Source organism: Notolabrus celidotus, chromosome 5, assembly GCF_009762535.1.
Source record: "Notolabrus celidotus isolate fNotCel1 chromosome 5, fNotCel1.pri, whole genome shotgun sequence".
Taxonomy (NCBI): Eukaryota; Metazoa; Chordata; class Actinopteri; order Labriformes; family Labridae; genus Notolabrus; species Notolabrus celidotus.
Genome location: NC_048276.1, coordinates 37,586,872 through 37,658,960, shown reverse-complemented (window position 1 = coordinate 37,658,960; position 72,089 = coordinate 37,586,872). Strand labels below are relative to the sequence as shown.

At 40.2% G+C, this 72,089-nt stretch overlaps 2 protein-coding genes and 1 non-coding gene across 4 annotated transcripts; 2 read left to right on the top strand and 1 right to left on the bottom strand.

Annotated features, from left to right (window-relative positions):
• Positions 1-1,818: 1,818 nt before the first annotated feature.
• Positions 1,819-1,907, bottom strand: trnay-gua. Its single transcript is given in 2 exon segments — positions 1,819-1,854; positions 1,871-1,907. It is a non-coding gene; the product is annotated as a tRNA-Tyr (tRNA).
• A 9,790-nt stretch (positions 1,908-11,697) lies between these two features.
• lrwd1 (leucine-rich repeats and WD repeat domain containing 1) lies at positions 11,698-29,018 on the top strand. 2 transcript variants are annotated; one of them, XM_034684494.1, is made up of 16 exons: positions 11,698-11,814; positions 12,419-12,505; positions 12,778-13,012; positions 14,210-14,329; positions 14,975-15,121; positions 15,209-15,301; positions 16,253-16,588; positions 17,991-18,105; positions 18,195-18,301; positions 18,504-18,714; positions 18,873-18,945; positions 19,070-19,213; positions 19,366-19,469; positions 23,090-23,251; positions 23,553-23,662; positions 27,349-29,018. In XM_034684494.1, the coding sequence occupies exons 2-16, from the start codon at positions 12,426-12,428 to the stop codon at positions 27,499-27,501; spliced, it is 2,190 nt and encodes a 729-aa protein (XP_034540385.1). In that variant the 5' UTR covers positions 11,698-11,814; positions 12,419-12,425; the 3' UTR covers positions 27,502-29,018. The 2 variants fall into 2 exon arrangements, with proteins under 2 accessions (XP_034540385.1, XP_034540384.1); XM_034684493.1 differs by having other exon boundaries at positions 19,363-19,469.
• A 4,216-nt stretch (positions 29,019-33,234) lies between these two features.
• On the top strand, positions 33,235-66,858 carry bckdk (branched chain ketoacid dehydrogenase kinase). Its single transcript, XM_034683454.1, has 11 exons — positions 33,235-33,627; positions 40,085-40,153; positions 40,300-40,410; positions 43,775-43,822; positions 46,652-46,771; positions 49,583-49,681; positions 52,226-52,299; positions 52,609-52,737; positions 57,037-57,126; positions 57,382-57,537; positions 63,078-66,858. The coding sequence occupies exons 1-11, from the start codon at positions 33,241-33,243 to the stop codon at positions 63,220-63,222; spliced, it is 1,428 nt and encodes a 475-aa protein (XP_034539345.1). The 5' UTR covers positions 33,235-33,240; the 3' UTR covers positions 63,223-66,858.
• The last annotated feature ends 5,231 nt before the right edge of the window (positions 66,859-72,089 follow it).

Sequence of the window (72,089 nt, the reverse complement as noted above, 5' to 3'; positions counted from 1 at the left end):
TTCTGACAAGGTATAGCATTATGAAATTAACCTGATATTGGATCTACAATTAAATGTTGGGCATAGGAGCATCCTGCAGGGGTTTCAAGAGGCTGCGACTGGACACAGAAAAGACTCAATGTGTGAGTCTTAACCTTTGGGAAGAAGTTCTGAGATGAATCGATTGATTAAGGGTTTATCTCGGTTAAGACAAGACCAGTTGTTATTCTGTTTACGGTGGGACAGTAAGACTCTGCAAGTGACAGACTTCAGAGCAGTGAGGGAGGCTGATTATTTATAATAATCCCTCCTAATTTAAATAAGTAATAAGACCCAACACTATTTACTATGTACATTAAGTTACATAAGTACAGAGAGAGAGAGAATAGATACAACAACATAACTGGCCGCATATAACATTTTAATGTTTTAAGTGTTTGCTGTGTGTTTTTGTTGATGCTTACTGTTTTGGTTTTGTAAAGCACTTTGAATTGCTCTTTGTATGAATGCTGCTTTATAAATAAACTTGCCTTGCCTAACTAGAGAAAAAGCCAGCAGAGTTAAGAAGGAAACTTTTCTCAACTTGTGGCCAACAAACATCAAACGGGACCAAAGTCAATGATCAGGTTAGGGTGCATTTCAATCAAGAGTTCCGGGGTCTTTTAGCCTCCAGAACTACTTTCCCCTGAACTAAAAGGTTCCTGTGCCCCCATTGTTGTCTGCGTTTTGACCGCGGGCTGAAGTGCCGGGTAGATTGTGTAAATCAGGCCAGTGACGTATGGAGGAAATAAAGTAAATGCACTACACCACCAGACCAGTAGAGGGCAGTAAAACAAAGACATTCATCAAAGATGACACCATAGGAGCAGACGGACAGGCAGGTATCATTATGAGCAACACAACAGTTAGCCTGCTAGCATGAAGAGACTCAGCTGGTGCTGTTTTAGATGGTGCTATATTTCATCACAGATGGATTCACTGAATCAACACGTGAGAGGAGATAAGCGCGAGTAGCAAAGACGTTTCAACACGGCTTTAAAATCCTTTTGAACTCAAAAAGCCGTGGCAGAGATCGACCGGTGTTTTGGTTTTAAACAGCGACCCTGTTAACTGGAGACTTTCAGCCGGATGCATCCCTCATAAACGTCTTTAGACGATCATTAAATATCTGATGAGGATATTTTGAAATCTAATAAAAACTAAACTAGTTTGCATTCCCAGGAACTCCCTCTGTGTTTCAACAGCTGTGTAAACTCCACAAACACTGACATGTTCAGCTGAAGGTCTCCAGTTTACAGGGTCACTTTTAAAACTGTAACACCGGGAGAGACGCATTCACGGTGGGCTGAGAGAAGACTACTGTTACAAGCTGCTAAATCAAGAGAATCACAGCTTCTTCTTTTGAAAAGTACACACACATACAAAAAAGATAGAACAAATCAAAACTAATGAAAGAAAGAGAAATCAAGTGAATAAAAACACTATGGTTAAACTTCCAATCAGACACGTTCAGCATTGCAGGCCCTGCCCCCCAAAAGTCCCGGGACCTTTGAAAAGTACTACCCCCCAAGCAGGGGCTTTTTATCTACCCCTGTACTAAATTTAGACCCTGGATCCACCGGTCAAAACGCATGTAGTTCAGGGTTAAATTTCCTCTGGTCGAAACACAGCTTTATAGTCTAATTTCTGTTGTAAAGTACCAACAAGGAAGGTTTGGCAAGGAAGTGATTGGAACTATGTTGCTTTTCACACAACGGGTTCTGAAATACATTGCAATTGAGGATGATGGCTTGCTCCACTTTGATCTCATTAGACCTACAGTGTGCTAGGAAAAGCACATCCTTCGAGCCGGAGTTGAACCAGCGACCTAAGGATCACTGATATTTACATCCTACAGTCCTCCGCTCTACCAACTGAGCTATCGAAGGGACTGGGAAATAGAAATTTGCCTGGAATGTTGCTGGGTCTAATATGATAAAAAGCCAGAAGATTTTAAAAGAACTGCATTTTCCTTCAAAAACCCACTCCTTCCTCAAGACAAGGCATAGACAGGCCATCTGGCATACCGGGCAATGCACGGTGGGCCAACGCACAATTTTTGGCCGAGCCAGGGCCGTGATTTAATCAGAAAAGCATATTGTAGCAGCTACTGTTTGTTAAATGTGTTCAGTGGAGAAAAGCTGCAAGAAAAAAGGCTAAAAAGCCTACAAGTGGACGCTGCGAAATGTGCCAAACTTACTGCCATGTTTGTCATTCCCACCACATTGTCGTTCCCTGATGTGGAGATTACACGTGTTCTTTTTCTTCCTGCACATATATATATCCTCTTGTATGTCGTGTGCATTCGCATATCATATGAATAATCATGGTGGGCCGCCATGGCCAAAAATGCCAGAGCCATTTTTTTGGTCCCAGTCCAGCCCTGCTCAAGACCAAGCTTGATCAATTTGTGCCAAACAATCATCACAAAGGACTGCATGGAAGGTTGAAGCCATTGTCAACTCGCTGTTGTAAAGTCCCAACATTTCCAAGCAAACGACAGAAACAATGGTTCTCTTCATTTAACGGGATCTAAAATGCATTGCAGTTGAGGATGATGGCTTGCACCACTTTGACCTACAGCATAGGACTGAGAGGAAAAGCACATCCTTCGAGCTAGAATTGAACCAGCGACCTGGCACAGTGCCAACAGTGGCCAGGAGGAAAACAACCTCCAGTCACACTTACAACAGGATCCCGGTGTGAAGTGCTCATCAACAGCACATTTTTTCTTTTTTTTGGTGCAGCAGGACACAATTGCATGTGTCTCAGTAAATGCAAACTTTGACAAGAATCGGGCCCTGTCTCTGATCGTTTGAAGTGCAGGGTGAAGTTCAGGTTTATTTTTCCTGATAGTTCCCACCATGGCCAGCTTTTTTCCCAGCAACTTCTGGCCGAGGGCATAGGACGTGAAAAAGTTATCACATGTAACAGTTCGCCCTCGAAGACCTTCAGTTATCTCAAGTACAACACGCTTGCCCTGATTCTTCTCGGGCTGTCCATCCACTGGGGACCAGGCGCTCATCCACCGTCATATCTGCTCCCGGGTTGTACCTGAGTTGTAAGCGACACACCCACTTGTCCTACACAACCCGAATGGCAGCAAGTTTGTCTCCCACACGTCGAATCTGTCTGGTGTCAGGATCATCAAACTGGATTACTCTTGACATGACATGAAACATCTTCAGGGGCATAGTAGCACGAAAAATTGCCCTTCCAGACTGGGCACGCCATAAACTGGTTGAGGTCTCTTTGCTGGATCTGTAGACACCAGCCAGGATCAACAGACCCAGATAGGCCTGAAGATCCTCTTTATCCACCTCAGTCCATGTCTTCCCATAGACACGTGGTCCCTCCTTGTTTGTCATGTCAAGTACTAGATTAGAATTGACTCTGTAAGAAACAGCCTAAAAGAAGACTGGATGTTGTCAACCCGAGAGATTGAATACATGGTAGGACCTCTCGGACCCCTTTCTCTCTCTGCTCCCAGCAATACGTCACCTGTCGCTGTTTGGGATGGAAGACCAGAGCAGATTTCCATCTTTTGAGGTGTAGCCATCTTCCTCATCATCATGCTCACCTTCCTCATTGGTTGAGTCTTCCTCCTCATCACTGGACAGAGAAGTCCTCTTCTTCAGATACTTCCTCCTCCACTTCTTCAAATTCCTCATCTTCCTCCTCATCTGCAGGGTTCCAAATAAAACCTCTGAAGAGCCTCTGAAAAAGTATTGGGCCTCTTCATTGTGCTGTCTCCAACTGAAAAGTGGAATTATTCCTAAACTGATAATACTATACTGTCCCCTGATGTTTTTCTTTTTCTTGACCCCAGGTTGAGTGGGGCACATCAAAGGTCTCAAAACAACAGGTGGGGCTTTGAAAATGTGTGTATGCACATGTGTGTGTCTGCCTGTTTGTCTGTTTGTCTGTTTATCTTTGTGTTTGTGTTTGTGTTTGTGTGTGTGTGTGTGTGTGTGTGTGTGTGTGTGTGTTCATGCGGATAGCCCATTCTGACCTACTTGAAGTTGCTGCGACTGGCTGGCCTGCCCTTTCATCCAGAAGGAGTGCCGCCTCAACCCCCCTACCAAGGAGGAAACAGCCATGGACAGCAGCAAAAACTACAAGTAAGAGCAAACCTGCAGAAGAAACAAAGATACATTTAGAGAACAGATTTGCACCACTTTCACAAGATCCTGACTCTCCATCCCAGGACCTGAGAAACCCTGTGTCCTCGAAGACCAAGGGAAGGTATGAGACCAAATCTATAAGCAAAAGGCCGCAGAGGGAGCTGACGACTGGGCCTGAAACACTGATCGTTGGCGATGGTGCCGTGAAAGAGGTCAGTAGCCTCTGTGGCAAGAGAAACACCAAAGTCCTCTGCTTCACCAACGATTCGGTCTCTGACATCTAATCACAGTAATCACAGTAATCACAGCCCAGCCACCTATAGAGAACAGAAGTTTGCATTAGTAACAATATATTAACTTTTGGGGGTCGAATATATGGTAAACATGCATAACTCCAGAATTTAATAAAAATATTAACAGGTCAAATTATCTTATTGTTTTACTTCACTTACCAGAGGCACCCCACATCTTCTCAAACCCTTTGTTATAGGTGACCCCATTTGACATCTTGTCCCGTAGTCTGAGGACAAGATCCATCTTGGAGCCTTTGCTTTCCAAACCACACTGTTTGCAGAGTGCCCTTACTTCCTCCACCTGTTGTGCAGATGCATTTTTAAGCCAATGTACCTGATAAAGCATACATATTTTTGTAATTTTCGAAGCATTTTTACTTTAGAGTCACATTCAAGTTTAGGAGTTCATCCGAGAGTCTCTCCTCAGTTATCTGCTGCTCATCAGTGTCATCTGCCATTTTTGGTGTTTGAATTTTTTCAAATTCGGTGTTGAGGACAAGATTTGACCGTCTGATCTGTGGCCCAATCCATGGTGACCAGTGGTGGTAGCTTTGGGTCACAACAAAAGGGTTCTTCCGACCAACTATTTGCAGTACCATTTTCGCTTAATTTCACACACTAATATATTGTGCATAAGATTGTGCTATCTTCCAGTACGACTTACATGGAATTAAACCCCGACTCAGCATCTCTGTGGCAACAGCATCACAGAATTCGATGATGTCTAACCTCCCCTTCCTGTGGCTACTTGCTCATTTGTTTTATGAATTGATTTCATTGCAGATATTTTAGCTTACTGTTCTTTAAGTTGTTATTTGCATATTTTGTTTATTTCTTCTGTTAAATAAAATTACTTTAATTCCTTCAAAACCGTCTCTTGACCGTGGTATATACGAACCTGTGTGACCTTACCTGTTATATTAGAATTTCCTGGGGGCGAAATTCCCCTAGGTGGTGTTGCCGTTTATTTAAATTATACCACTCCTGCTACATTCTGTAGAATAATCCATTAAAGAAATAAATTGTACCTCTGTGCCTCACAAAGGCATGGCCTTCAATATGGCTCTCCACTGAGTGCATAGCACCCTCGTATGTGCAGAAGGGGCAGTGGTGAAAAATACTGCTGCTGCAAAATTCAATTTTGCGGCTCTCTCTTTCAAGTAAAACACTTATTTATCTCTATACATAAAAGAAAAAAAGCATAGACATAACAGGCCTGATCATTAGAAACACATTAGATAATCAATTGGCATTTCATTTGATACTTGTAGCCTAATTACTATGTCATTAAGCTACTACAGTGGGGCAAAGAAGTATTTAGTCAGCCACTGATTTTGCAAGTTCTCCCACTTAGAAAAATGAGAGAGGTCTGTAATCTTCATCAGAGGTACACTTCAACTATGAGAGACAAAATTTGAAAAAAAAAATCCAGGAAATCACATTGTAGGATTTTTAAAGAATTTATTTGTAAATGATGGTGGAAAATAAGTATTTGGTCACCCACAAACAAGTAAGATTTCTGTCTCTCACAGACCTGTAACTTCTTCTTTAAGAAGCTCTTCTGTCCTCCACTCGTTACCTGTATTAATGGAACCTGTTTGAACTGGTTATCTGTATAAAAGACACCTGTCCACAGCCTCAAACAGTCAGACTCCAAACTCAACCATGGCCAAGACCAAAGAGCTGTCCAAGGACACCAGGAAGAACATTGTGGACCTGCACCAGGCTGGGAAGAGTGAATCTACAATAGGCAAGCAGGTTGGTGTGAATAAATCAACTGTGGGAGCAATTGTAAGAAAATGGAAGACATACAAGACCATTGATAATCTCCCTCAATCTGGGGCCCCCACGCAAGATCTCATCCCGTGGGGTCAAAATGATCATGAGAACGGTGAGCAAAAATCCCAGAACTACACGGAGGGACCTGATGAATGACCTGCAGAGAGCTGGGACCAAAGTAACAAAGGCTACCATCAGTAACACACTACGCCAAGAGGGACTCAAATCCTGCAGCGCCAGGCGTGTCCCCCTGCTTAAGCCAGTACATGTCCAGGCCCGTCTGAAGTTTGCCAGAGAGCATATGGATGATCCAGAAGAGGATTGGGAGAATATCATGTGGTCAGATGAAACCAAAATAGAACTTTTTGTTAAAAACTCAACTCGTCGTGTTTGGAGGTAGAAGAATGCTGAGTTGCATCCCAAGAACATCATACCTACTGTGAAGCATGGGGGTGGAAACCTCATGCTTTGGGGCTGTTTTTCTGCAAAGGGGACAGGACGACTGATCCGTGTTAAGGGAAGAATGAACGGGGCTATGTATCGTGAGGTTTTAAGCCAAAACCTCCTTCCATCAGTGAGAGCATTGAAGATGGAACGTGGCTGGGTCTTCCAGCATGACAATGATCCCAAACACACCGCTCGGGCAACGAAGGAGTGGCTCCGTAAAAAGCATTTCAAGGTCCTGGAGTGGCCTAGCCAGTCTCCAGACCTCAACCCCATAGAAAATTTGAGGAGGGAGTTGAAAGTCCGTGTTGCCCAGCGACAGCCCCAAAACATCACTGCTCTAGAGGAGATCTGCATGGAGGAATGGGCCAAAATACCAGCTACAGTGTGTGCAAACCTGGTGAAGACTTACAGGAAACGTTTGACCTCTGTCATTGCCAACAAAGGTTATGTTACAAAGTATTGAGTTGAACTTTTGTTATTGACCAAATACTTATTTTCCACCATAATTTACAAATAAATTCTTTAAAAATCCTACAATGTGATTTCCTGGATTTTTTTTTCTCATTTTGTCTCTCATATTTGAAGTGTACCTCTGATGAAAATTACAGACCTCTCTCATCTTTCTAAGTGGGAGAACTTGCAAAATCAGTGGCTGACTAAATACTTTTTTGCCCCACTGTATGTGTTCAGCTGCTATGTCAAATTAAAGCTCAAACCTATTAGATAATTACTTGAAAAGGCTAGGCTTAATCAGGAAACTTGTCTTGAGTCAATGAAGGCATTTAACTATGGTACTTTAAATCACGTGCTAAATAGTGCTATAGCACGTGTTATTGTAAGCTTTAAGCTAGTTTTAAATCACGTAGGTAATATCTACTACCTACTACATTAGTAAGTAGTATGTAGCAGGCCGTTTCGAAAACTCCAGAGAAACGAAACTAAAGCGCTAAACCCAACCTCCCTCAACGTGGGCGGGGCTAACTCCTTCAACGTTGAGGGACGTTGAGCTCCGCCCTGATCTGCAGGCTGCAGTCAGGGGTACCTGGAGAGAACTGAACACATGAATGCAAGGCCGAAATGAAAACCTGCTCACAAGCACAGATAAAATAAACGGATCCCGTTCAAAGGTGTCCCTCTGGCAACAACATCTGGAAAATTTCAACCTTGACATGTTCCCACTCACACAGAACTGTCAGGGAGATGTCAACACTGCTCTGCTGTGTGAGATAATTGGTAAACATTTAAAACTCTTGAGGATAAGTTGACTTTCTATTTCCCCTCAACCTCCACAGAAAGCCTTGACTGGGTTAGGGATCCATATAGCTCAGCAGCAGTTTTCGGGACAGACATGACTTTGCAGGAGCAGGGGGAACTAACTGAACTGAGACAAGACCGTGGTTTAAAGCTGAGTTTTGCTGATCAATCTTTGGACAGTTTTTGGTTGACTGCTGTCAAGGAGTTCCCCTTTCTGGCAAACAGAGCTATTTTGACATTGCTCCCATTTTCCACAACATGGAAACTATGTGAGCTGAGCTTTTCAAGGATGACTGCTATAAAAACTAAAAACAGAGAGAGACTGAGAGCTGTTGAGGAAGAACTTTGTGTGTGCCTTTCTTCAGTTCCTGCAAGGATATCACCTTTGTGTTCATCTAAACAGACACATGTTTCACACTGAGTGAGTATAAATTAATTGAGAGCATAAGTTGGCATTGTACATGTACATTTTGTAACACTTTTGGTTGGTGGTGTGACTCAGCATTTTTTTTTTTTTTTATGAAAAATGTGCCTTGGCTGAAAAAAGGTTGACAAACACTGCAGTAGAGTAAAGCCTAACTTTCCTGTTGATACTCCAGCTGGTTCCTCAATACATGGGCTCTTAAAAGCAAGATGCTGCAACTCACAAACCTTCCACAGGAGGGCGCCCCATGCACCTCAAAGTGGAGGAGGTTGCAGAAGCAGAAATCCTCATTCCTTACAAACTGTTGAACTAAAATATAAAGCTCTGAAAGATTATGTATCACTGTATGGTATGCATAATTCAAAGTCATATGTCAAACATTCATGCAGTGAATTCAGAGTTTTTTGTCTTGTTCAGTGAAACTGTCCATCAGTTACTGGATGAGAATCAACAATATCTGAGTCTACTGACTTCTCTGCTGCGTAACGCCACCCAGGAGATGGAGCAGAGTGCCATGGTCCAGTTATGAGGGACTGCAGGCATGCATTCAAACAGACTCCTTCAGTAAAAGCTTGCACTCCATGTAAACTCACTGCTGATACATTTAGCTTACTTTGGCAGATGACATTTCAAAAAGATGATGTAATTGGTTCCTGCATGTTTTATAAGTCACACATAGATTCTCACTGTGTGTAAATAGTAGTGGTCTGTTGACTTTCCATCTATTACACCATTTACATTTGCATACAGTCTGTATGCAAATTATCATACAGACATCACTGGCCTGATTTGCACAATCTTCCCGGGACTTTGGCCCTGCGGTCAAACCACAGACAACAACGGGGGCACAGAACCTTTTAGTTCAGGGTGAAATAGACTACTAGACTACTGCAACCCTTTACTAGCAGGCCTCCCTGCATGACCATTCAAACCTCTGCGGATGATCCAGAATGCAGCAACCAAAAATGGCACGCTGTTCATTTCTCTCCACTCGCATCAAATTCAAAACTCTAATACTTGCTTGAAATTAGGAGACATTTAAAGTATTCGACTTACATACCTGTTTATTAAATGTATTAATCTGCAGTTCGGGGTTATATATGGACAGGGTTTCTGGGTTTAGGCTGATTTTACCATACTCTAGAAAATCTCCCTTTTTTTCACAGCCCAATGTTGGCAGGTATGCATCCCTTTGCCAAACTCATGCTACTCTCCTTTTGTCCACTAGAGGCACAAATCCTGCTCTATGGAGGATGTTAGCCAAGCTGACATCCATCATGGACAATCCCTCTCACCTCCTGCATGAGACTGGGGGGTCCCTGAGCAGCTCCTTCAGCAGCAGACTGAGACTCCCACCCTGCAGGACGGAGCGCTACCGCAGGTCCTTCATCCCATCTGCAATCAGACTGTTTAACACCAGCGCTGCTGTGTCCCGTTAATCAGCTGTTCTCATCTTTCATTCCACTACATGGAAGTTACTATGTGACTTGGCACATACTGTGTATGTTTGTTTTTAAATAACCTGGTGAAAATGTTATCGTGCAATAACTTACCTTATCTATTTATCAGATAGAAGTGTACATAGCGTGAATATATCTGTAATAGTTGCCATATTTAATTTTATTTAATTTAATTTAATTCAATTTTATTTTATTTTATTAAAATATTATTTATTTATCTATGAGTACCAAAGGGCAAATGGTTTCAGCCTTTTTTGTGTTCACTGCATACCTTGAGATGTCTAGAAGTGGTGTATGTGTGTGTTTAGTGAAATTATTTTGTGTTTGTGTGTGTGTGTGTATGTGTGTGTATCCAAAATTGGAGTAATGAATTCCTTATGGGAAAAATGCCCTGATTGAAACCCCATCCAAAAGCATAAAACACTCAAAGTTTAAATGCCATCACTCTGCAGAAAAAAATCCTCTTTTTTTTCCAAAACTGCTTTGATATTGTAGGTTTGCCTTCAAAATCTATGACGTCTAGGGTTTTCAGCTGAATGAACCACTTTTCATGTTTCCACTGTGGGACAAACTTCATGTTGGTTTTAATAATCATTGTTTTGGGTCTTTTGGGGGAATTTTAGCTATAGTTTTACATTTTGAGAAATAAAGATGCAAAGGAAAAAGAGAATGGCTGGGTTACAAAAAAATGATATACCATCTGTGTTTAAAAAAAAAAAAAAGAAGTTAAAATCATACCAAGTTAACATGATTAAATATTTCCTGGTGACTTTGTAAGAATATAAAATAAATGTAAATACAAATCTTTGCTTTACAACATTGAAATATAAGACATATACAGTAGTTGATGAAACAAATGTAGGGGTATATAATATTATGTTATTAGCTGGACTCTTCTCTTCTGTTGTCCCTAAATGGTGGAATGAATTGGTCAACTCCATTTGATCTGCAGAGTCCCTCTCTACTTTCAAAAGACAGCTAAAGACCCAGCTCTTTAGGAAGCACTATGCACTTAGCTAGACTGTTCTCCACTGTTGTCCCCAGTGGCAGATCATGTCGTCCAGCTACAGTTGACTCACACTGTCCTGCTCTACTCTGGGACTCTGTGTTCAGCTCTGGAGTGACCCAGCACTTGGTACTTTGGTCATTATTGTGGTGATGACAAGTTAATTGTTGATGATTATAATGGAAGGTTTTAAATGGTTTGGTTGCTTCACTGTAGATGTTCCTTATTTTATTTAAAATATATATATATATTTTTTTTTAAATCCTTACATTACTTTTGTGCATTGCCTTTACACTGCTGGGCAGTACCTGCACCCAAATGGACTTGAAGCACTTTGTTACTCTTACTGATCTTGTTTCCTCTTGTCTAGATCTTTGCTTGTGTTGTTCTTGTTCTCGTATGCACGTCACTTTGGATAAAAGCGTCTGCTAAATGACATTGTAACATTGTAACATATTTTAAGAAGCTTCTTGATTTATACAGATCCCCTGATGTCCAAAAAAGAAATATATTTTATTTTGTGCGCACAAGATAATTATGTTGCTTGAATATTTCTATTCTATCTATGATGTCAGGCTTTATCACTCAATTTCTCTGTACAGTGAATCTGAGATAAACTTACAGATAGGCTTATACAACTCGGGAGTAATCCTGTGTTATATTGACTTTATGATTTTGCTTATATGTTCAGTATTTTGTGTTTAAAACTCACATCAAACAAAAAATATATACAAATATAATACAAAATAATAATTTGAAAAATATTTCTTTTTGAGACTTCAGGGGTTCCATATATTTACATAACATGCAATTGGAAAATAATTGTGATTGCTTTAGTATTTCTTGTAATTTATTTTACGCCTGGCAGACAGAGCTCAGGGTGAAAGCACATGGCTAAAAGACATGCGTACTGAACTTTGAACCACGCCCACCGGAAGTACGTAGAGTTTCCCCGGGAAAGCTCGGTTGCCACAGGAGAAGGGAGTTCTCTGAATCCGCTGAAGTGCTGGTGAGTTATTTTATCCACGTACAAGAAAAAGTGCTCAATCTTGTGTTTTGATGCAAATAACAAGTTAAAAAAGGTTGTTTTTGAGAATAATTGTTCCGCTGTCTTCAATGTGAAAGACTGAAATGCAAGGAGGTGTTGGTCTGTGAACCCAACGTGGCTCACTCTCCTTGTTTGTTTGTTTGTAAGAGTATCTGCTGAGGACTCTGCGAGAAACAAAACTACGAATAGATTTAAACAAGTAGGAGAAATATCAGCAAACCTTGTTTTGCTTTGGTCACAAATCTTAAAGTAAGCTGCCTCTTGTGATTGTTGATTTGTCTCATTTTCAGGTTTAAATGACTTTGGCTCTGTAACACTTTACTTGCAAACTTATCCTTAATGTTTATTTTACTTTGCGTATTCTTAAAGAATAAAATCTGAATTAATACTTGCATTTGAATCTAAAATAAAATGTGCAGCATGTTACAAGATGAGTACTTTATACCTAACTCCAACTGGAAATCTTTGCACATCGATACTGGGTGTGATGAGAGTTTCAGCAGAGGAGGGGACTGAAACAATAAAGCCTGCAGTCATCCATCCTCACACTTTCTTTCTCCTACAGGCTAAAGATGGAGAAGATCACAGAGAAACTTCTGCTGGAGAAAGGCTCTCCTAAAACCAACAAACTGGCACAAATCAAGACCCTGAAGTAAGCATGTTTATCCATCTCACAGTGGGGCTTATTTAAGAGAGTGATGTGTTGCTCTGTGTATTTTATGGTTATTGTTGGGGATCCCTATGTGCTCAAGAAGATTGCACATTCAGAGAAGTCAGAATTCACCATTTAGACATTCTTAATGGTCATAAATGTGATGCATTTATCATTTAGATCTCTAATGGGCCAGCAGTTATCAATTGAATTCTGTTTGGTTTACTTGCCTCCTTATTTTGAATGCTTATTTGATGCTCTCTGTGATTTAGTCTGTCCAAGCTGAAGCTGGAGCACAAGGACCTGCCGGTGAAGCTGCTGTCCGGGCTTCAGTCCCTGGAGCGTTTGGATCTGTCTGGGAACAGACTGCAGGAGCTACCGAAGAACCTGAAGCTGCCTGCGCTCCGACACCTGGACCTCAGCGATAACCAGATGGAGGATGTGACAACGCTGGAGTCCCTGTGTGGTCTGGAAGAGGTCAAGATGGAGGACAACCTTTATATCACTGTAAGGACGGGGTTAATGATGGTGTTTAATTTGGGTAACACACTGTGTGGGGTAGCCTCTGGTGTGTAGCATGCGTGTGTGTGAGGTGTGAGTTAAAATCAAATAATTTATTTATTTATTTTATTTTTTCAAAGATCTGTTTATTAGATTTTTTACCCATTCCATACAAAAGATAAAAGGAAACAATAAAATATATATTTTTTTGTATAAGAAACACAAAAGTGAATGAACAAAAAAGCAACCAATAATAATAATTGATATTAATTTAAAATAAAAGATAAATAAATAGAAAGGAAAATAAAAAATGGTAAAACTACAATAAGATGAATGGGTTAATATTTAAAAGATACATGAATGCAAACGGATAAAAAAAAGCATAAGAATAACAATAATTAATAATAATAAATAAATAAAAATAAGTCAAATGTATTGTTAAATATTGAGAAGTTTTAATGCTCACACTTGTACTATCACATCAATTACATCTCCAACAATAGACAGTTGTTCCAGTTTTAAAAGACAGGGAATTTAGCTGACTGTAATGTTTAAAGATTTTGTGTTTCTACCCCTCCAGTCGGTTTTGGTCTCTCTCTGTTGATTTTGCATATTCACACTGTGTCTGTGTGTGTGCTCCTGCCGTGCAAAGACATGCAGATCACTCTAAAGTGTCTGAAGGTGTAAGAATGCTTTGCTTTTGTGTCAGACCTCTGATGGGTCGTTCAGGGATCCCACCTTTCCCTGAGTGTGAACCGAGATAAACCCAGACTATCGTCATCCCGCCAGGAAAAGTGGTTAAACATTGTGAATAACCAGACGGCATTTTTACATAACTGTGCTGCTGTAGGTCACGAGCTGTGAGTAGTGAAAGAACAAGATCGCGAATACAAGCAGCTGAAATGAGCTTTCTCTGGGGGGTGTCTGGGCTCAGACTTAGAGAGAGGGTCAGGAGCTCAGACATCCGGGAGGTGCCAAGAGCTAATTTATACACTGTATAAAACACACTAGATTATAAGCAGGTTTCTTTTCAGAGTCATGTCAAAAGAACACAAAAAAAATGTACTTGCAGAGTTAAGATGACACGTCTATATGATGAGTTTTAACTAAGGCAGATTAACACAATGATAGTTGTATTTCTACATAAAATGACTCCTAATTGGGTCATATGATATTTGTCTTAATGTTGCTCTTCTTCTTTAGGTGAGTGATAATTACAAGATGATGGTGTTGCTGCCCAACCTGAAGTTTTACAACGGTAAAGACATCACCTCCACTGCCAACCACGTACGCTTCGTCTACAGTGAGAACTTAAGGACCAGGGTATGAACACCACTGCTTGTGTTTAATTTTCATCACATCCTTCCTGTAGAGCTTTTTAAAGTTCTTATATGTACACTACCAGTCCAAAGTTTGGAAACACTTTCTCATTCAAGGGTTTGTATTTATTGTAATGATTGTAAACACTAGATTAATACTGAAGACATCAAAACTATGAAAGAACATATATGGAATTATTGAATGAACCAAAAAGTGTTAAACAAAGCAGAATCTGTTTTATATTTTAGATTCTGTAAAGTAGCCCCCTTTTTCCTTCATGACAGCTTTGCACACTCTTGGTATTCTCTCAGTCTGCTTCATGAAGTGGTCTCCTGGAATGGTTTCTAATTAACATGAGCCTTGTCAAGAGTTCATTTGTAGAATGACTTGCCTTCTTAATGTGTTTGAGACCATCAGTTGTGTTGTTCAGAGGTAGGGTTAGTACACAATGGATAGCCCTATTTGACTACTGTTGTAATCCAGATTATGGCAAAACCAGATTATTTCATTGTTTTGATGTCTTCAGTATTAATCTACAATGTTGAAAATAATTCAATAAATAAAAATCATTGAATGGGAAGGTGTGTCCAAACTTTTGACTGGTAGTGTATCTCTGTTGTATAAATGTTGCTGCTGTACTCGTTGTAGATAAATGCAGTTTGGGAGAAGAGCTTCAGCCTCCCTGACCCCGTCACAGACAAGAGCATGTCTGCCCTGGAGACTAAGTTTGTCAGCATGGCCTGCCAGCAGGTCAAGTTTGGACCCAATTCAGTCAGCGACTTCACTAAATGGAGGGTGAGTTCAGGGCGCCAGAGTCGATCTGAGTGTTCGTGATGCTTCCTGTCACTTTTAGTAAATGTCTCTGTGCCCCTTGTTTCTCAGGTGGAGATTCTGGCCAAGGAGTATCTGCGCTCTCTGACGGAGCCACAAGAAGACGCTGAGAGCGACGAGGACAATGATGCTAAAGAGAACTGCGTAAGACTCAAACAGGACTAGGTTTAATGAGTTCAGTTTAGGGTGATTCAATTAGAGTATAGGGTCACTGCTTTTAATAGATCTGGATGCACCAGGTATACAGAAATAATACATGAAAATACTTTATTATTAAATGACATCCTCTACTTCCCTGTGATGTGTAATCAAATAAAGTTTAATTAAGAATGGTACTAATAATAATTTTATTTGTAGAGCACTTTTCAAAACCAAGGTACAAAGTGCTTTACATGGGCAGATAAATAAAACAGGCAGTTAATAAAAACACAAAAGTCAAGTAAAGAAATAAAACATTTTAAAAGACATGAAATTCCAATAAAAGAACTCTAAAGTCTAAAACTCTTTTAAAATATATTTCTTAAAGCTCCTGTGAGGAACTTTCTGTTTGTGTTGACTTTGGTGCCCCCCTGTGCACTAAGTGATCTTGCTTATTTTGTCCTGTACATGCGTAAATTATGTTATCTCCTCCTGCTTTCAACTAACAGTCAACTATTTCACTCATTAAGAATATTTACTGCAGAAAAAGGGTTTTTCGTGACATGCTGTCCATCACCTCATCTGACACCTACCCTCTCACAGCGATTTCAGGCTTTAAAATAACAAAACAGAAATGATCAACACCTTTTCTTACAATCTTGTTTGCTTTTCTAGGTCATAAAGAGGCATCACTGTTCATTTCAGTCCATTTCATGACCACTCAAAAACTCCTCACAGGAGCTTTAAGACGGTTAAAATAAAATAAATTTCAGATAAAATCCGGGTCTGTGTTAAAAGTATGTATTAAGGGATTTAAAAGAGCTTGAATAATATTTAATTACAGCTTGAGGTATTTATTCACATCTTCCACGCCAGGGAGTATTTACTGCATGCTTAATTCTCTGGTGTGACATTTTAACTTTAACACCACAGTTTCTTTACTTCTTCTTTTCTCAGGACGTCTCTACGCCCTCTAAGAGGAAACAAACTGACTCCACTGAAGTTCCCAACACCAGCCTCACACCTCGCAAGAGACCACGCACAGACCTCCCAGCCTCCCCAGCAGCCGACAGCCCACGCAAATCCAGCCTCCGCCCCAAACTTCAGATGCTGACCGAGACGGTCCGGATGAGCCCTCGCAAGGCAGCCCAACCTCCCTCCACCCCAACCCGAGGACAGAAGAGGGCAGAACCGCCCAGAAGAGAAGCCAAAGTGGGACAAACTAAGCAGAAGGACGTCGGAAAAAAAGAGTCTGAAGGAACAGAGCTGCCCGAGAGCTACAGCCAGACAAAGGTAGAGGAGATAAAGCGTGCTCATGATTTCTTTCTGCATCTTTAACAATACTAATAATAATCTTTATTTCTATTCTGCTCTTGATTTCTTATTATGCATTCTAGTACTTTGGAGTTCCTTTATTTGTTTATTGTTTTATTTTAATTAATTTGTTTTTAAATTTATTGTAATTTATCTTAATTATCTTAATTTATTTTTTATTTAATATATATATATACATATATATATATTAAATATATATATATTTTTTTCTTTTCTTTGCCTATTTTTGTGTCCTGTGAAGCGCTTTTCTATACAAAGTTACAAAGTGCTTCACAGAAGGACACAAAAATAAAAGAAAAAAACTATATATAAAAAAATGAAATAAAATAAAATAAATACAACCAGACAAAGATAGAGGAAATACAGCGTGTCCATGATTTAGCTAGTTACAGTGGCGAGGAAAAACTTCCTTTTAACAGGCAGAAACCTCGAGCAGAACCAGACTCATGTTAGACAGCCATCTGCCTTGACCGAGTTGGGTCTGGAAAGACAGATAGAGGAGAATAAGAGAGAGAGAGAGCGGTGATAGTGATGAGACGAGTAGTAGTAGCTGTTGCCGCTGGAGTCCAGCACGTCAGTATCAGCTGGAGGCCGGAACGTCCGTAGCTGGAGGATGCCAACGGCATACTATTCTGCTCTTGATATTTTATATATATGTGTATATATATAAAATAAAAACTAAAAGAAATATATAAATATATACAAAATAAATAAAAGGAGAACTATAAAAAAAAGGAACTCCAAAACACTAAAATTCATCATAAGACATCAATATATATATTTTATTTTATATATATATGTATATGTATATATATATATATGTATATGTGTGTATATATACATACATATGTATATGTGTGTATATATATATATATATATATATATATATATGTATATGTGTGTGTGTGTTTTCTTCTCTTTTCTTTGTTTATTTTTGTGTCCTTCTGTGAAGCACTTTTCTAAACAAGTTACAAAGTGCTTCACAGAAGGACACACATAAACAAAGTAAAGAAAACATATATATATATATGTATATATATGTTTATGTACAGTATATGTATATAGATTAAAATAATAAAATAAAACAAAAAAATAAGGAACTCTAAAGTCCTAGAATGCATAACAAGAAATCAAGAGTAGAATAACATGTTTACATAATTATGAAGGCCTTTATTCAAAACATTTTTAAGAAGTGATTTAAAACTCCATACAGTCGTTTTGTCATCTGGTAGGCCGTTCCACAGTTTAGGAGCCCGGACTTTAACTATGAATTAATATAGTACAGAATGTAATGTCCTCCATCTCTTTTATATCTCATCTATTTCCCTTTCCTCTCCGTCAACGTGTCCTTCTGTAACAGCCGGTGCACCTGAAGCCTCTCCACGTCCTCCAGTGTCACAGTAAAAACGACAGCTCAGGGGACTTCTCCACTCAGCTGTGGGCCTGCGCTTTCCAGCCGCTGCCAGATTCCACAGGTACGGAGAATGGAGAAACACATCCTTTAACTTTAGTAGGGCGTGTACCTGGTCTTCATAGTAGAAATAATCTCTTGAATGTATTCCAGGCGCTGGTGGAGGGAGTCGCCTGGTTGCTACCTGTGGAGGAGACTCTCTTTGTGTGATCGATTGTGAAACAGGGATGGTGATGAAGAAGTACAAAGTCCCTGGAGAGGTCTGCTCTGATTATTACTTTAGATCTACTGTATCATCTAAATCATTGACTTTCCACGTGTAGAAAATGAAATACATTCTAGCTCCTTTTCTAGAGAATGCACACATTTCAAACTCAACATCAGTTTCAGATTTTCTGTTCCTGTTTCAGTTTGTGAGTCTGTGTCTCTGATGTTCTTCATGTGTGTGGTTCCTCCCAAAAGGAGTTCTTCTCCCTGTCCTGGTCCACTGTGTTGATGTCCCGGGGAGGTGGAGCCTCGGCTCAACACTGCAGCATCCTGGCTGCTGGGGGTAAAAGAGGACTGGTCAAACTGATCCACCCCAGAAACAACGTGGCCTACGGAGAGTTCAGGGCCAGCCGGAAGAGTCTGTCCATCCTCCGCTTCAACCATCACCAAGGAAACTTCCTGTTTAGTGAGTCAGGATTACTTCTCCTACACAAATGATAAACTGAGTCTTTTTCATAGTTCTGGCCCGGAATGCCGAGGAGCTCATTGTGGGGAGAGGGCTCTCCCTTTCGTACTCTGTTGCACTTTAGTCTGTGTTCTTACAGTTCGCTCTGTGTCTTGCAGCGGGATCGTACGATAAGAAGATAGCATTGTGGGACATTGGTGGAGTGGACAGCCAGTACAACTACAAAGTTGTGTGAGTATTTCTGCTTTTCTCTCTTTTTTTTTATCAAGCCAACAAACAGTCTTAACAGAAATGTAGGAGCATCAACTTCAGAAGAAATTACTTTAATTCGAGTTTAATTTATTTGATCCTGCAGTCAGCTGCTGGTGTTGGAGGTCAGCGCCACCCCTCTGCACATCTGCCTCCCTCCCAAATCCCCCAACACACACCTGCTGACCGCCTGTGAGGACGGCCTGCACTGCTACAACACACAGCTGGGCACCAACAAGAGCACAAAGAGGTAAACACATTCACAACATGTCAACATCTCTGTGTTGAGGTCCTATGAGGTCTTGTGTCTCTCTCAGAGGTGCAGATATCTTGTGTCTCTCTCAGAAGTGCAGATATTGTGGCACCTTTTTTTAACACTACATGTGTGTTGTTTCTCAGCAGGTCTAAGGACATGGAGATAACGTTCCCCATATATAAGAAGGCAGACGAAGACAACGACTATCGCACCATCGATGGGTTGAATTTTCTCACTGATGATATAGTGGGTAAGTGAGGCTTTCACAATCTTGGTCTTAATGGAAGAAACTGACCCCTGACCTTCAGTCAGTTAATCAATCAATCAATCCATCTATCCATCCATCCATCAATCAATCAATCAATCAATCAATCAATCAATCAGTATTTATATAGCACCTTTCATACAAATCAAATGCAAGTTAAAGTGCTTTACAGCGACTGAAAACAAGAAAGAAGTAGAAATAAAATATTGGCAGACATTAAAAAACACAGAAATTGATTTTAAAGGGATATTTCAGTTTTTTTGAAGTGGGGTCGTATGAGTTACAGTACACTATTGATCCTGCTAGCTACAATGCATGCCGGTAAGCTAGGCTACAATTCTCTGCGTATGGGGTCACCTATTTCACGTTATTTCGCTAAAGTTAAGAAAATATGGTCCAGGCACTCATCACTGTGCAAATGCATGCACCATTAGAAAAAATTGGAGCTCTTCAGTTTGCCGTCAGAAACCCCCTTTGTTTAGGCACTATTTTCGGACACACCTCGCAGACCGGTGTTCTTCCACTGCATGAGCACGGATACACGCCAATCAGCTGTTTGAATCAACAAGCACTTCCCTAATTAGGTGATTACCAATTTTGGCATTTTTCAAAAGTGATGTTGAGGGCAGCAGACTGACCAATAACAATTTATTTATTTATTTTTAATTATTTCTATTTTTAATTGTATTTATTTAACGTAATTTTTGTATTTATTTATTTACTTATTTATTTTTCTATTTATTTAAACATACAATTTTTTTATTTTTAATGTAATCTGTACTGTTGTTGTTAATAATAATAATAATAATAATAATAATAATACATTTTATTTATAAAAGCGCTTTAAAAGGTTCTCGAAGCGCTTTACAGGAAAATACAATTATACAATAGGAAAGCAAAAGGAAAACAGTGCAAAAAAAGCAAGAAAAGCAAGGCAGCAAAATAAAAAAAAACAAGAAAAAAAAAAACAATCAATTCTAGTTTAAAAGCCTTTCTAAATAGGTGTGTTTTGAGTCCGGATTTGAATTTGGTGAGTGAGGGAGAGAATCTGAGGTGTTGGGGGAGAGAGTTCCAGAGGGTGGGGGCAGCGACAGAGAAGGCCCTGTCCCCCCAGGTTCGGTGCTTGGGTTTGGTGAGAGGGGTGAGGAGGTTGGCGTTGGTGGAGCGGAGGTTGCGGGAGGGATTATATGGCTGTAGAAGGTCAGTGAGGTAGGAGGGAGCTAGGTTATGGAGGGCTTTATAGGTGATGAGGAGGATCTTGTACTGTATTCTGAAGGGGATGGGAAGCCAATGGAGGTTCTGGAGGACTGGGGTGATGTGGTCTCTGGAGCGGGTATGAGTGAGGAGGCGTGCAGCTGAGTTTTGTATGTATTGTAATTTGTTGAGGAGGGTGTTGGGTGTACCGTAGAGGATGCTATTGCAGTAATCGAGTCTTGTTGTTGTTGTTGTGTCACTGTCTGTGTGCTGTATTGTTTTTGTGTTGTTCGCATTTATATTTCTGTGAGAAAAAAACAACAAATAAATAAATAAAAAGGGGTAAGGATAAGAGTTGAAAATAAAATAAAGGCTAAAAATATCAATAAAACTTAGTAGATAATAAAAAACAAATAGTTGAAATTAATAAAATAATACAACAACATTAAAATCAATATAATAGTAAAAAGTAAGTAATACAATTGTTAAACCCTGCATAAAAGCCGGACTGAATAAATAAGTTTTTAGTTTACGTTTAAATGTCTCAATATCTCCAGATACCTTCCCTTTAATGTGTTGTCTGACGGCTATCAAAAGGCCTTTCAGCACAGATTTTTTTAGCATTATGATGAAATGATAAATGATAATCACACATGGAACTTTGTTGGCACTGATCCAGTCAGAGCCATGTTAGACTGTTAAATTGTTAAACTGGGTCAGCTGAAGCCCAGAAGTCTGTGTTTCAGGATATTAGAAGCTAAAGTATCAGAAGCTAACTAAACAGTCATACCATCCAAAATTATCATCTTATCATCCAGTCTTACACTAATACAGATTTCCATTACTCAGTCCCTCCAGGAAGTTGCGATTTCGCGATCGCAACTATCAACGCAAATTCAACCAATCAGCGCGATTTTTTTGCGGCCTTGCAATTTTATAGTCACTGCAACTTTCCCGCAAATTTGACCAATCACCTTAACCTCAGCCCCTGTACGTCATCGGTTTTGTCATCAATTTCATCTCCTTGGAACATAAACGTAAGTCCTCACTTGATCGGCACTTTTCAACAACAAAACACACAGGGAGAACGGGTGAAAAGAGAGGACAGCAGGCAGGACAAGTGACCATGACAACGTTGTTATTTATAGATTGAGGGGCTCAGTGTTAGCTTGGTCTCTACCTGCAGCAGGTGTGCTTTATGAACCAGCTCTCCCGCCTCCATGCATCTGTCTCATCTTCATTGATAATTTTTACTCCTGGTGTGTGTTAGTGACAAAGACACAACCGGGGGACGTCTGTTTAATATTTGAGGTTTGACGTTGTTGACGCCATTACCGTAAAAAGCTCCTCGTCTACAGCTTGATTTAATCCAGTTTGGTGATAGATCAGTCACCTTCAGTAAGTTTTGATAAACTCCTCGTCATTAAAGATGCAGATGCATTTCAGAGTGCCGTGAACTGCCTGTCAAGTGCCTCTGTCACTGCGAGGTGCATTCAGGGACCGTCGTAAAAGTGCAATACAGACCTTTCATGGCATTTTTCTGTGAATCAAGAGAATCAAAATACAGTCAGTGGCCACATCAAGAATGTTTTCTAAAAACAACTGTAATTTAGCATATTTACTTGCCCCTGAGACGTTATTGGGGGGAAAAAAGCAAAAAATAAAAATCGCAACTTTCACCGCAATTTTTTCAAAAAGCTGACGCAAAATCAGGCTTTTTGGGCCGCAACAATCACAAAATAATCCTGCGAAATCCTGGAGGGACTGATTACTTCTGTAGGCCACTTGGGGGAGCTATAACTCAGTTAAATGTTGGTACGTCCCACTATGGACTACATGTTTGTACTCTTTATGTTAAAGCATATATTTAGTGATTTTAAACCCAGTTATTAATCAACACAAATCCTAAAAGGCAGTTAAACATCCTTCACTAACTAGATATGTTTGCATGTGTTTGAATTGGGAACTTTTGGTTGAATTCATGAATTCATGTTTATTTAAACTCCAAAGCCATTGAGAGCAAAGCCCTCATTTACAATGACATCAAGCATACAAAAGAAACATTAAAAGGCATGACAAGCAAATAGAAGATAAAACCTTAAAATAATGATGATCAATTAAAAACAGACAAAAAATAAAAAGTAATTTTAACACAAAGTCAGTTAATACAGGTGCAATCAGAGGTTAAAAAGTTTAAAACTAATGATTTATAATGACTATTTGAATGAATGAATCAGAATTATGACAGTTTTGTCAGTTTGAGATGTAATCAAAGTCCGGTTCCTTTAGGGCTCTAGATTAAAGTCTTGGTGCCAACCAAAACCCAAGACCCTTTCTGTGGTGCCTGTCTGCAGCCGTCCTTCAGTCTTCTCTCTCTTTAATGTGTCCTCTCCATGATTACCATCCTCCAGCCTCTAAGAACTTCATGCACGGCTCCATCTACCTGTGGAGCTGGAGCAGGACGAAGGCTCAGCGGCCTGATAAGAAGTACAAGGCAGTGAGCGCGGTGGTCCTGGCTGAGCTGCAGTGGGCCAACACTGAGATCCCATACCTGGCTCTCAACACCTGTCCAGGTAAGTCAGAGTCTTGGTTTGGGTTTTGTTTTTACGTATTCATAATTCAATTTTACAATCAGATGCATCAAATCAGGAGTAAGTTCCCCTGATAAAGAGGTGTATCTTTCTGTACTCTAACACGTCTGTGCTGGTCTTTGGTCTGTGCCCCTTTTGGTTTTCTCAGTACTGCCCGGCCTCACACTGAGAGATTGGACCTCCAAAACTCTGTATTTCCTGATCTTGGTGTTTTACAGTGGAAAAAAAAAATCTCTTCTGTACTCTATCATCATCCTGTGTGTTCATCCCTCCCTCTCTTCAGGCCAGGCCTACATAGTGTGTGGTGACGACAGGGGCAAGCTGTGGACCTACCACGTCACTGACCTCCAGAAGAACAGTCTCCAGACTGGGAAAGCCATCCTGCCCACAGAGGTATGCATGTCTCCCTGATGTCATAAACCATTTCTGAGAAACAAGTCAGTTTGAATGGTTCTCTTTTGTTAATACTAAACAACCCGACTACACAAATCAACCGCTGAACCAGACGGGGTCAAAACAGGAGCGGTTTGAAATGAAGCCTCAGCTCATCATGAAGTGAGGATTGAAAGAAAACTGAAAGAGTCATATTAAACCCTTTTTTATAATTACCTTCTTTTTACAGTTTATAGACAGACTTTCTGTGGAACTGCTCTTACCTGAGTGTGTATGTGTGTGTACGGTTTTCATGTTGGAGATAGTTACTGCTGTTTTGAGGATGCCCTCTCTAACTGTACCTTTTAGTTCAGATGATATAAACCTTCAGACTAAACTGTTTACAGCTGGTTTGAATGTCTGCCTCCTTTGTTCCAGTGATGTAGGCACACTTCTACATCTCAGCAGTATCGTCCATCACAGCTCTGTCACATTCATACGTGACTGGATTTAATTAATTAATTAATTTTTTTAGTTATATTTTTGGGGCATTTTACCTTTATTTGATATAACAGCTGAAGAGAGACAAGAAATGTGAGGAGTAAAGAGTGGGGGAAGACATGCAGGAAACGGCTGTGGCCGGGAGTCGAACCAGTGACCTCTGCAACGAGGAATATAGCCTCTGTACAGTCATGGCCAAAAGTTTTGAGAATGACACAAATATTACATTTTCACAAAGTCTGCTGCTTCAGGGTTTTTAGGTGTCTTTGTCAGATGTTTCTATGGTATAATGAAATACAATTAGAAGCATTTCATAAGTATCAAAAGCTTTTATTGAGAATTACACAGAATTCGTGCAATAAGTCAATATTTGCAGTGTTGACCCTTCTTTTTCAAGACCTCTGCAATTCTCCCTGGCATGCTGTCAATCAACTTCTGGACCAAATCCTGACTGATGGCAGTCCATTCTTGCATAATCAATGCTTGGAGTTTGTCAGAATTTGTGGGTTTTTGATTGTCCACCCGCCTCTTGAGGATTGACCATAAGTTCTCAATGGGATTAAGATCTGGGGAGTTTCCTGGCCAAGGGACCAAAATGTTAATGTTTTGTTCCCCGAGCCATTTTGTTATGACTTCTGCTTTATGGCAAGGTGCTCCATCATGCTGGAAAAGGCATTCTTCATCACCAAACTGCCCTTGGATGGTTGGGAGAAGTTGCTCTCGGAGGACGTTCTGGTACCATTCTTTATTCATGGCTGTGTTTTTAGGCAAGATTGTGAGAGAGCCCACTCCCTTGACCGAAAAGCAACCCCACACATGAATGGTCTCAGGATGCTTCACTGTTGGCAAGGGACAGGACTGATGGTAGCGCTCACCTCGTCTTCTCCGAACAAGCCTTCCTCCAGATGCCCCAAACAATCGGAAAGGGGATTCATCAGAGAAAATGACTTTACCCCAGTCCTCAGCAGTCCAGTCCCTGTACCCTCTGCAGAATATCAGTCTGTCCCTGATGTTTTTACTGGAGAGAAGTGGCTTCTTTGCTGCCCTCCTTGACACCAGGCCTTCCTCCAAAAGTCTTCGCCTCACTGTGCGTGCAGATGCACTCACACCTGCCTGCTGCCATTCCTGAGCAAGCTCTGCACTGGTGGTGGCCCGATCCCGCAGCTGTAACACCTTCAGGAGACGGTCCTGGCGCTTGCTGGACTTTCTTGGGCGCCCTGGAGCCTGTTTGGCAACAATTGAACCTCTCTCCTTGAAGTTCTTGATAATTGGATAGACGGTTGACTGAGGTGCAATCTTACTCGCTGCTATAAACTTCCCTGTTAGGCCCTTTTTGTGCAATGCAATGATGGCTGCACGTGTTTCCTTGCAGGTAACCATGGCTAACAGATGAGGAACAATGGTGTCATGCACCATCTTCCTTTTAAAGTGTCCAGTCACTCAATCATGACAGATTGATCGCCAGCCTTGTCCTCATCAACACCCACACCTGTGTTAATGTGTGTGACACCTGTGTGTCATTAAAATGATGTTAGCTGGTCCTTTTGTGGCAGGGCTGAAATGCAGTGGAAATGTGTTTTTGGTGATAAAGTTCATTTTCAAGGCAAAGAGGGACTTTGCAATTAATTGCAGTTGAGCTGATCACTCCTCATAACATTCTGGAGTATATGCAAATTGCCATTATAAAAACTGAAACAGCAGACTTTGTGAAAATTAATAGTTGTGTCATTCTCAAAACTTTTGGCCATGACTGTATGTGGGGCGTTTTGACCGCTAGACCACCAGTGCCCCACTGTGGAAGATTAGATCTAATTTTGATCAAACAAAAATCAATCCATCAATCAATCTTTATTTGTATAGCGCCAAATCACAACAAACGTTATCTCAAAACGCTTTTACAAACATAGGAGGTCTAGACCACTCTATGTCAATATATATCTAATCCATCAGAATATATATCTAAAAAAGAAATGTTCATCAAAGACGACAGCTTGGCCATAATTCTCCTGTCAGCCACCTCCTCCACAGGGTCCAGGACTGAGCTGGCCTTCTTCAACAGTTAGTTCAGTCTCACTCTCCTGTATCCTGTCCGCCCACAGCAGGTGAAATCCTTCCAATGTGGCGTTCGTGTCCGGTGTTAGCTCTGTTAGCATGATGCTACTCTGGTGCTGGGTTAGCTCGTCCACCTTATCGTAGATAGATCTTACATTCCTCATAACGGTGGGTGGAAGGACAGGTCCATGTCGTCTTTTCTTAGCTTGCACCTCAGTACCAGCACGTTATCCTTGCCTCCTTCTCCTCAGCTCACAGGGAACATCAGGCCCAGGATTGTTTAGCATCAACATGCTACGGGCAGCTAACAGCTGATCTCATATAAAAACAATGTTACCATGGATACACGCAGGATCTCCGGACACACACAGGAACAAAAATAGTAAAAACACCACTGCAAACGTAGCCAGTTTGGTGTCCATGGCTAACAAATGAGTCATTAAAGGCATGACAGGCTCCAAATACAAAGAGAACTAAACAGATATGAAAGAAGGTTGAAAAAAGAACAACGAAGAGAGAGCTGCTGCAACAAGCAGCCACCAGAGCGGCGCAATGTGAATCCCTTCACCTCTTTTTTTCCAGTAGAGAAGCAGCCAAAATGTAAAAAGACCTTGTTTGATTTTGTAACCTTAAAGATTAAATCACAGTAGTAAAGAGGTTATATATCCACTAATAATAAGAAAAGCGTCTTTGGGGCGCGGACTTAGCCTACTGGTTCGATTTTTTTGAGCCCATGCAGTGGGCCGCCTGGGCTCGAATCCAGCCTGCAGCTTCTTTCCAGCATGTCATTCCCCCACTCTCTTCTAGTTTCCTACACTATCCAGTGTCCTCTCCCTCTGTCAATGAAGGTGTAAAAGCCCCAAAAAATATAACTTCAAAAAAAGAGAAAAGCCTCTTTGAATGATACTGAAATCACTTGAAACACTTGAAACATTTCATTATGACAGTATGTACTTTAATGCCTCTGAAGGACTTAGCTTTATGTTTTATCCTCTGGAATTAAAAGATTAACCCCATAGAAAAAAACTTAACAACACAAATGATGTATCTCCACATTAACATGGAGAGCTCTGCAATCAAACTCAGTGTTTATCTTTTACAGTCCTCACCACTCTGACGTGTGTGTGTGTGTGTGTGTTGTTGTGCTTTTGCAGGTGTTGGAGTGGCCGGCCCCGCAGAGGAAAGGTGTGGGCCAGGTGGAGGGTCCCTCCATCAACAGTGTAGCGATGGACCCTGAGCTCAACTTCCTGGTGGCTCTAAGTGACAAAAACATGGTGATCGTGTGGAAGAGAGACCAGTCATCCTGAGAGATAGAAACCATGTAACTCTGCTAACCAAATGCAAAACTGTAGTTTTTGTACTGTTGAAAAAACTGAGTTTACCACATGATGGTACTCTGGAGGTCAAACTGACAACATTTGGGACTGAATGAAAGAAAGCATGGAGGCAGAGTAAACATGATGCACACAGACTGCTGTGGGTCAGTCTGAGAGATGTTTGAGTCACTTTGCTCAGAATTTGTTGAGCATATAATGTAAATCTTTTAATTTTAGAGGACATGAACTGGTATGATCTGACTGCTATTATATGTGATAGAAGAGGAGCTCATTGTTGCTTTGTAACACAAAACTCAGATTTTAAATGATTGTATCATAAAGATAACGCACAAAGTAACGCCCAGTTCAATGATGAAAGAGGATGTAGATAAGATATAGAGACTGAATGTGCTCCTGCATTTAATTCTATGGAGTAACAATTGAGCAGCGTGGGCTGATAATGCAGCTGCAGCTTGACTGAGGACTTTCAGTTTTAATGCATTGCTTTATTTCTCCGTTTTTAAATGTATTTTATTTTGAGCCAATCTGTAGTTTTAACTTTCCTTCAGTAAAAGCTGCAGTAAAAAGCTGCTGATGAATGTTTGTCAGGTTTCCAAAAACTGGACTCTTAAAAAGTTGTTTGGAGTAACTTAAAACCTTAATAAGGTAGTCAAACTTTCAGGGTCAGGCTTTGAGAGTTTTAAGATCCCAAAGTAGAAAAAACTCAGAGAAAAGGACTCAGAGTTCCTCTTTACATTTATTTTTGTACATTTTTTAATGTATCTTTTTTAATGTTCATATTTTTGTGAATAACTGAATGCGCATAGACCATGTCTGCTGTTTTATAAGGCCGGTCTTTGGACCTTGATGTTTACTGTAACCTTTTAATGTTGTCCTATCAATGAGAAATGCAACCAGTTTCTTTACAGCGATATGAGTAGCTGCTGCTGTTAGTGAGTTGCAGTTACAGTTGCCAGGCTGCTTTTATACTCTTCACTTCTAAGTCTTCAGGTTGTGCAAAGTTGTAAAAAATATAGTTTCAATTAGAAACATGTCACTGAATATTTTAAGTCATTCTTTTCTTGTGGGTTTGAGGCTGCATATTAAATACTAGAAATAAGAAATACGTGCTGCCTCTTTCAATGTGTTTCCACAAATTGTGAACGCTGCTTTGACGTCTGTATTAAAGCTTCCAAGGGAAAAACAGATGAGTTGATTGATCTTCTAGGGACTGTATGTTTGATGTATTTAAAAGGTAAGGTGATAAACAGTCATAGTTTTGGATCAACAAGTGTTTTTTGTTAATCGTAGAAAAACACATTTATTTAGTATTTATGATGTCATTTAATCTCAGAGTCTTTGCTTTGTGTTGTGTGATTATTGGATCAGATTCCATATTGTTTTGTTGACTCCATGTCATTGTGTCTAAGGATCTCACCTCTGAGGGTAAGATGACCATCTGCTGCTGACTTCTGAGAAAGGAAACCCTTTGAGCATCTCTTAAATAATTCAGGAGCTGGGACCGATTAGCAGACATTTATCTTTAATTCAAAGACTAATAGAAATCTTCAGTGGATGATTGGATGCCATATATTGAGAAAGAAGAAAAAGATACCTATGAAAATCTATTCAATAAAATTCATGCAAAATCTAAAATTAGGTGATTGAATCATTTAATACAATCTTTATGTGAAGTCTGATTACACAACTCATTAAAATGTTAAATATTGGTCAAATCTTTAGAGGTAAAGAGGGCAACTAATGAGAGACTTTATATCCTGACCTCCAGTCATCTGTTTGTTCCAAAGGTAAATAATAACTAGATCTTGGACTTGTTTTAGATTTCCTTCTCGTCAAACCTTTAAAGGAGCAATCATTCCAAAATGAACCTGCAACAAGATGTACATGTACAGTCATGGCCAAAAGTTTTGAGAATGACACAAATATTACATTTTCACAAAGTCTGCTGTTTCAGTTTTTATAATGGTAATTTGCATATACTCCAGAATGTTATGAGGAGTTTGTTGTTTGTTGTTTCTTTGTATTTATAGCTAAGGTTATTGTTATTATATTTTCATTTTATTTTCATTTTATTTTTTATTGTAGTTCTTATTCTTATTCCTATTCTTATGCCTTGTACAAAGAGAGCACAGTTTACCAAAGTCAAATTCCTTGTGTGTTCAAGCATACTTGGCGAATAAAGCTGATTCTGATTCTGATTCTGATGAGGAGTGATCAGCTCAACTGCAATTAATTGCAAAGTCCCTCTTTGCCTTGAAAATGAACTTTATCACCAAAAACACATTTCCACTGCATTTCAGCCCTGCCACAAAAGGACCAGCTAACATCATTTCAATGACACACAGGTGTCACACACATTAACACAGGTGTGGGTGTTGATGAGGACAAGGCTGGCGATCAATCTGTCACGATTGAGTGACTGGACACTTTAAAGGAAGATGGTGCATGACACCATTGTTCCTCATCTGTTAGCCATGGTTACCTGCAAGGAAACACGTGCAGCCATCATTGCATTGCACAAAAAGGGCCAAACAGGGAAGTTTATAGCAGCCAGTAAGATTGCACCTCAGTCAACCGTCTATCCAATTATCAAGAACTTCAAGGAGAGAGGTTCAATTGTTGCCAAACAGGCTCCAGGGCACCCAAGAAAGTCCAGCAAGCGCCAGGAATGGCAGCAGGCAGGTATGAGTGCATCTGCACGCACAGTGAGGCGAAGACTTTTGGAGGAAGGCCTGGTGTCAAGGAGGGCAGCAAAGAAGCCACTTCTCTCCAGTAAAAACATCAGGGACAGACTGATATTCTGCAGAAGGTACAGGGACTGGACTGCTGAGGACTGGGGTAAAGTCATTTTCTCTGATGAATCCCCTTTCCCATTGTTTGGGGCATCTGGAGGAAGGCTTGTTCGGAGAAGACGAGGTGAGCGCTACCATCAGTCCTGTCTCTTGCCAACAGTGAAGCATCCTGAGACCATTCATGTGTGGGGTTGCTTTTCGGTCAAGGAAGTGGGCTCTCTCACAATCTTGCCTAAAAACACAGCCATGAATAAAGAATGGTACCAGAACGTCCTCCGAGAGCAACTTCTCCAAACCATCCAAGGGCAGTTTGGTGATGAAGAATGCCTTTTCCAGCATGATGGAGCACCTTGCCATAAAGCAAAAGTCATAACAAAATGGCTCGGGGAACAAAACATTAAGATTTTGGGCCCTTGGCCAAGAAACTCCCCAGATCTTAATCCCATTGAGAACTTGTGGTCAATCCTCAAGAGGCGGGTGGACAATCAAAAACCCACAAATTCTGACAAACTCCAAGCATTGATTCTGCAAGAATGGACTGCCATCAGTCAGGATTTGGTCCAGAAGTTGATTGACAGCATGCCAGGGAGAATTGCAGAGGTCTTGAAAAAGAAGGGTCAACACTGCAAATATTGACTTATTGCATGAATTCTGTGTAATTCTCAATAAAAGCTTTTGATACTTATAAAATGCTTCTAATTGTATTTCATTATACCATAGAAACATCTGACAAAAACACCTAAAAACCCTGAAACAGCAGACTTTGTGAAAATGTAATATTTGTGTCATTCTCAAAACTTTTGGCCATGACTGTACATGTACATGTGAGTGTTTGAGCTGTCTGTCCAGTGTTACAGAAATTTGTAAGATATAAAATGAGCATCATTTTCTGAATCATGAAGCAAATATGCCAGGGAGAAAAGGCTATTTTATTATTTTTTCCCTAACAGATGATTGATATAGAAATTTCCAGCTAAAAAGAAAGACTTTGGACGTATTCATAGACTATTGGTATAATAAGGAATTTCTGAGCAGAACTTAAAATTGACTTTTTCTAGTTTATTTTCCAAGCATGTTCAGCAGGAAAACACGGAGATAGTACACTTTTAATTGAACTACCTCAAGCTCTGAATGTTTCTACATTATATGACCTGTATAAAAGGTTTAAATCAGTAGAAATAAGGAAAACAAAGTTTTTATTTATTTATTTGTTTGTTTGTTTAACCTTTATTTAACCAGGTATGTCCATAAGAACAAATTATTTAGAAAGTCCATGCTGTGTTGACATTTACCTGTAAATATAAGCCGCTAATGAATCAGTCAGGTTCTTATAGTAAATAGCTAAATAAAGGAGAGCTTGAAGGCATCAGTATAAGGATGGAAGAGAGATAGGAAAAGAGAGTTTCTGTTTGTCCAAAAGCCAGATATATATAATATATAAGATATAAAATAAAGATTACAAAGAGGAGCCAAATACTACAGAAGCCCTAAAAGGACATAATTAAATACATTTTATTTTGTCATTATCTTGAGAAAACAAAGCGTGTTATGTGGACTTATTTTTCTGGTGATAACTGGATCATTTATCTTGTTTAATCAAGAGAAAGAAGCTCGTTTTTTATGTTTTTGATCTCCAACTTGTAAGATAAATGTCTTGCAACAAAATGTATTTTTATTCTTTACTGAGGCAAAATGTTCTAAACAATGTTTGTGACAAAAACAACAAAATAAAAGAAACCGACAACAGGCCTTTCCTATTACCTGAAGGTACTTGGTTACCATATGTATAAATGTCCTCTTTCATGTTTAGTAATGTTTAGTACGGAAGCCCTAAAGGACATGATGAATGGCCTACATTTTATTTCCCTAATTTGCAATCTTAAAAAAAAGGAAAACTATCTTGAGAAATCAGAGAAATCAAATGTATTTGATCATGACCCTTTAGGGCTTCCGTACAATACTAATGTTAGTTGTAGAACTTAACTTATTTGTTGTCTGGGTGGGAATATAAACAAGAATTTATTAGCCAGCCTGAAGGCAAACACACACAGTTTCTAAACATACATGTATACCGAAACAAACTTCTGTACACATGTGTGTCTTCATGTCATCCTGGGCCACAAGCAAGGGCGTCGTAGTGGAGAGAAAAGTGGGACTGACTGCTTAGGGCCCAAGTGGGGAGGGGGGCCCTTCATGGGCCTGAAATGAAATGTGTTTTCTACTACGCTATTCTTTTGTTTTGTTATAACTGCAATAAGATAACTAAAATTGTCTGAATAAATAAACAAACATTCTTGATTCCTTTCTGGAAAAAAGTTGAGTCTCAGCTCCGTGAGATGTGCGTCTCATGCCCAAAGTGGGGAATTGTCATATTTCCACAGCATCAAGTGTGGCTGAATCTGATTAAAAGTAAACTGTAGTGTTTTATTTGACTTCATGAGGTTAGATCAAACCAAATAATGCCCACTTGTTGTCACTTGGCTTTAAATAGTCTTGTGGACAGTCTGAAGGTGAATTTTGTGCAGTTACATTTGGAGAAATTGTAAAAAAAAGATAACACTGATATGTAGCTTAGATTTGAGTCAGTTAACCAGGATAGTTTTAAGCATATGTTGTTGTTTAATGTAAATAAACCAGTATTATAGCAGCATGTTATATTTTGTAGGGTTGGCTGTGGTGATGGGGCCCACTGAGATATCTTTCCAGGGGCCCCAGAATTCCTGGTGACGCCCCTGGCCACAAGTAGCCTCAGATTCTCAGGATTGTTGTTGACCCACACTTCATATGTTCCCCTTGACAGTTCAGTACATCTTGTTGTGGGGGTGGTGGGGGTTGTTGATGCCGTCTGACCCCGCCCCCTGCGTTCTGATTGGTATAGCTTTTGTGTCGTCACTACATCTCTCTCCGCTACTGGCCAATGCGCACAAAGCCCTTTCTGTACCCTCTCTCTCTACTGTATTCAGATACGAGCCTTTGTGCACCATTACGACGCGACCCCAATGGCCTCGTAGCAACAGTACAGTTCAGGGCCGTTCACACACAGACCGCTCGTCTCGACATGCGTCCTGGACTGGCGGGTATAGCGGCGGAGATGCTGAGTGGAGCTACGTGCATGGCCAGGCCGAGGCTCGGCAGCCTCCTGCTGGCCCCCCTCACCAAAACACTGCCGCCGATGTCAGGCACCGGGAGCCACCGATTCCGGTCCACGTCCTCCATGCAGGGTTTCTCAGAGATGGCCAGGGAGAGGTCGAAGACTGTCACGTCTTTTTACAACCAGTCCGCTATTGACGTGTCCGCAGAGAAGGTAAGACTGAGACGAGTCACCTGTTTGCTCACCTTAGAGAGCAGCTGCAGCAGCCTGGAACCAGAGCCTGGAACGAGGGCGTTAAGCTAGCTCTGCCTGACAGCACTGTTAGCATTAGCTCGTGCTGCGTTCACTGACACGGAAAAAATAGTAATTATGTTATGCACCTGTATGAACAACTGATGCACCCCACTTACACACATCGAAACATAAAAATTAAGCTTCTTATAGGGCAGGGGTTCCCAAACGTTTCAGCCCGTGACCCCCAAAATATTGGTGCCAAAGACTCGCGACCCCCACTGTCCCTCAAAGGGATTTAATGTGGCTTCATTTAGCTGGTCTGCAGAAAATGACCCTACCTATATGAGCATGTGGCTGTGAAGGACAAAACAAATTTACAAAAGAGGAAACACTTTTACAAAGTTGGGGACAAATTTACATTTTGGAAAACAAAATTACATTAACACTTTTACCAAGGCCAAAACAAATTTACAAAAGAGGAAACACTTTTACAAAGTTGGAGACAATTTTACAAACAACGGAACACTTACTATTTCTGAAACAAATTAACATTTCATTTTTATGGAAAGAGAATGTACCAAATGTTGGAAGTGATCTGGAAGTGATGGAGTGAGGGTTCATTTAGTTTGTTTTGATGGAGAGAAACCAAACGGAGATGGACATGGGTTGCTTAAGCCCTGTTTCCACCAAGCGGTTCAGTTCGGTTCGTCTCGGTACGGCACACATTTTGTGGCGTTTCCATTGACTAAAACCGGGACAGGTCCCCAAATTACCGAGCCGTACCGTCCCACTATTTGGTACCCTGCTGTTGGGGTGCCAGGCATACTGATCCGACCCCAGAAGGTGGAGTTAGAAACACTGCAGTCTGTTGATTGGTCGAAAGAATCGCCACTTCCTGTGGGACAGCGGTAATAAAGAACAACACATAACCCCGCCATGTTTAAATCTCCAGTGGACTTCGGGACGATCACTTTTATTTCTTCCATTGTTGCTCTTTGTTTACAATGTTGCGTTTTTCTTCTTCGTTGCATTTATTAGCGGGGTACACCGTGTTACGCTGCCATGACCTCACGATATTACATAGCTGACGCAACTATCGGCATCCGGCTTACACGCCGCCCACCAAGTAGGGCACGGTTGGCTGTGGAAACACAAACAGGATCAGGCGTTATCGATCCCACCCGTACCAAACTGTACTGATCCATACCAGACCGCTTGGTGGAAACGAGGCTGTATTAGGACATCCTCGGGTTTTAAAGAGAGGTGTCAGACCTCTGATGAAAAAGCTTCATGTCTTCGGAAAAGCTCAGTCAAATCTCTGCAAGACCTTCATCGTGTGTCAGAATTCAGATGAAGCGGCCTCAGACCACATAGCCTCAGGCTAAATGGAGTCAGGCTAAAGGGAGTCAGACTTAACAGTAAAAGTGTTCCTTCAGTTGTAAAATTGTCTCTAACTTTATAAAAGTGTTTCGTCTTTTGTAAATGTGTTTTCACAAATGTGTTTTCACAAATGTAAATTAGTTTTGAACTTGGTAAAAGTTTTTTGCTGATGTAATTTTGTTTTACAAAATATAAAACTGTTTTCAAAAATGTAACTCCAACTTTGTAAAAAGTGTTTCATCTTTTGTAAATTTGCTTTGTCCTTCAGGGCCACCGTACTTTACTGTGCCTTTAAGGAATAACCTGCTGCTGCTGATGCTTTTTTTTTCTGAACACTTAATGTTCCATTTTCACATTTTCTTTTACAACAGAAACAGTAGTAGTGCCAACAACTGCCATCAAACAAGTGATCACGACTTTAAACCAATTACACAGGCCAAAAAGTAACCAAAATGAAAAAGATTAGACATAAAGTAATTGTGTAGAGATATATACATATGTATATACACATACACATACACACACAAACAAACTAACAAACACATCAGCTGTCAGGTACAACAGGGTACATAAATTACTTGTATTAGATTTAAAGGAGACCAGCTCCGGTTATATCTTCCAAGTGAACCCTTCAACATAAATCTGACTGATGCTTTGATAATGAACTGTTCACTAACCCTAAACTTAGGAGTCATCTGGAAACAAAGAAAGGCAGAAAACTCATTACATTTTATATTTTCTGTTTGGTTTTTTATCTAGTTTAGCTCATAGACTGTATAAAACATGGACGTAGTATCCGTGACGTCACCCATCTGTTCCTGAGAGCTGTTTTGAAGCAAATCGACGGCGGCAGCCATATTGGAAATGCGGAACTCAACCAGGCAGAGTGTGACGTAGTGTGAGCCTCTTAGCCAATGGCTGTGTGTTCCCGACCGGGAGTCACGTCAGTCATGTCCTTATTTGGGCAAAACTCGTAATCCTAATATCTTCTGAACCGTCATGTTAGAAAAAAATTCACTCCCCGTACAGTGTGTGCCATTAGAGAGATTAGCTTCATAGGGCCAAGCGGTTTTTTGAACCAGGCTGTAAACATGTTTATTAATGCTGCAAAGATCGTCTTTTTCCAATTCATATCTATGTGGTTTCCGGTGTTTCTGCAGCCAGCCTCAAGCGGATTCTCAATGTATTGCAGTTTATAGCACTTCCGCATTGGCTTCATCGTTTGAGACCGGAGTTTGCCGCTTGGTTTAGCTACTAGTTTTGTTGGTATTTCTTACTATAATGGGTAAAATGTACTATTTTAGATGACTTTTGTCATTCAACTTTATTTATTGCATTTTATTCAGTATTTTTTTGTTCACCATAAGTTAACAATTTATATATAAGTAATACAAAAACCAACAAAGAGTAGAAGAAATAAATACAAGAAATACAATAACAATAAAGACATAATAACAATAAAAAATACAAACAAAAAGGAAGATAAACATAAGAAATCAAGGTAAATAAACCAAAATAAATAAATATTTTTAGAAAACTAAAAAAAAAACAACATTCTGGATGAAATCTCACGACCCCTCATTTGTGTCTCGTGGCACAAATGAGGGGGTCCCGACCAAGCAGAAACTTGGATCCTATCTCCATATTTTATACAGTCTATGGTCCCGACCCACACTTTGGGAACCCCTGTTATAGGGAACCGAGATAATAAGGGATTAACTTAAAGTACCCTCTCCTGGATTGAAGGGCGTGTCACTAACAAGGACATCACTGAACCTTTGTTTTATCTTCCAAATAAAGATAATTGAGGATATGTCAACACTAATAAAAAGCAGCAGGATTGTATTTTCTTATTTAGAAATACAAATGTTAAGATGCCCTTTGTAAGCACTGGGCAGAATACCATTGAGTCACCAAGTAAGCCTGCGTGTTAAGTTCAAACATCCATTTTACTGTATAGTTCCTGTGTCCCTGAACGCAGCATCACCATTCTTCATAGTAGCATGTTGTGTTTGCTGACATTCGTGTATCTCAGACAAAGTAACACCATAGTGTTGCAATACCTCCTTATTATGTCTTATACTGTTACCAAAACTAAACACAAAAACTATCTGTGGAAAAAATGAAATACTGTAATGGGTTTTATTAAATGGAGGGATGATTATATTGTTTCTTTAGGATGGAGGTTGACAGAATTAATGTGATCTCTTATTGAAACTTAAACCTAAACTGTGTTAACTAAAGCTGTATGCATTATTTCCATATCCAGTTAAGTGTTACACTAACACATGGCAGTATCTATTTAACCTTAAGGTAATGCAGTTCTCCCAGCACCTGTATTATATTCATGCTGTATATAATGGTTGGCTGATTTCTGTAACTTACAGCTCTGGAAGACACTCCCTCCACTCTTGGTCAACCTCTTCCTTCCTGTTTGTCACATCCTTACAGAGACTGTGACAAAATTGTGGAGAAACAAAAGTCTCTTGTAGTTCCTTACAGTAAAATGAACAAGGTATTTGTGACTACATGTAAACCAAGAGTTAAAGAAATAGCCAACAACAAATGAGCGATGTAGTCGTTTCACACAGTGGAGTCTGCAAGAATGACCTTAAATTGACATGAAGTGATGAACTCATCACTCTACTCAGTGCAGACTGAGGCAGAGTGTTCTGCAGTCTGCACGTAGACACTGGTCTTCAAGTCTGGCTGATTATAGATTGCAGCAGTGTTTTGTCTTGTGACAATAGTCACACATTAGTTGGGTGGAGTGGTTCCCAATGGGTAGCTTGTGGAGCAGGATCACAAGGTGAATTTGATGAATTTAACTTTGTCAATAGACCTAGAAGAATGATGCTTTATATACTGGTTGGTGACATTCTTAGTTTTCTGTATGTCAGGTCAAATTTCACTTGTTGTATTGTTCACTTTGCACACTCCAGTTCTACACAGAAGCAAACCTCAACTCTCTCTTAAGCAAATCTGGTTTACAAAGAGTTCACTCAGCTGCAGCTTTTAAAATGTACTGTTTGATTTAGTTATACCAAGGGAATATTTACATCTGGTATTAACACACAGATCTCTGGATGCTATTCAATTGCAACAAGCTCTGCTACTTCTGCATCTTACATTAATACCATGACTTTTCAAGGTGCAAAAGGAAGTAACACCAATGCTCCTTTAGATTTCCTAAATAATCCACTAATACTGATTTTTTATTGGCTGGTTTCATACCTGTCAACTTCTAGATATCCTTAAAACTCACATACAGTTTGTTTCTGAGAGTCTTTGTGCTTCTGTTTTTGAACTTCATTCATCTGATGATATTTCGCTGCCTCAGAATCATGTCACACACGTTGTCTTAAAGGTATAACGCTGCGTTTGAATGGGTGCCCTTGAATCCAGTCACTGCACACTGATCGACTCCCTGCTGTGACACAGGTCACATGTTTCTCACGAGTATTAGTGACTTTCTGTGGCTCAGCCCGATCCAGTCCCTTACGCAGAGTCTACTTCTGTTCATTCATGGTCCTTTACAGGGATTTTAACAGGAACACAAACATTTCAATGTGGCCATGAAAATAAATATTTGAGACATGAAATATCTGAGAATGAAATATGGCTGATTTTAATTATTTGTCAAAAATACAGAAATATCTTTGATTTGAATTCTATTTATTGTAGTTTTTAAAGAGCTGTGAGTTTGATATGTATAGAAATGGATCATTTAACAGATTAAAACAAATGAAGTGAGGACAAAGTTTTAAATGATGTCAAAAATAGACAGATACATTTAATAGGAGACAACTGATTTAATAGGAAGGGCTTGGTATGAAAATGTATCATTATTTCATTATTATTATTAGTTTAGTTATTTGAATATTATTTAAATTATTATTATTACAATTCTTCCTCTTGCCATTATTATTATTATTATTATTATTATTATTAATAATAATAATAAATAACTATTATTAATTATATTTTTATTATTTCATTATTATTATTGTTTAATTACCATTATTAATTATATCTTTATTATTCTTATTATTCTTATTATTGTTTAATAACTATTATTAGTTATATATTTATTATTTTGTTATTATTATTATTATTGTTATTATTGTTTAATAAATGTTATTAATTAGATCTTTATTTATTATTATTATTATTATTATTATTGTTAACCATTATTAATTATATATTTATTATTTTATTATTATTATAATAATATTTATTATTGTTTAATAACTGCTATTAATTATAAATTTATTATTTTATTATTATAATAATAATAATATTTATTATTGTTTAATAACTGCTATTAATTATATATTTATTATTTTATTATTATTATTAATATTATTGTTTAATAACTGTTTTTAATTATATCTTTATTATTTTATGATGATTGTTATTATGATTGTTATTATGATTATTATGATTATTATTATTAATATTATTATTATTATTATTATTGTTATCATCATCATGAATAATATAATTTATCTTATCTTTTTTTTACTGGACCCAGAGATGTGGAGTTGAGATTGTATTGATCACATGATATCAGATGCATGTCAACAAATTCAACTATTGTGAAACTGTTCATTTTTTAATTTTATCAGCTCGTGGAAACCAAAAATTCAATACCTCAAAATTATTCAGACATTTCATTAGATCAATCAAAAAAAGATTTTCCATGATATTCCGATTTGTTAAGATGCACCTGTGGATTTTATTCATTCAACAATTTCACCAAATTTTCACTTTTGTGTAACTTTCCTACATGTGCTCCATCTAGACAGCATGAACAAATATGTAGGTATCTTCAGGATAAGGTAAAGGTTCATACCAGTGTAGCTCTTGAATCAGTCCTGTGTTTCTGGGAAACGTCCAGTACTTAAATATACTTCCTGTCGAGTAATTTCCAAAATATGTGTCACTGAGAAGATGATTTACATGTTTCTTTTGTAATTGAAGTCTCCCGGGTTAAGGTGACCTGCTGTCCTCATTGGGAATGAGTATGTGATGACATGTGTTGATGTCTCTCCAGGCCTCAGTCAGACTGACCTTAGCCACCCTGCTGTACTCTGGGAAGTCTCCTGATGGACACCACATCTTGGTAAGTGTTTCAACCACACTATTTAAAGAGAAGCTTTGGTGTTGGGTCACGGTGACTCCGGACTCATTTGCTTTCTACTAATACCTCTGTGTTCATGTGTGTGTGTATGTGTGTGTGTGTGTGTGTGTGTGTGTGTGTGATATCAGAGCAGTGCCAAGTACCTTCATAAGGAGCTGCCTGTAAGAATCGCCCACCGCATCAAGGGTTTCCGTAGTCTGCCCTTCATCATTGGCTGCAACCCGACCATTCTGCAAGTGGTAAGAAGACAACACACACACACACACACACACACACACACACACACACACACACACACACACACACACACACACACACACACACACACACACACACACACACACACACACACACACTGCTCCTGAGTCTTTGTGGAGTTCTACATGAAGTGTCATGGTGGTGGAGCTGGCCCTGCAGTAGATTCTATAATAAGAAAGTGACAGCTGGGTCGCAGCACAGGAGAATTATAGCTGAACCATGAATGAATAGATGGAAACGCTCTCTTCAGGCGCTTTCACAAAGAGTGTCATTACACCGTTTCCCTCTGTTCTCAAAGGGAGGAGGTGGGCACAGATCAGAGGATGAGGCAGGTTGGCCACTAAGCACTATGTTGGCGCTTCGATCCCATCCAGTCCATTAAGTCAGCACATCCCAGTGTAAGACATTTACCACCAATGCTGCCGTGATAAAGGGCTTTGGATAGAAATCAATGGAGCTGCAGCAGTTCACTTTGTGCAGTCGTAACAAGAGCAGAAGGAGGACAGGGAGGGCGGTTTCTTTGTGAACACAGACTGTTTGCTTATGCAAGTGCACCATATGGATAACGTCCTCCTATGAGAAGTTTTATATTGTGTTACTGACTAACCTGAAGAGCAGAGGAGAGGAAACAGCAGGTTTTAAGGTTTACTATCCAGTTTAAGGTCATATGTTTATTATGTTTCTCTAGAAGTTTGGTGATTAGTTTGAAGTAGAGTTCTGGCTGCTGTTACCGAGTTGAGTAGCTGCCCTTTAAAAATACACAACACCAAAAATGACTTGTAACAGATTCAGCAGAAGCAGCTTGCTGTCTGAAGGAACTTGCATTGATTAAATGAGACGTATTGATACTATACAGAAGGGGTTCCCAAATGTTTCATCCCGCGACCCCCAAAATATAGATGCCAAAGATGTGCGACTCCCACTGTCCCTAGAAGTGATTAATGTTGCTTCATACTTCATTTAGCTGGTCTATGAGGCTGTTTCCTGTGCTGCTGCTACTGATGCTTTGGTACATTTACTGTAACTAACCTTAACTCTTACCCTAACCTCAGGAACCAGCTGGCAACAAATAATTTAATTTAATTTAATTTAAAAAACCCCAAGGTATTTGGAAGGTTTTATTTCAAATGTAACTACTATTTTTCATAATAGTTTCATAATAATTGGTCAAATGTGTCATTTTAGATTACTTAAAAAAAAAAAAGGTTCTGGAAGACATCTTGCCCCCCCCCCCCCCTCTTTTTGGGATCCCCTGCTTTACAGGACATGGAGTGTAATCGTCAATAAGGACTGGCTTCCCTTTGATAGTATTCCTTGAAAATAGAGGACCATGTCTTTAGAGTCATCCTCTCTCCTCACCACAAAGTTCTGAACAGCTCAAAAAGTCTTCATACATTTTAATGTTTACTTAAAATGACCATGAATTCAGTTAAACTACTTGAAACTATGAAAAGTTACAAAATGTTCAAACAAGTGGAAATATTGTTTTATTCTTTATGACTGCTGATATGTCTGCAGAGGAGGATTCCTCACAACACATTTAAGCTCTCCTTCACAATCTTTAAAACTCTTCCTATATTTATATTTACACTACCAGTCAAAAGTCTGGATACACCTTCAAGGGTTTGTATTTATTGTAATGATTGTAAACACTGTAGATTAATACTGAAGACATCTAAACTATGAAAGAACATATATGGAATTATTGAATGAACCAAAAAGTGTTAAACAAAGCAGAATCTGTTTTATATTTTAGATTCTGTAAAGTAGCCCCCTTTTTCCTTCATGACAGCTTTGCACACTCTTGGTATTCTCTCAGTCTGCTTCATGAAGTGGTCTCCTGGAATGGTTTCTAATGAACATGAGCCTTGTCAAGAGTTCATTTGTAGAATGACTTGCCTTCTTAATGTGTTTGAGACCATCAGTTGTGTTGTTCAGAGGTAGGGTTAGTACACAATGGATAGTCCTATTTGACTACTGTTGTAATCCAGATTATGGTAAAACCAGATTATTTCATAGTGTTGATGTCTTCAGTATTAATCTACAATGTTGAAAATAATTAAAATAAATGAAAAACATTGAGGGAGAAGGTGTGTCCAAACTTTTGACTGGTAGTGTATGTGCGAATAGAATAAAACAAACATATATGGTCTTTATGAAGGAGCACAAGCACAAACACCGTGCCCCCCCCGACAGTTGTTTATAGGTTTGCTCCCTGCATACTCTGCTCCGCCTCCATTGTGGTTGGATGGGCTTTAAATGATCCCAGGAATTCCTCCTCCGCTTATATAATACGGAATAGCATGTGCTCTGGCAGCAGACATAACCTATAGTATTCAGTATGTAGGTCAGCGTGACATGACCCATTAACATCAATCAAAGCTCTTATTTCTTCTGGAGCAGGGGGCATCAAAGTGTTCACACGCTCTCTTGAGTTTAACTTTGCACAATATGAACGATCTGGACTTGTTCCCATTTTTTTAACTCCAGCAAAAAGAAGTCTTCTTGGTCAGTGAATCAGACTGATATACTTCGACACGTTCACACCGACTGTTTCTTTAAAGGAAATGAAAGCTGTGAGGTCAGAGAGGTCTGTGCTAACATCCAGAGAGACCAGGAATCTGAGGAGACGAGTTCCTCAAATGCTGTTTTAGAAAACAAAATTCCTTTAAACCTTTCTCGTACACGAGGCACATGGAGTCTGTTCAGTACCTCGCTCACAGACGTCTTAACGTGTCACCTGAGAGAACACTGTGAAACGTTCCTTATCATGAATAAATCCTGTATCTTTATTAACTGCTCCAACATGTCCTATATTGAATTAATAGAGCAACAGTTTGTCTCCAGGCTTCCCAGGCTGGAACAGACTCTTCTCCTCCTCCTCTCTACGTCTCCCTCCCGGACCGATGCAGCGCCTCTGCGTGTCTCAGTGCCGGCGAACTTTCACCTAGATTCTGTTCTTTTTTGTTCCTGTGTGCTGATTACATAAAGTGAAGCTCCTTTTGTACACCAGCAGCCTTAATCTAGGTCAGGGAGGCTTTGCTCGATCTATTGCTCTTCTATAAGAAAAAAAAAAACACACACAATGGTGGAGGTAACTTTGAGTTTCAAGAGTTGTCAAGTTACGCTTCAGTCAGAGGAGAACAAGCTGTTCCTTCAACTGTCAGAGGAGGAGAGTCGTTCTGCTCAGTGGGTAGCAGGAAAAACAAAGATGATTTATAGGCCCTGAGATGTAAGCCATGTGATCTGAGTTCAGCACCAGTTGCATGTGTTTTTTATGTTTGAATGAAGGACTATGAGAATCAGTCTAACTCCAGCTTCCAACACCTTTCTTCTGTCTTACAGCACGAGCTCTACATCAGAGCCTACCACATGCTGAGCGACTTCCCTCCGGTGAGTGTCACAACCACAAAAACACAAGGTCAAAAGTTCAAGTTGTTCTCTCTGGGCGGGTCAACCTGACACAGGAAGCCTTTACATGCGCTGTCAACACTGGGGGGGGTGTTATAATAATTCACCAGTGTTACAGACATGCAGGGCTATGGAGCTGTGTTTCACAGTAGGTTTGATTTGTTGTTAAAATGCACATTTCATACTTTATATCCCGGAGAAAAGACGTTATCATAGTTTCTTTTATCTCGATCTATAAAGTCAGCACAAGCAGCAGAGTACTCCTGTCCCTCCTGTCCCTCCTGTCCCTCCTGTCCCTCCTGTCCCCCCTGTCCCTCCTGTCCCTCCTGTCCCTCCTGTCCCTCCTGTCCCCCCTGTCCCTCCTGTCCCTCCTGTCCCTCTGTGTGGTGTACATTTCTCTAGATTTCATCCTGATAAACTTGTGAAGACTGTAATGCAGATCGGTGCGGTGCTCAAGCTCTGTGGATTCAATGCACCGGTTACAGTCCGGTTCATCGTCATGTGGATTTGAAAAGACACACACCTAAAACGGAGTGTTTTTAGAAAGGGTGTTTAGAGCTGGTCCATAACCTCCTCTGGAGCTTCATTTATTAATATTTTGACTGACACTTGTTGAGGATTAGGGACGTACATTGTAAGTATTTTCCGTGATCGATTTTTGGAAATGTTAACGATCAATTATCGATTAATTGATAAAAAAAACATTATTATTCTTACGTCAAAAACAATGCCAAATAGGTTGTTTTCCCCCTAAATTATATTTTTTACAGCAACAAAATGCATATCACTGACGGGATTGAATACGGGCACACGTTTGACACGCAGAATATCAACGATGAGGCTCATAGAAATATTCTCCGCGGACATAATCTTATAAAGTGAAGGCTCATAATACTAACAGAAAAGTACTTCAGACTCCCAGTGTCCAGTTTTCTGTCTACTCAGTCTTATTGAGAAAAATAAACATGGTCAACATGGCAACCGGGTCATAATCAGTCCCGCTGGAGAAAAGCCCAGACGGCTCTGATGTTGCTGGTCTGTAAACGTAGCTTACCAGAATTTCCCACCCGTCTGTTGCCTTTGTATCCAAAGGTGGGAAATATCCTGTTTAAAGCTGTCAACCTTTGTGTCCGTGTCGTTGTTGGCAGCAGTTTTGCATTGATCCTCTTTTAAAAAGCGCACGTGGAGACCTGTCACTCAGCCGCAGCCGCCAGCTGAGCGTCTCCACTGTGCGCAACACCTTTAACAGCTGATTCACATCGAAACATGCTTTAAACTTCAAACACCTCCCTGATAGATGAGTGTAATATGAGACCACATGATGTTTGTTCCACGTGACGGAAAATTGATAACAAAAATGTGTGTTTCGAGTAATTTCTTAACAATCAATTAATCGATAATCGATTAATTGTGGTCATCCCTATTGAGGATGTTACATTTAGACATCAGGGGACTGTATTACATGGTTGAAAAAGTGCATGATATGTCCCCTTTAACTTCTTTTAAATTATACAAAAGATCACTTCATTCTGTAAATTGTGTTGGATACATTGATGAAAAATGAAAAACTCCAGCACTTTAGAGAAACAGAATACTGTTCAAGTTGTATGGAAAACAGAATGTATATTTCATTGCTAGACTTAAACTCTTCTGAGTCATGTAGACAGCATTAGTACTGTCTTTCTGTATATTACCCCAGCCTGCTGAACACGGCTGTACAAATGTTTAAAGCCTGTGTAACTTCTGGATGATATAAGGTGTCAGAAAGTGTTTTCACAATCTGTTTCCTTCCATGCTAGAGTAATGAGGGAAACATAAATCATGTTATTTTAATGGACTCAAACATGAAGATCCAGCGTTCTTCAACTAGAAAGTTGTTTTCACACTACAGTACGGGATGTGTGTTTAAATTTAGTGAGCATGCACATAAAGCTTAGTAATTTCAAATGTTCATCAGAGCATGCTAAGGTGCTCTAAATGACCTTCCAGTAGTTTCACATGGTTCTTTATATTCAGAGTAATAGGAACTATAATGTTGAGCCAGTAAAAGTTGTGTAATCTCAGTTTCATAATTGGGGGTGGATTTGTTTAAGTAAGCCGGCACAGAGTGGAATGTGGGTCAGACCTCTCCAGTTATTTTTTGGTGGACGGTGACGGGACGGAGTAATCCAGACTGTTAATTCGACTCTCCTTTTTTTTCTGTCTTTTGTTGAGATCTTGGCAGTGAGCCCAGTGTGTCACGTAGTCCACTGTTATAACCTACAAGACGGTCTGTTACGAGTTCATGACAGACCCGCTGAACTCTCCTCTGTACTAACATCTGTTTCCTTATGAACACATCACCATCAGTTTAATGGAGCACATGGTGCTTTGACTTGGACACCAGCCAGATACCACATTTGCAAACCTCCTTCTCCTGACATCTCACTCAGCGTTAATAGATGTTGATCAAGTTTTCTGACTCACTAAAGCAGGTAAAGGTGTTCTTATGAAAGACACTTTTTGAGGAGGCCAACTGTTTGACTTCTCTGGAAGAAACATGATCAAACGTCTGTGATTAATTGTTGTAGGAGGTTGATTTCAGTTTTTTGATCATCACACATTAAGGGATCCTCAGTTTAATGCATGAAAACCTTCAAGCGTTATGTCTTATATCGAAGCTGTGCAACACATGCCTCTTTGACCGTCTGGCAGATGGATCAGCAAACAAGCAGACGATTAAATTGACCTTAAAACAAACTAAAGTCGTGTCTTAAAAACAGCTGTCCAAACATAGAGATTTAAAGAAGTGTGTCTCTCTTCTTCTAACAGATCAAGGATCAGGACGTGGAGACCCGTTTCTGTAAACTGGTGCAGCAGCTGCTGGACGACCACAAAGATGTGGTCACCATGCTGGCCCAGGGCTTCAGGGAGTGTCGTAGACACATTCAGGTAAGATCTGCACCCCCTAAAACTCTCAAAGGAACCAAATGAACCCTACCATGAGAACGCCTCTCTACTGTGCGCTATGTAAGAGGGACCCATGGGTGGAGCTTTGTAATGAGAACTTGTATAAGGGTAATTATAGGTCATTTAGCTGTTGAGAGATCCTGTCCAGATTAAAGTCTGTAAAAGAGTGTAAGTGTACAGTGGGGCAAAAAAGTATGTAGTCAGACACTGATTTTGCAAGTTCTCCCACTTAGAAAGATGAGAGAGGTCTGTAATTTTCATCAGAGGTACACTTCAACTATGAGAGACAACATGAGAAAAAAAATCCAGGAAATCACATTGTAGGATTTTTAAAGAATTTATTTGTAAATTATGGTGGAAAATAAGTATTTGGTCACCCACAAACAAGCAAGATTTCTGTCTCTCACAGACCTGCAACTTCTTCTTTAAGAAGCTCTTCTGTGCTCCACTCGTTACCTGTATTAATGGAACCTGTTTGAACTGGTTATCTGTATAAAAGACACCTGTCCACAGCCTCAAACAGTCAGACTCCAAACTCAACCATGGCCAAGACCAAAGAGCTGTCCAAGGACACCAGGAAGAAAATTGTGGACCTGCACCAGGCTGGGAAGAGTGAATCTACAATAGGCAAGCAGGTTGGTGTGAATAAATCAACTGTGGGAGCAATTGTAAGAAAATGGAAGACATACAAGACCATTGATAATCTCCCTCGATCTGGGGCCCCACGCAAGATCTCATCCCGTGGGGTCAAAATGATCATGAGAACGGTGAGCAACAATCCCAGAACTACACGGAGGGACCTGATGAATGACCTACAGAGAGCTGGGACCAAAGTAACAAAGGCTACCATCAGTAACACACTACGCCAAGAGGGACTCAAATCCTGCAGCACCAGGCGTGTCCCCCTGCTTAAGCCAGTACATGTCCAGGCCCGTCTGAAGTTTGCCAGAGAGCATATGGATGATCCAGAAGAGGATTGGGAGAATATCATGTGGTCAGATGAAACCAAAATAGAACTTTTTGGTAAATACTCAACTCGTCGTGTTTGGAGGAAGAAGAATGCTGAGTTGCATCCCAAGAACACCATACCTACTGTGAAGCATGGGGGTGGAAACCTCATGCTTTGGGGCTGTTTTTCTGCAAAGGGGACAGGACGACTGATCCGTGTTAAGGGAAGAATGAACGGGGCCATGTATCGTGAGATTTTAAGTCAAAACCTCCTTCCATCAGTGAGAGCATTGAAGATGGAACGTGGCTGGGTCTTCCAGCATGACAATGATCCCAAACACACCGCTTGGGCAACGAAGGAGTGGCTCCGTAAAAAGCATTTCAAGGTCCTGGAGTGGCCTAGCCAGTCTCCAGACCTCAACCCCATAGAACATTTGTAGAGGGAGTTGAAAGTCTGTGTTGCCCAGCAACAGCCCCAAAACATCACTGCTCTAGAGGAGATCTGCATGGAGGAATGGGCCAAAATACCAGCTACAGTGTGTGCAACCTGGTGAAGACTTACAGGAAACGTTTGACCTCTGTCATTGCCAACAAAGGTTATGTTACAAAGTATTGAGTTGAACTTTTGTTATTGACCAAATACTTATTTTCCACCATCATTTACAAATAAATTCTTTAAAAATCCTACAATGTGATTTCCTGGATTTTTTTTCTCATTTTGTCTCTCATAGTTGAAGTGTACCTCTGATGAAAATTACAGACCTCTCTCATCTTTCTAAGTGGGAGAACTTGCGAAATCAGTGGCTGACTAAATACTTTTTTGCCCCACTGTATATAAAGTATATGGATGTATAGAATTGTGTTAAAGTGTAAACTATATATCTTTAATCTCTGTTTCTAGCATGTGAGTAACTGAAAAATTATTGAATCTAATAATAATAATAATAATAAACTTTATGTATATAGCACTTTTCTTAACAAAATTACAAAGTGCTTCTGTCAGTTAAAGGGTTACACGTCACAACAAATAATGCAGAAAATTACAAAGCATAAAAAACGGTGCAGACAGGGAAAAAGACAGAAGCAAAACAAGACATCTGAATGCAGAACAATATTCACCATTTAGGGGTGGAGAAATGCCTTCTTATATTAAAAAGGTTAAAAGCAGTTAAGGTTGTGGACTGTATAATCAGCAGTGGCAGGGAGTTCCACAAACTTGGAGCTCTGACTGAAAAGGCCCGGTCACCTTTTGTTTTAAGGCGGGATCTTGGCACAACCGGCAGAGCGGCATCCGCAGACCTGAGGGGCCGCCCAGGCCCATAGGGGGTTAAAAGGTCTCTTAAATAGTTTGGGGCCTGTCCATTTAGAAATTTAAAAGGAATCAATAAAATCTTAAAATCGACACGATAAAAAACTGTCAGCCAATGTCAGCTGACAAGGACAGGAGTGATGTGTTGGTATTTTGTTGTGCCGCATTTTGAACTAGTTAGAGTGTGTGGAGGGAGCTCTGACTGAAACCTGTTCAAAGTGCATTACAATAATCTAGACAGGTAAAAATATAAGCATGGATGGCTTTGGACAGATCAGAGGGGGAAAGGAATGATCTTATTTTGGATATTTGTATGAGGTGGAAAAAGCTTCATTTAACTGTATTTTCCACATGAGTGTGGAAGCAGAGAGCTGAGTCATTAATTATCATGGGTTATTCATTCTTATAACGTAGGACACACTGTGCTGTGATTATTAAACATTTGGAGTCTGTTTTTTATCACCTTGTTGTTTTGAAGCTGCTAAGAAAGTTTTGTCCTTGAAGTGGAAACATATTGTCTGTTTCTCTGACTGCAGGATGAGACGATCCTCCGTAACTTCCTGGATACGACGCTGTGCTCTCGTCTGGGGATCCGAATGTTGGCCACGCACCATCTCGCCCTCCATGAAGACAATGTGAGTTTTAAACCTCAGGCTTGAGTTGTTTACAGCAGGATGTGTGTCTCGCCTAGAGTTAGGATTATTTGTGTGTGTGTCACATTGTCACGTTTTTCTGTCACACATCTTGAGGGGTGGATGAAAATGTGTTTTGAAGCAAACTGCTTGTTGGACTAGAATTTGTTTCCCTGCATTTCTATCCCTGTCTGCCCGGAGCCAATGGAACTCTTCAAAAATAGAAACATGTGTATTACTTAATGTGAGCGATTGTCTGTTGTAAGTTTTAGCAAAGGGAAACAGATCCATTTGTTACCACTACTGTCAGCTGTAATTTAAAGTTCAAACAAGATTCAGAGTGTGTTTTAACAGTTAACATTGTTGTTCAAATCTCAAGCCTGAAGCTTCCTCTGACACAGCAGTGGGTGGGGTCAACACACTCTCCTGGCAGAGCAGGGAGGAGGAGTTAGAGAGGATTAGGGTCAGGTGTGGTCCTTTATCTTCCCTTTGGCTGTTTTTGAAACGGCCTGCTACATAATACATGTGAATTGCCCACTACATACTTTGTTTGAATTTAGTCTGTAGTCTGACTGTTCTGTTGGATCTGGTCTGCAGTACGCTGAGCCAGGCGTTGCTGGATTTCCGGTTTCAGGAAGCTGAAATCAACAACGACCAAGCTGATGGATAAACTGCTTCTTTAGCATCATTAATGATTTAAAAAGTTAGAAAGTGGTTTATATGGAATTTAATTATTGACGAGTGCCATCGTCAAAAATGAAGAGAAAAGAAAAGTGTAACAATACGCGAGGCAGACTGGTCCAATGCATACTGAGAAATGTTCCTGAATCAGTACGATATCCGGGTAGTTTTGGCATACTGCAGATTTTGATCTTGTTCACATACTACTAGGGGTGAGCCCGACTAAGGATGTGCTTAGTTGAATCTGATCATCAGATTTTGCCCGTAGTCGATGAATAGTGGAATGTTTGTTGTTTTTCCTTATTGACCCAAAGTCTGCATGATGGTGACCGCATGACAATATTACACATAACCCTTTACAATTAAGAGACTCGTAGCTTAAAGTAAAAGGGACAACAGAATATTATAAGTATAAAACTTAGATTTTTTAAATCTATATTGCAAAAACAACGAGGTGATGAAGGAGAGAAAACTCAAATAAGACCACCATCCATTAAACATGGAACAACGCTCCACTATAGAATGAGGAATCAGGAGATATTTAAACAGTGTTCACACAGAGGAGAGCAGCACTGTGGAGAGTAGTTTGTCCAACTTAAGACTAAACATTTGTATAATGTTCAAAATCAAACCTGAACCAGCTAAAGGGTTTTTAAATCTCTTAACAGAACCTTTTAAAACAGTCTTTCATCTCGTCTTTGTCCGCTTGAGTCTTTTCAAACTGTACGTGAGGAAAACCATCGTGTGTACGGGCAGAAGTGCGCTCCTTGCTTTGTTGACTGTAAATCCTGTCTTTGAGAATATCCTCTCTGATGGTGTGGAGGTGGATGGGATGCTGTGGATTGTTTTTGAGGCTTCAGACAGCTTTGGGTATCCCTCCTGGTTCTTTTGGCCCCGTACAGTTTTTGTGTGGTCCGGTAATCCTTGATCTCACAGCCCTCTTCATGAAGCTGCTCCTCATCTTCATCACTAGTTTTTAGGATCAACTGAAGTTTTATTTCCTGACATTTTGAGCTGCCATGAACGTAGAAAGATTTAAAGACCAGCTGAGGTACGTCTGCTCCACAGCACCTGCTAAATGGGAGAGTCCACCTTTAATTACCAGGGGAGATTTAATTACCACTTTAAGAAGATTTAACACTTCAAGAGCTGTTCTCAGAATTACATTAAATAAGTCTACATTTATATAAAAATAGGATATATGAGACACTATTTTTTACGGGAAACAGGAAAATAATGTAAATTTTGACATTGAGCACCCCCATGGTTTGAATGGAATGATCCACGTTTCATATGCAAGTATTCGACTATGAGATTGGCAGTCGACTAAGGCTCGTAAGAGCTAGAATTGTAGGCGTTTAGGCCTTTGTCTCTGAACATGCTGGCACTGCTGTCAGGTTAAGTCGTAAGGAAGCAGAGAAGTTGATAATCGCCCCACAAACTGAGCATGAACTGAAGAGAAACCCTGCTAATCGCCCATTTTGATTTAAGGATGTATTCATTGTAAACAAATCATCCATTCTTCCTCCATACTTCATCCATTCTTCACCCATCCACCTCTAATCCATCCTCTTTTAATCAATAAACGGTGGAAAAGGCCCTTGGATTCCTGTGTTTAAATGTGCACACCAGCTAAGGGTTCAAAGACTATTTTTCCAAGATAAAGTAACTGCACTTATTATAGCAGAGAGCCATTATAATTAATATGTAACTCACCTACATCAGTTAAATAAAGACTCTAGAGCATTCAGTCCACACTGCATTGGAGCAACAGTTTAATTATTTGCTGAAAACAACCTATTTAAAGTTTTTCAATAAATGTCTCTGTTTAATGTGAGTGAAATTGAACTTCTGCTCTCGTTTCAGCCTGACTTTGTGGGGATGATATGCAGACGTCTGTCCCCGAAAAAGATCATCGAGAAGTGGGTGGACTTTGCCAGGTGAGTGTTTCATCACAAAGCTGTGTTTGTTTAACACCTTGAGAGCTCTTCCAGCTTCTGTTGACAGAGAAGTCAGAGTTCAGCTGATAAAGACACTCTTTTCAGCTACTGGAGCCGAGACTGAGATATGAGTAATCTCAACTGTTTACCTTCCGTATCTTATCATGTGACCTTTACTGACTTCATAAACAAGTGTACAGAGAGAGTTCAAACACTTTGTTGTCTCAACTACCCTGAGATCTATAAGACATTCTCATTTCACATGCTGCTGTTCATGTCTCTCTCTCACGTCTTCCTCATGTCCTCCAGGCGTCTGTGTGAGCACCAGTACGGCAACTCGCCCAGAGTGAGGATAAACGGACACGTCGCTGCTCGCTTCCCCTTCATCCCTCTGCCTCTGGATTACATCTTACCCGAGCTGCTCAAGAACGCCATGAGGTAAACCGACCTAATGCAGGCACTCGTTCACGTTCGGCTTTATAAGCCTGTGTTTGAAGACCTCCAAGGGGAGGAGAAAAGTTACGCAGTAGTCATAGTTTAGCTTTTTTTTTAAAACAATTTTTACAGACTTGCTTTTATGTGACTTCATCCTTCTAACCGCCTTTACTCTATTTTATTATTATTAACTTTCATCCAACTAATTCATTGTTTTACATTTTATTTGATTATTTTATTTGATTATTTATTGTTTTAATTATTTCTTTTTTTTTTCATGTATTTTTTTAATGTTTCTAATTAATCCTTTTCACTTTTTTCTAAATTTCCTGATGTGATGTCGTCCACCTTTTCTGAAAAGCTCTTTTATTGTCCATTTAATGCTTTTATTTACTGATCCAATTTTATTTATTTATTTATTTATTATTGGGTTTTTTTTTATTATTATTTAAAAAAAAATCTTAAACAATGATTTATTGGTCTATTGTCTCACCACTTCATTCTGTTTAATTTAAGTTTATTCTTTTTAACCTCACATTGTATTCTGTTTTGCGTTGTTTAAATTCCTCCTCCCTGTCTGTTAAAAAGAACTTTGTTATTCGAACCATGCTTTGTTTGTCAAAGCACTTTGTAAACATTTGGGTTTTTTTGGGGGGGATTTTTTAAAAATATTTTATTTGTAACTTTTTAAATGTATTAACAAGACAAAACAAATACAATCAAACAGGGGCTCAGACATGTGAAATTAAATAAAATTGATAATAATAAAGATAAAATGAATAAAATAAACAGCTAAATAAATTTATAGAAAACATATGAAGAAAATTTCAGGTGAAAAATAATTTTAAATGACAAAATAAATGAAGAGAAGTATCAAAATAAATAAATATATATATATACATACAAACACACATATACACACACAAATACACATAAATCATCAGAATCAGAATCAGCTTTATTGGCCAGGTATGCTTGAACACACAAGGAATTTGACTTTGGAAAACTGTGCTCTCTTTGTACAAGGCATAAGAATAACACATACAAATAAATAAAATGAAAAAAGAATAATAACAATAACAATAACATCAGCTATAAATACAAAAGAAGAGAGAGCAGAGAAAAAGAAGAGAGAGTAGAGAAAAACAACTAAACTCTCTCCTTCCAACCCCACATCCGTCACATCACCAAAACTGCCTTCTTTCACCTCCGCAACATTGCCCGCCTCTGTCCCACTCTCTCCAAATCCGCTGCTGAAACCCTAATTCATGCTTTTATATCCTCACGACTCGACTACTGTAATAGCCTCCTGCATGATCTTCTCTCCTCCCATCTACAAAAACTACAATACGTACAGAACTCTGCTGCCCGGCTACTCACCCACTCCCGCTCCAGAGACCACATCACCCCTGTCCTTCAACAGCTCCACTGGCTCCCCGTAAAACAGCGCATCCATTTCAAGATCCTGCTCACCACGTACAAATCCCTCAATAACCTGGCCCCCCCATACCTCACTGACCTTCTCCAGTACTACCACCCCTCCCGCCGCCTCTGATCCTCTGACTCCAACCTCCTCACTCCCATTACTAAATCCAAGCACCGTACCTTGGGGGACCGGGCCTTTGCCATAGCCGCCCACACCCTCTGGAACTCTCTCCCCCCACACATCCGTGCTTCTGACTCACTTCATTCATTTAAGAAACAGTTAAAAACTTACCTTTTCAAACAGGCATTCCCCACACATTAATTATTCCACCTCTTCCCTTGTCGTCTGCTTGTCTTGTATGTCTTTATTGTATTTATTTATTGTCTCTCTTGTAAAGCGTCTTTGAGTTCTTGTAAAAGCGCTATATAAAACGTAGGTATTATTATTATTATTATTAAACCAAGAAAAAAAACATAAAAAGACCAAACAAAGCTGTCAATCAAATTGTGTACTCTGGAGTGCTATACGTCAAGTCTGCAGGATATATAAAGAAATACTTCACTTCCATCACACATCAGCCTCATTCAAGATGGCAAGGCCTCCAGATATCTGAGACTGTCTTAGACTGCAGGAACCTGAGTCTCTCCATTTGTATGACTGACATCATTTTAGAGATCCATTCCTGAAAAGACGGAGGGGATGTAAACATTTGTTTTTAAAGGTGCTATATAAATAGAGTTTTTTATTTTTTTATTCCCCCCCCCCCATACATTAGAATGTAGTATATTGCATATTTCAAGTCCTTTCAGAGCTCTTCTTAGTTGATGGACCACACAAACCAGCACCTGATCTGCCATTCAAAGCAAGAATAATGAGATGAACATACAGTGCTGCTCAAAAGTTTGTGAACCTCTTGAACATTTTGGAATTTTCTATTATTTCAACCTGATTTCCTTATTTAATCAGAACCGTTATTTTTTATATGATATAGCAGGTATAGGTTTATCAATTCAATATACTTTTTTTTTTTTAAAACAATTGTGTAGTCAAGAGTAAATTAAAAAGAGTTTTTTATCAACTGATGTAGGTGCAAAAGTTAGTGAACCCTGAGCTGCATTGCTTAAAACAAGCAGTTAAGTAGAATCAGGTGGGACAAATTGGTGGCTAAATTAACCACTGAAATGGACCAATAAAGTGAGAGATGTTTAGGGAAGAAATACCAGGTCACTTTAGTCTTACCAGGTGAACCCATACAGGTCAATCATGCCGAGAGGAAGAGAGATCTCAGAGGACCTCAGGAAGAGGGTAGTGACAGCACATTTGTCTGGGGAAAGCTATAAAGTCATCTCAAAAAAATTGAGCTTCATCGTTCCACCGTGAGGCAGATCATCTACAAATGGAGAGCACTGAAAAAGACTACAACCCTACCTAGAAGTGGACGACCTTCTAAAATATCAGCAAGAGCCACAAGAAAAATGATAATTCAGGTAAAAGCCAACCCAAACATAACATCTAGGGATTTGCAGACCTCTCTTGCTGCATCTGGGACACATGTGCATGCTTCCACAATAAGAAGAAAACTCAATCAACATGGCTTTCATGGAAGGGTTGCTAGGAAGAAGCCTCTGCTCACAAAAAAGAACAAAGCTGCCCGTCTCAACTTTGCCAGAGAGCACCTGGAGAAACCTGAAGCTTTTTGGAAGTCCATTCTATGGACAGATGAGTCCAAAATTGAACTGTTTGGTCACAACTAAAACCGCCATGTTTGGCGAAAAGTCAACACTGCATACCACCAAAAGAACCTTCTCCCAACAGTGAAACATGGTGGTGGGAATGTTAAGATCTGGGCTTGCTTTTCATCCTCAGGACCTGGACAACTCCACATAGTCCAGGGAATCATGAATTCTGAGGAATATTGTAACATCCTGGAACAGAACCTGAAGCCATCAGTTTTGAAGTTAAAGCTTGGCAGAAGATGGATCATGCAACATGATAATGATCCAAAGCATTCCAGCAAGACAACCAAGGAATGGCTGAAAAAGAAGAAGATTCGTGTTCTGGATTGGCCCAGTCAAAGTCCTGACCTAAATCCCATTGAAATGCTGTGGCGGGACCTGAAGCGGGCAGTTCATGCCAGATGCCCATCCAACCTCTCTCAACTGGCTGCGTTCTGCAAGGAAGAGTGGGCAAAAATCCCCCAAAGTAGATGTGAGAGACTGATAAGTCACTACAGAAATCGTTTGGTTGAGGTTATCTCTGCGAAAGGAGGTGCAATATCCTATTAACTGAAGGGGTTCACATACTTTTGCACCCATGATATCTGAGTTTTTCTTAAATCAACCACTTGTGTTAAATAAAGAATGACAATTTAACTATTTCTTTTGTTTGAGTCCATTATTTGGAATGTCAGTATTGTGGATTGGGGTATAACTTAACATTTAAAAGGTTATTTTAGTATTTTTTTACAAAAAATCTAACCAACGTTGTGGGTTCACAAACTTTTGAGCAGCACTGTATGTTCTGTATTATTGCCACAGTATCAATAAGCGGTGGGAAAATAAATCTGATCTGTACTCATCAATGTAATATATGTCAATATGGGTCGTAGTGTCTGCCTCAGATACTCCACCTGAGGGTTTCCCTGCATTAGCATTTTAGAAAGGTCCAATCTGTGAGTCATCTTTCTGTCAGAGGATCAACAGACGTGAAACATTGACTCCGTTAAAAGCCCCGGTGTAATGGCTGTAAATGATCGTTTTATCGTTGGCTGCAGCCGGACAGGAGTTGCTGGCTGCACAGAATCTCTTTCTGGCTGAGAGCACAATGTGCACACTCACCATTTAATCCCCATTACATCCATCTGTTTGTCTCCTCAGGGCCACCATGGAAAGCCATCTGGACACCCCCTACAATGTGCCCGACGTGGTCGTCACCATAGCCAATAACGACATTGATTTTGTCATCAGGTGAGCGGATACTTTTCGGTTTGCAGCAGGTTGATGTAGAAAGACTGCAGTGTTTGTTGTGGGAGTATAAATGTAACACTGAGCCATAAATCACAGAGAGGCTGCCAACGACTCCCTGACACAAGCGTGATATTCATCTTTATGGCGTTTAAACAGGCTGCATGGTGTTTTCAGAGGAGAGCCTTGAAGCTCAATCAAAGGACAATAAAGCCGTAAAGTCCAGCTTCCAGAAACATCTTTGTTTTTCTCTTTAAGGATCTCAGACCGTGGTGGCGGCATCCCTCACAATATTATAGACAAGGTGATTGAATATCACTTCAGCACGGCTGAGGAGAGCGCACAGGATCCTCGCATGAGCAACCTCTTCAACAACATTACCAACAGTGGAAACCAGTCCAGCCCCATGCATGGGTAAGAATTACTCCCAGTTTTTACACATGCAGAGAAAACTTTAACTTTACCTGCCTGATGCGATCACTGGAAATAATTGTTGAGGTCAAACTTTGCATTAGATTAACAGGCTTGATCTACAATGACATGAATATATCCCAAACCTGGCAAACACTAAAAAGAGACCTAACCAAGCACCTCAAAAATACCTCCTCCCCATCTTCCAACAAGGTGCAGCTCAAATATCTTTGTCATAACATTCCTGTATATTATCAATCAATCTTTATTTGTATAGCTCCAAATCCTAACAAATGTTCTCCTCAGACTCTTTCCAAATAGAGCAGATCTAGACCGTACTCTATGTTCTATTATTAACAAAGACCAACATAAAAGCAGGATAAGATCCAGTCCCATCTTACAGACAGCACTCAGTCTGATCTCATCTTAATCCACCATAAGCAGAGCACTTTGCAGCATTTAGCAAGTTACAGTGGCAAGGACAAACTTCCTTTAACAGGCAGAAACCTCCAGCAGGACCAGACTCATCTGCTGAGACCATGTTGGAGAGAGGGATAGAGGGAGATGAAGAGAGAGAGAGAGATGATAGTGGTGAGACAGATAGTAGTAGTTGTAGCAGCTGGAGTCTGACACGTCCACAGCAGCAGAGGTCCAGAGGAACCTACGAGACAAGGGAGCTCAGGGACTCCAGAAAGATCTATGGTTAGTAACTTTAATGGGACAGAGAGAGTTAAAGTAAGAGACAGAGAGAGAGAGCAGACAGAGGGAAAGACAGGATCCCAGTGTGTCAGTCTAAGCCTATAGCAGCATAACTAAGAGCTGGTCCAAGCCTGATCCAGCTCTAACTATAAGCTTTATCAAAAAGGAAAGTTTGAAGCCTACTCTTAAAAGTAGAGAAGGTGTCTCCCTCCCAGACCCTGACTGGTAGATGATACGGATATTAGTAGTAGCAGTAGTAGATGTTGCTGCTGGAGTCGGGCACATCCAGAGCAGCTGTAGTCTGGAACGTCCACAGCAGCTGGTTGTCTACATCAGAGATCCAGAGGCTTTCATAAGGGGAACGAGATAACTGAGTGAATAGATGGTTTGAAAATAATGTGTCCATACACGGTGGATTTCATTCAACACCAATCTGTATCAGACCATGGTTCCCCGTGAGCATGTCACAGCCTGATAATTATGCCCAAGTCCACACTGACTTTGTCGAGTGTCTGGATAAATCCATGTTTGACGTGATTCAGTTTGTTCTACTTCTGTTAGCCAGGTAATGAATCTAAGTGTTCCTGTCTCTGGTTTCTCAGGCTACGTGCCAATCAGACACAGTCAAGTGGCAAGAGGAGCAGTAGCTCAGTCTGCAGGGACTTGGTTTTGGGGTCATCATTATGGATCAAATATGGGAGTTGAGCATAGACTGTATAAAATATGGACGTAGTATCCGTGACGTCACCCATCTGTTTTGAAGCGCTGTTTTGAGGCCAATCATCGGTGGCAGCCATATTGCTGCTGTGGAGCCAGTGTGACGTAAAGAGGCGGAGTTTGAGCCTCCTAGCCAACAGCTGTAGTGTTCCCACAGGCAGCTGTGCCTCTCATTGGAGGACTAGTAATCTCAATATCTTCGAAATAGCAGCGTTAGAAAAAAAGAGAGGACGCCGAGAAATGATCTATCCAGACTACACTCGTCTTTTGTACCAGGCTGTAACATGTTTATTTCTGCTGTAAAGATCGTCTTCTTTGAATTGGTGTGTATGTGACTTCCGGTACTTCGGAGCCAGCCTCAAGTGGATCCTCGATGAACTGGGGCTTTTAGCATTTCTGCATTGGACACATATTTTTTGACCGGAGGTTGCCGCTTGGAGTTGAGCTGACTGCTGGAGAGATGCCAGTTCACCTCCTGGGCACCGCCATTAAGCAAGGCACCAAACCCTGACTGCTTAGTGCATGTTCATGGAACCTGTTTGTACATGTTTGTGTATTTCTAGCCCATGTTTGTGTTGCATGTTCAGAAACAGAGTGGGGAAAAAAAACTCTTAAATTTCTCCTCAGGGGTCAATAAAGTGTGTGTAGCTAACAGCTAACATGAACACACTTATGACAGAGCATGGATGGACTGCTGGTGTGAGACAGACAGAGGGTTTGCTCATCTTCATCAGCAGGTTACAGCGCCTGTATGAGCCTGTTTGATAAACTTCTACTTGTTGAGTAAGCCATCAGAACAGCTGCTCCATTTAGTTTTACATCAAAGTGTCAGCAGCTTCTTAACGGTACAGTTACACTAAGAAACAGAGAGTAGTGACTTATTTTAAAATCTTTACACTGGCTGCCTGTTGCTTCTCGTGTTAATTTTAAAATTATTTCACTAGTTTTTAAGGCGCTGCATGGCCTCACACCAGACTACATCTCAGAGATGCTATTAGTGTATGAACCAGGAAGGCCTCTCAGATCCTCCGGCTCCTCTCTTTTAGTTGTTCCTCAGAGGAGAACAGAAACTTTCAGTGACGCTGCTTTCAGACATGACGCTCCCAAACTATGGAACAGCCTGCCGAGGATCTGAGAGGAGCAGATAGAGATATTCAGACTTATAAACATAAACTAAAAACACATTTAATCAGTCTGGCTTTTATGGAGGGTTTAACTATTTTATTAATTCAATTCATACTATTATATTGATTTAAATGTTGCTTTATTATTTTATTAATTTTGACTGTTTATTTATTTATTTATTTTTAATTATTCATTTTTTTAATGTAACTACTCCTATTTATCTATCTTCAACTCTTGTCCTTACCCTTTTTAATGTATTTATTTTAACTATTTATATTCTTAATATTCATTTGATACTTTAACTTATCTTATTACATATATTTTATTTTTGTCAGTGTGTATTAGTCTCTATTTTAAAATCCATTTTTGTTTTTTAACATGTTACAATGTTACAATGTCATTTAGCAGACACTTTTATCCAAAGTGACGTACATACGAGAACAAGAGCAACACAAGCAAAGATCTAGACAAGAGGAAACAAGATCAGTAAGAGTAACAAAGTGCTTCAAGTCCATTTGGGTGCAGGTACTGCCAAGCAGTGTAAAGGTAATGCACAAAAATAAATAAGGATTTTTTTTTTATAAAATAAGGAACATCTACAATGAAGCAACCAAACTATTTAAAGGTGACATATCACGCTTTTTTCATCAATATATATTGGTCTAAGAGGTCCCCAAAACATGTCTTTAAAGTTTATGCTCAAAAAAACACTTTGAAATCAGATTTTGGTCTGCCTGAAAAACCCTCTTCTTCAGTCCTCCTCAGAACACTCTGTTTTCTCTCTGACCACGCCCCCTCAGGAAGTGGATGTGCCTCGGCTCTCCAGCACGTTGATCTAATGTTTACATGTTGGCTGAATATACACGGCTGCTCAGAGATCACGTTACTTCAACCCTCTGAATCTGATCCAGAATCTGATCCTGACGGAGAGGCGCCTGCAGCAGGACCTTTCTGAAGGATTGGTCACAGATTTAGTGTTTCTTGTTGTTTTATTTATCAGTATGTAGACGTGTGTCTTGGTACACAGCTACGAACATGTAGCTATGTGGCTATGCTAACTAGCACTAGCACTTATCCATGATAAATAAAAATCATCCACTAGATCTTCAAATCTGCAGACGTGGGGAGTAAAACCGACCTCTGCCAGAAAGGCAGCAGGACCTTTCTGAAGGATTGGTCACAGATTTAGTGTTTCTTGTTGTTTTATTTGTCAGTATGTCGACGTGTGTCTTGGTACACAGCTACAGCTACAGCTATGAACATGTAGCTATGTGGCTATGCTAATTAGCGCTAGCACTTATCCATGATAAATAAAAATCATCCACTAGATCTTCAAATCTGCAGACGTGGGGAGTAAAACCGACCTCTGCCAGAAAGGCAGCAGGACCTTTTCTGAAGGATTGGTCACAGATTTAGTGTTTCTTGTTGTTTTATTTGTCAGTATGTTGACGTGTGTCTTGCTACACAGCTACAGCTACGACATGTAGCTATGTAGCTATGCTAACTAGCGCTAGCATTTATCCATGATAAATAAAAATCATCCACTAGATCTTCAAATCTGCAGACGTGGGGAGTAAAACCGACCTTTGTGTTTATTAAGACAGCCTACAACTAGCATGCCTCCCTCCTAAGCTCCTTGTTAGCACACATTTGTGCAGGTAATGAAAAACGGAGGAGGGATTCAGTATTATTTTATACAGTCTATGGGCTGAACAAGCTCCGAGCTCTGACTCCATGACAGACCAGATATTGTTGTTACGTAACAAAAACACTGAAGTCTGAAACGGCTCGTTTCACACACATTTACAGAAAGGTGGAGAAATCAGAACAGGGGCAGAATGGATTTTTTTCATTCTCGGGGGGTTTGTAGACATGCCAGGGACACATATTTCAGGTAGAGAACCATTAAAAAGTCCATTTTGCATGATATGTCACCTTTAAGACCTTCCATTATCATTATCAACAATTAACATCACCACAATAATGACCAAAGTACCAAGTGCTGGGTCACTCATTGTTTTATTTCTGCTTCTTTCTTGTTTTCAATCCCTGTAAAGCACTTTGCGTTGCAGTGGAAGGAAGGTGCTATATAAATACAGCTTGATTGATTGACTGATTAATTTAACTTTTAAACATGTGACTAAAAGGCATCTTAATCATAATCATTCCTCTGAGGTGTCCAATAATGTAAAGACAATACAAGTTTAGGCTGATAACATACAGGCGTTTGATCTGTCAAATCAAACAAACAAACTCCAAAACGAGAGGCAAAAAAAGGAAGGAGAAGTGGATTAAAGATTGTAACACATGGTCGATGTGAAAGCGATCAGAGGAGCTTTGTTGGCGTCCCTTCTTCCTGACTCCCTGTCCGCCTGTATTTTCCTGCTGGTGACATTTCACAGTCCACCGACACTTTGAATCATGTTTCTTCTGATAACATGTTCGTCATGTATCACAGATAAAACCAGGCAGCCTCCAGTCTCAAAATATGAAGCCCATGGGGAAGTGTTATAAACTGCAGTTCATCGAGCGTCCACTTAAGGCTGGCTGCAGAAACACCAGAAGCAACATACACACCCATTCAAAGAAGACGATCTTTACAGCAGAAATAAACATGTTTACAGCCTGGTTCAAAAAACAGCTTCGGTCTATGTAGCTCATTTCTCTATCAGCACACACTGAACAGGAGGTGAATTTATTTCTAACTCGACGGTCAGAAGATATTAAGATTACAAGTTTTGCCCAAATAAGGACATGACTGATTGACTGACAGGCGGGAACACATAGCTGTTGGCTAGGAGGCTCAAACCCCGCCTCTTTACCTCACACTAAGTTTGGTTGAGTTCAGCATTTCCAATATGGCTCCCACTGACGATTGGCTTCAGAACAGCCCTCAGGAACAGCTGGGTGATGTCACGGAGGCTACATCCATTATTTATATACAGTCTATGGATAAAACTGGATCAAGTCATCTTTAACCCATCTGTCTGTGTCCTCTGCAGGTTTGGTTTTGGTTTGCCCACGTCCCGGGCGTACGCGGAGTACCTGGGCGGCTCCCTGTCCATACAGTCTATGCAGGGCATCGGCACTGATGTCTACCTACGTCTGCGCCACATCGACGGCAAAGGAGAGAGCTTCAGAGTGTAAAGACAGCATCCTTATAGATCCTAGCCCAGGGAGCAGGCCTGCAGAAGCACAGAGGGTTTCCCACCAGGAGGCTGACATGGACTACAGGACTTTGGTCCACAAAGTGATAGTCTACACAGTATGTTGTCTGAAAGCTCCTAAATTCACCTATCCACTACTTTTCTTTTTGTTCTCTTTGGCCTTAGACTGATTATAAGCTATGTTAGCTCTCTAGTTGATGATTTTGGTTGTTTTTCCTGTTTGTTTTTGTACCCTGTGGCATGTCGTTCCAGAATTTTAAGGGTTGTATGAACTTTTGAATGTTTAGGTTATCGGGACAAACGGTGCATGACAGCTGGCATCAATGTTACAAAGGAAAAACGGATAGCATTAAAAAAGAACTTCAGTTTTAAAGAAGTTCAAGTTACTTGTTGTATAGCCGCAAAAAAGTAGGAATATGTGTTTTTGATGACAGAAGGTTTCAAATGAAGCTTCTGGGACACTCCAGCTTGTCAGACTCTCCTCAAAGTGCACAAAGCTGCTGACGTGAAACATGAAGATCATAGTTAGATCATCCATTTTTCCACTTCCTGTCATAGTCAGAGGTCTGGAAGGGAGAGCTGCTTCAGCGTCCCCGTATTAGCATGTGCTGTAAACCCTTAATCATCCTCTCCAAACAAAGCCTTCTCTGAGTCTGGCTGCGGCTGAAAGAAGCAGAAGAAAACTGCCAAAACACCCGGAGCTCATTAAGCGGTGTCTGTCTCCTCGCTCAGAGGACACTCGCAGTGACGGACGTCTTTGTTCGGCGTTGTTTTTGTGGAGCTTTCAGGCAGGGACGTTCAGATGCCTTACTGTGTCTTTCAACTGCATGCCGACTTTGTCTTCACATCCTCTTTTCGATGCCTTCGTCGCTCCGTGTGGGCTCACGCTGTGTCGCTCACTTTCTTTGATTTGATGTCAGATTTTGTTTTTTGTTTTTTGTTGCACATTCGTAGATTTCCCCCGTTTATGATGTAATGCTCATCACTTGCACCAATCATATTAGCTTATGACTTTATTGTAACAACGTTGAGAATAAGAATATACCAGAGAAGTATTGTCTAATATCGTCTTCTTTTTCTGTTTTATCTGACTTTAGTTCTTTTTGTAGAAGTGTGTCACTTGTATTTCATTTGATGTGTTTTGTATAAAACTACATTTCAGGATAGGTCAACAGCAGGTTGTCTGCACGGTTATGTGTAGAGGTTCAGATGGGCCCGGGTTTCTGATCATTTAAAGGGACAGTATCTTCTGATCACAACTTGATTATGTCATTTAGAAATTAAGAAAACAAATGTGTAGATTTACAATTCCATTCAGTCCTCAGATGATTTTGCTAATCCAACACAAAAAGATTAATGGAGTTAGCTCACAGACTGTATAAATAATGGATGACGTCACCCAGCTGTTCCTGAACGCTGTTTTGAAGCCCATTGTCGGTGGGAGCCATACTGGAAACGCTGAACTCAACCAAACATAGTGTGAGGTAAAGAGGCGGGGTTTGAGCCTCCTAGCCAACAGCTATGTGTTCCTGCCTGTCAGTCAAGTCAGTCATGTCCTTATTTGGGCAAAAACTTGTAATCTTAATATCTTCTGAACGGTCGTGTTAGAAATAAATCCCCCCCGTTCAGTGTGTGCTGATAGAGAAATGAGCTACATAGACTGAAGCTGTTTTTTGAACCAGGCTGTAAACATGTTTATTTCTGCTGTAAAGATCATCTTCTATGAATGGGTGTGTATGTGGTTTCCTGTGTTTCTGCAGCCAGCCTCAAGTGGATTCTCAATGAACTGCAGTTTATAACACTTCCACACGGGCTTCATATGAGACTGGAGGTTGCCGCTTGAGTTAGCCGTAAGAATAATTTAAAAACAAATCCTTCCTTCTCTTTTTTGTATCTGAATATGTGGACAGCTTCTCCACAAAGTGGGCACAATGTTTTCATTGTCTGTTCCATGAATTTAAGACGATGATGTCAGGGTGCTCGTGTTGAAAACAGTGTTTTAAATGCTGCCACGTTTCCCGACCGACACTTCACTTTCTCATCATTTCATTCATAAAAATCAAGTACGAACACGATCTTTATATTCGTTGTTTAAACCTGTGATTTCACAACATCCCATATTATCTTTTGATATCAGTTTCTGTACTCTCTAAAGTATCAGAAGTCATTCCTCTTGACTCAAAGAGAAACACGAGTGCAGCAAAAACTGAATCCATCTTGTGATTCTTTGTGATCATTAATGGAACTGTTTCTCTTTAACTAAATGACAAGTAATCAAGTTGTGTTCCCAGAAAGTCGTCCTGGAAATGATTAGCAGAACCTGAGCCACTCTGAGTCTCTACTTAATAACATATGGGTCAAAATAGAGTCAGTACCACGTGGTTTAAGAACTTGCCCCTTGTGAAAGCACTCCTTCAGCACGTTTAGTTGAACATTCCCAAATGAGCTTCAGACCTCGAGGAGAAAACCCCGCCTGAACGGATCTGCTCGGAGCGGGTTGTCATGATCCTAGCTTACTCTGTTATCTTTCTTTGCAGGATGGGCTTTGGGATCTTAAGCTGTAATTAACAAGATGGGAAATGATGAACTTTGTGAATCACCTGAAGTTAATATTCAAAGTTTTTTTAACTTGTTGCTTTGAGACTGAACCGGCCTGAAAGAGAAAAAGAGAAAAAATTGACCTTTTTTTTGTTTTGAAAAAATATGAATTTCATAAGTTTGTGAAGTACTTAACATCTTTCAAATGGAATAACTGGTTCACTGTAGTTTCAGTCACAAACTGGATGTCTCCTGAACCTCTTCTTTCACTGAGTTTACATTCATACTTTCCTCATCAGTACAAATGAGACATCTGCTCCTGAGACTCTTTGGACCAGTTATTTCAGATGACAGATTTGAAAACAGAATCAGATTTTATTTTCAAAAAGGTAATAATTATATTATGATTTATTTATGACTCAAAAATAAACCCCAATGTGTGATCTATGAGAGTGTGAGGGCGCTCTGAGATGCCTTTGTTCAGTCTGAGGCGTGTATAAAGTGATGTTTCTTGTGGCTTTGAAGGTCTTGAAGATGTTCTGTAGCTTGTGCATGTAAAGCAGGAGACGGGGGGTTAAAACGTGACTGCCACATGCTAGTTTGACATGTTTATGTGTCCCTGTGAGACACGCAAACATGTAAACATAAGCATCAGTAGAACTCCCTCTTGTGTGGCAGGAGAAGTGTTACACTCGACTCTCTTCAGAAGCAATGCACATGCTCAGTCTGCCCCCTGCTGGGCTGAACAGAGAAGTGTAAGCAGACTGATGATGTTGCACTGTGAGGGTTATGAGAGCACCTTTACAGTTTTTGAACAGAATGTACAACACAAGAGTTTCTGAATTTTTATCCCCAAGTTTCTGATTTAGTAATGTTTGCAGATAGAACTGAGGATCAACAACAGCGACAACAAAAACATTTCAGTCTCCAGTAAAAGCCAAATACTGGAGTCATGTTACTGACAAAATGTGCTGCCATGGAGTGTTGTGTCTCCTCAACTGATCGTAGTTTCTCCCTTATGTTTTCTGTTGTGTTCAGGACTCTGTTAACATTAAATTTTACTTGGTTGGAACTCAAAGACTGATCTTTATTTGAGTTTTCTCTGTTTACAGGAAACATGAATTTACCTCTTTCTTCTTTTCCTGTCTCGTCTGGCTCAGGAGGATGTTGTCTCAAGAGTCTCGAAGCTATCTTTGAATGATCTGTAAATATTTGAAATACCCGTGGGATGTGTGTTTACACAATGCTGTCCTTAAGGGCATAGCTTCCCAAACCTTTCAGCCCGCGACCCCCAAAATATAGGTGCCGAAGACTTGCAACCCCCACTGTCCCTCAAAGTGATTTAATGTGTCTTCATTTAGCTGGTCTGCAGAAAATGACCCTACCTACAGTGTGGCAAAAAAGTATTTAGTCAGCCACTGATTTTGCAAGTTCTCCCACTTAGAAAGATGAGAGAGGTCTGTAATTTTCATCAGAGGTACACTTCAACTATGAGAGACAACATGAGAAAAAAAATCCAGGAAATCACATTGTAGGATTTTTAAAGAATTTATTTGTAAATTATGGTGGAAACTAAGTATTTGGTCAATAACAAAAGTTCAACTCAATACTTTGTAACATAACCTTTGTTGTCAATGACAGAGGTCAAACGTTTCCTGTAAGTCTTCACCAGGTTTGAACACACTGTAGCTGGTATTTTGGCCCATTCCTCCATGCAGATCTCCTCTAGAGCAGTGATGTTTTGGGGCTGTCGCTGGGCAACACGGACTTTCAACTCCCTCCACAAATTTTCTATGGGGTTGAGGTCTGGAGACTGGCTAGGCCACTCCAGGACCTTGAAATGCTTTTTACAGAGCCACTCCTTCGTTGCCCGAGCGGTGTGTTTGGGATCATTGTCATGCTGGAAGACCCAGCCACGTTCCATCTTCAATGCTCTCACTGATGGAAGGAGGTATTGACTTAAAATCTCACGATACATGGCCCCGTTCATTCTTCCCTTAACACGGATCAGTCGTCCTGTCCCCTTTGCAGAAAAACAGCCCCAAAGCATGAGGTTTCCACCCCCATGCTTCACAGTAGGTATGGTGTTCTTGGGATGCAACTCAGAATTCTTCTTCCTCCAAACACGACGAGTTGAGTTTTTACCAAAAAGTTCTATTGTGGTTTCATCTGACCACATGATATTCTCCCAATCCTCTTCTGGATCATCCATATGCTCTCTGGCAAACTTCAGACGGGCCTGGACATGTACTGGCTTAAGCAGGGGGACACGCCTGGTGCTGCAGGATTTGAGTCCCTCTCGGCATAGTGTGTTACTGATGGTAGCCTTTGTTACTTTGGTCCCAGCTCTCTGTAGGTCATTCATCAGGTCCCTCCGTGTAGTTCTGGGATTTTTGCTCACCGTTCTCATGATCATTTTGACCCCACGGGATGAGATCTTACGTGGGGCCCCAGATCGAGGGAGATTATCAATGGTCTTGTATGTCTTCCATTTTCTTACAATTGCTCCCACAGTTGATTTATTCACACCAACCTGCTTGCCTATTGTAGATTCACTCTTCCCAGCCTGGTGCAGGTCCACAATTTTCTTCCTGGTGTGCTTGGACAGCTCTTTGGTCTTGGCCATGGTTGAGTTTGGAGTCTGACTGTTTGAGGCTGTGGACAGGTGTCTTTTATACAGATAACCAGTTCAAACAGGTTCCATTAATACAGGTAACGAGTGGAGGACAGAAGAGCTTCTTAAAGAAGAAGTTACAGGTCTGTGAGAGACAGAAATCTTGCTTGTTTGTGGGTGACCAAATACTTATTTTCCACCATCATTTACAAATCAATTCTTTAAAAATCCTACAATGTGATTTCCTGGATTTTTTTTCTCATTTTGTCTCTCATAGTTGAAGTGTACCTCTGATGAAAATTACAGACCTCTCTCATCTTTCTAAGTGGGAGAACTTGCAAAATCAGTGGCTGACTAGATACTTATTTGCCCCACTGTATATGAGCATGTGTCTGTTTCCTGTGCTGTTATGAATTAACCTGCTGCTACTGATGCTTTTGATAATTAACTGTTCACTAACCCTAAACTTAGGAGTCATCCTAAGAAAAAAAAGAAAGGCAGGAAACTCATTCCATTTTCTATTTTCAAGGTTTTATTTCAAGTTAAGCTACTGTTTCTGTAGATATTCTTTACTATAATGGGTCAAATGTACTAATTTTAGATAACTTAAACTTAAACTTAAAAAAATCAAAAAAATCTGGAAGACCTCTCACGACCCCCTATTTGTGTCTCGCGAGCCCCTAGGGGGTCCCCACCCACTGCTTTAGGGTAGGGGTTCCCAAACTTTTCAGTATAAAATATAGGTGCTCACGACCCCCACTGTCCCTGGACGTAATGGAATGTTGCTTCATACTTCATTTAGCTGGTCTGCAGATATTTTATTTAGCTACATGCACATGTGTCTGTGTGTCCTGTGCTGTTATCAATTAACCTACTGCTACTGATGCTTTTGATAATATATTTACAACAATAAGTAAAATATGCAATTTTAGATTACTTAAAAAAAACCGTTTTAAATCTGGAAGACTTCTTGCAACTCCTATTTAGTGTCCTGCGACCCCCACTTTGGGAACCCCTGCTTTAGGCAAAAGGAAACTGGACATACATACTCAGTCCAACACCACACCTCTTCAACAGGTTTGTTCCACAGGGGGATAAAGTGATGCAGCACACAAACTGGACCAGAGGTGAATATCATGATGGTAAACATGCTGACGAACATCAGCCTCAACATAAAGACCACAGAAGGATGGAGTGAGAATCTTTTATTATGTTTTGTGGGAGGGGTCATGAGAGAGAGTAAGTAAACATCTTGTCCTTGAAGTGGCTGTGTTGCAGAGTGGGGACGTGAGAGACTTTGATAAGGACCAGGCTGTGATGGCTAGACGACTGCGTCAGAGCATGGTCTCAATGCAGTCAAGCTTTAGTGGGATGCGATAGACACACAAGTCCGATTCATGGCGGCCCCACCTCACAACTTCCAGGACTCCGAGAACCCGCTGCTGACATCTTGATGCCAGATACCACAGCACAGCTCCAGAGGTCTAGAGGTGTCCTTGTCTCACCAGCCCTGATCTGCAGAGAGGGGAGCCTACAATATGAAGCAGGTGGTCATAGTGTTATAGCTGGTTGGTGTATAAGTCATTGTATAAATAACTTCTTTGTGACATACTGTAAATAAAAGTAGCTGATAATCACATCTTTAGACATCTTGGACTGTCTTCTGTTCAAACAAGAATCTAAAACCTTTAACCTTTTAAAACGCTGCAAAATGTATGAATTAAAACAGTTATTTTTATTTAAAATAATCCTTCCCAATTAAAAAACAGACCCATCCATCCATCCATCCATCCATCCATCAAGAATAATAAACATTCCCCTTTTAGCTTCATCCTCACCCCTTAAATGGATGCAAACTCATCTTTCAGCCATAGTTTTTATTTCTGTAACTACAAACTTGTTACGGCTTGAGCAAAGGACCAGGACCCAAATGCAGAGTACAGGGAAAAAAATATTTATTAAGCAAAAAAACCAAGGTTCAACTAAAGCGCCTTGTGGGTAAAAACAACTGAGAAAAAGTACAAAACTAGGAGTAACACAAAATCACCCAAAAAGGGGGAAAAGGTTCTATCAAAAAACTCAAACAAAAAACTAGGAATCAATCCTCTGGAAAAAACACGAGATAAGTAAACAGAAAGCGTGGCTTGAATCTCCTCAGGAGCAAGGCTACAACGGGACATGGAGCATGCAACTAGAGGAAAATAATCTGGCACTGGAGGAGTGTTTGGTGGTGGCTTAAGAAGCCAGTGCTGATGAGAAAATCAGGGACAGGTGTGCCTGATGAGCCTCACTCCTGAGGAGACCGGCCCCGCCCCTACCCATGCAACCTGCAGGCAGAGAGAGAGAGGGTTAGGGCAAATAACAAAAAAATCAGGACCATAACAAAACTTTCATTTCTTTTAACAAACTGAGTTTTAATTACATTTTTTAACTAAGTTCTTTCTTTCTTGATCTTAGATTTTAAAATATTTTATGTTTTCATGCTTATGTTTGTTTAATGTCATTTTAAATTGGATATTTTCTGACAAGGTATAGCATTATGGAATGAACCTGATACTGGATCTACAGTACAATTAGGTGTTGGGCATATGAGCACCCTGCGGGGGGGTCAAGAGGTCTGAGCCGGCTTCGGGCTGCGACTGGACACAGGAAAGACTCAATGTGTGAGTATTAATCCTTGGGAAGAAGTTCTGAGATGAATCGAATCATTAAAGGTTCATTTAAGACAAGATCAGTTGTGATTCTGCATGTTACAGACTTCAGAGCAGCGAAGGGGGCTGATTATTTATAATAATCCCTCCTAAAGAGAGAGAGAGTAGATGAAACATAACTGGCTGCATATCAAATGTAAATGTTTGCTGTGTGTTTTTGTTGATTGTTACTGTTCTGGTTTTTGTTTTGTTCATAAATCAACTTCCCTTGCCTTGAAAGCAAGTAAAGACAGATATGTTAATACAGTTGCAGGGGTATCCTTGTTATATCAAACTCTGATTCAGGACCATGAAAGCTCTCAGTCTTTGGTTCTATTGTGCAGATCTTAGGGTGCTTTTAGATGCTTTCACTGCAGCACAGGTTCAAATATTAAAAAACACCCCTCATGTAGTGTAGCTTGCTTATTTAGAATGCTAATAGAATCAAAGTGTTTGCAACAGCAGAGGTTGATTTGAAATGAGGCGGGATCATTTTTCTGTAGGGTTGCTTTTGCTGTTGAAAATGAAATGGTGTTGTTCTGGGGGGGGGGTTGACCAATCAGAATCAAGTATTTAACACAGCTGGGTAATAAGGGATTATAACAATTTTTATACCGAATTTTGGTGCAAAAGTCCTCTGCAAAAACAAGCCTATTACATGGACAGAGATCTATTTCCCAAACCTTTCGCTTGTTAAACCTAATTAGACCCTTCACCCTCCTAAAAACACTGCATTATCTTTTATTTCCAGGCCTGCTGGTCGTACCTAAAGTCTCCAAAAGTAGTATGGGAGGTAGAGCCTTCACTTATCAGGCCCCTCTGAGAGTAGGCTTCAAACTTTCCTTTTGGATAAAAATGTCTGCCTGTCTCTTCTTTTAACTCTCCCTGTCCCATTAAAGTTACTAACCATAGACCTTTCTGGAGTCCCTGAGCTCCCTTGTCTCGTAGGTTCCTCTGGATCTCTGCTGCTGTGGACGTGCCAGACTCCAGCTGCTACAACTACTA

What these genes read in the sequence shown, in the direction of transcription:
- bckdk (XM_034683454.1), top strand. Translation starts at nt 33,241, where the DNA reads ATGCGCACAAAGCCCTTTCTGTACCCTCTCTCTCTACTGTATTCAGAT. An exon ending in ACCCGACCATTCTGCAAGTG is followed by an intron (nt 40,411 to 43,774) that starts GTAAGAAGACAA and finishes TCTGTCTTACAG; the next exon opens with CACGAGCTCTACATCAGAGC. An exon ending in CTGCTCAAGAACGCCATGAG is followed by an intron (nt 52,738 to 57,036) that starts GTAAACCGACCT and finishes TTGTCTCCTCAG; the next exon opens with GGCCACCATGGAAAGCCATC.
- lrwd1 (XM_034684493.1), top strand. Translation starts at nt 12,426, where the DNA reads ATGGAGAAGATCACAGAGAAACTTCTGCTGGAGAAAGGCTCTCCTAAA. An exon ending in GTGAGAACTTAAGGACCAGG is followed by an intron (nt 14,330 to 14,974) that starts GTATGAACACCA and finishes TACTCGTTGTAG; the next exon opens with ATAAATGCAGTTTGGGAGAA. An exon ending in TCTCACTGATGATATAGTGG is followed by an intron (nt 19,470 to 23,089) that starts GTAAGTGAGGCT and finishes ACCATCCTCCAG; the next exon opens with CCTCTAAGAACTTCATGCAC.